Genomic DNA, 60,948 nt, shown 5'->3' on the forward strand with positions numbered 1-60,948 from the left:
GGGGTGCATGCACGTGCCCAGGGCCCTTAGGGGCCCGGGGTAGCAGTCAGTGAGTCTGTCTGGGGCGCCATGTAATCCCTGAGTAATTTTTCTCCAGTTTTGCATATGGTTCCTTGATATAGTTTGCATTTCTGAGAAATTCTGTTTTTTTTCTCTTGCCAAACACACATATGCATATGAAAAAGAGAAAAATTTTGCCACATCCTCTCAAAGACGAAAAATCATATCAAACATCTTGCTGGCATGAAAATCAACAAACAAGAAATCAACAAGTAGGAAGTCATAAGAACTTGTAGTGGAAAGGAATGGAGGAATGAAAGACTTGTTTTAATTCTTTGCTTCCCTTAATCCATGAGGAATCACAAATTGTTTAGATGGGGTATTGGATGTACAGAAAGCATCTTCTGAACAATGCTTTAAAGGGCAATAGTGCCCTCCCCACCACAGTTGCTTCAGTGGTGACTATTGATGAGGCAGAAAGAAAGACCATGGAAATGTTTTCACAGAATTCTTCTGTCTGGCAGCTTCTTGTGTTACATTAATTCCCACTCCTTCAGATCCATAGCTAATGCAAAAGTACAAATATACTAGAGGTACAAAACAAAACCCCCCAAAACAAATAGATAAGAGTATAAGGATTAAAAGATAGTGGCTCAAGAATGCAAAGAACTATCAAATTATAAATGTGGATAAGGGCAAAATACTATAAATGGGTGAAAATGCGATAATATATTCAGTCAATGGCATGATGGAAAAATGCACCTCAGATGGCAAGTCGCAGATGAAATATAATGTACATCTAATGAGACAGTAGTAAAAATGGATGACTGATAGCTAGTTGGAATCTCTTTCAAAATCAGTCTTCTTCAGCACACAAGTTGTTTGTAGACTACTGTCTGTTCAGAGTCCTTGGATCATCTTGGTCAGAGCTTTTCTAGAGCAGGAATGCAGAGGAATGCAGTTCCAGCTAGCTTGACATCAGGGGGTGTGGCCTAATAGGCAAATGAGTTTCTGCTGAGCTTTTCCTACAAAAAACCATATGTGAAACAATGGTGATGTCAGGGGGCATGTCCTAATATGCAAATGAGTTTCTGCTGAGCTTTTTCTACCAAAAAAAAGCCCTGATAATGGCAATTATTCAGCTCTTACAAAGATAAGGCAGCCATTTCCAGCCACACATGCTTATTGCATCAGGTTGAGCAAAGTGTTGTTATGGCTTCACCTAGTAAACACATCTGGTTGCAGCCCTGATTCCTCTTCCACCATGTGGTCCTGTCAATCTGAAACAGCAGCCATTCCACGATTCAGAATAATTAAGGACCTTACTTTAATTTAAACAAATGTTGTCAAATTCTGAGTTTGTATTAGTTTCAATAAATATATAAAAGAACTGGGTGCCCTCACTTCAAAGCTTGACAAATTAATATCTGATCAAACATTCTTATTACCATTAGACAACCTGCCTCTTATTGATTTAAGTTTCAAAGGCAATAGCATCTTATTTGTACACTGAGCACATAATTCATAATACCATTTCACACATTTATAAGTTACTTTGGAAGTTGTATTACTTGAACCATTGTCACCTACCTTACCATGAAAGCAAGGATTTTGCCTTGTGAGGAAGGCTCTGTTTTGAAAGAGAAACATGCTTTATTCAACATTTTCAGCTTCACTCCATGAGGTCAAGGAGCGCTGACATAATATCCCTGAAGTGCTCTGGGAAATAAAAATGGTGATGACAAGAGAATGGAAACAACTTGTAAGGAAGAAAGATAAAAGAATGAGAGACTGTTTTGCAGAAGTTGCTTCCAAGAGTTGGACATATAATTAACACAAAATCATTCTCTTCCAGAACCTTTGAAATTTTTCTGTTTCTGAAAAGAAAATATACTGATTTTTTGTTTTCTGTTTTATAATCCTTTAAATTGAAAACATATGAAAAAAGTTTATGCAATATCATGTGGAAACCATTATGTACTTCTTTAACTCTCAGGCTATGTACCCAGTTCTGCAGTACTTACATAAGATGTCAGGATTTTCAAGAACAGAATTATCCACAAATGAAATAAGTTATATGTCACTTAAGTCTGTGGTAAAATGTGGCAGTTCCAGAGCATGTGCTAGTACAGTAAGCTCAGAACTATGAATATTTCACTCTTGTTGGTAGCTCTGGAAATCTCAAATGAAATACAGTTCTTGAATACCTATGAAGGAAGAGAGAGCAGCAAAATTACAGGGGCCCACATGAATCAGGTTCTCTGAATTCCTAGCTTTCATTTTTTCTAAGTAAGTCTCTATCCTTATCCATTGCAGAGATATGCAGAGAAAAAACCTGGTACACAAATTTGTTATAACATTATGCCAATATAATGATACTCAAGCAACAGTTAAAAAATTAAAGCCTCCTGTGGCTGGGGGAGAAAATGGCTACTGTGGGGACATTAATTTTGTTTCTTGGGTTTTTTTGTTGTCAAGTCACAGTAGACTTTATGACAACCCCAGAGGGTTTTCAAGGCAAGAGCATTCAGAGGTAGTTTGCCATTGCCTGCCTCCATGTCACAACCCTGTTATGTCTTGGAGGTCTCCAATCCAAACTAGCTGGGGTTGACCCTGCTTAGCTTCCAACATTTTCCAAGATCAAGTTAGCCTGGGCTATCTAAGTCAGAGCATTTTAAATGTAGAATAGTGAATTCTGGATTGAATAACACAAAGCTATACTGTAGTTCAAGTATGTGGTTATAATCTGTGTTTGAGGCTTTTGAAGCTGCTGAGGGGTTTCATGTCTTATGAAAAAAGACTGAGGGGCTGGGAATCTCTACATTGGAAAAGATATGCTTGTGCAGTGATATGATTGCCACTTTCCGATACCTAATGGGATGCCATGCAGAGAATTTGTCAGATATGTTTTCAGTTGCATTGGATGATGGAACTTGAACTAACTGATATCATCTACAGCAAGGGAGGTTTTGTCTAAATTTGAGGAAGAACTTCCTGACAATAAGATGTGTCCAGCACTAGAACAGTCTTCCTTGGGAGCTGGTGGCTTCTTTGTTTTGGAGGTTTTTAAGTATTGAGTTGATACTTGTTAGGGTTGTGGATATCCTGGAGTGTGAAGTCAAATGGGCTTTAGAAAGCATTACTAACAACAAAGCGAGTGGAGATGATGGAATCCCAGTTGAGCTATTCAAAGTCCTAAAAGATGATGCTGTTAAAGTGATGCACACATTATGTCAAAAATTTGGAAAACACAACAGTGGCCAAGGAGTAGAAAATATAGGTTTATATTCCAATCCCAAAGAAGGGTAATGCAAAGGAATGTTCAAACTATCGCACCATTGCACTCATTTCACATGCCAGCAAGGTCATGTGAAAGATCCTACAAGCTAGGCTTCAGCAGTATGTCGATCGGGAACTACCAGAAGTTCAAGCTGGGTTTCAGAGAGGTAGAGGAACTAGATATCAAATTGCCAACATTCGCTGGATTATGGAGAAAGCACGAGAGTATCAGAAAATCATCTATTTCTGCTTCATTGACTATGTTAAAGCCTTTGATTGTGTGGACCACAACAAACTGTGGCAAGTCCTTAAAGAGGTGGGAGTACCAGACCACCTCACATGTCTCCTGAGAAACCTGTATAAGGATCAAGAAGCAATGACCAGAATGGGATATGGAACAACTGGTTGGTTTAGAATAGGAAAAGGAGTTCGACAAGGATGTATATTATATGCAGAGTACATCATGCGGAATGCTGGCCTGGATGAAGCAGAAGCCGGAATTAAGATTGCCGGGGGAAACATCAACAACCTCAGATATGCAGATGACACTACTCTAATGGCAGAAAGTGAGGAGGACCTAAAGAATCTCTTGTTGAGGGTGAAAGAGGAGAGCACAAAAGTAGGCTTGAAACTCAACATCAAAAAAATGAAGATCATGGCATCTGGCCCCATCACACCATGGCAAATAGAAAGGGAAAACATGGAAGTAGCGACAGACTTCACATTTCTGGGATCCAAGATCACTGCAGATGGTGACTGTAACCAAGAAATTAACAGACATTTGCTCCTTGGGAGGACAGCTATGGTGAACCTGGGCAGTATAATAAAAAGTAGAGACATCACTCTGCCAACAAAAGTTTGTATAGTCAAAGCAATGATATTCCCAGTAGTAATGTATGACTGTGAGAGCTGGACCATAAGGAAGGCCGAGCGCAGAAGAATAGATGCTTTTGAGATGTGGTGCTGGAGATGACTCTTGAGAGTCCCTTGGACTGCAAGAAGATCAAATCAGTCAGTCCTAAGGGAAATCAACCCAGACTGTTCCTTGGAAGGTCAGATGCTGAAGCTGAAGCTCAAATACTTTGGCCACCAAATCAGAAGGGAGCACTCACTGGAGAAGATCCTGATGCTAGGAAAGACAGAAGGCTAAAGAAGAAGGCAACGGCAAAAGATGAGATGGCTGGACAGTAGCCTTCTCAGAAGTGCTAGCTGTTCCACATGCAGGGCTGGAGAGACAGGCATAAATTAGAAGTCTCAATGTGTGGATGAGATGATGGTGTAGGGAGGAAAGGTTTAAGTTTGTTAGGCACTGGAATGCTTTCTGGAACAAGCAGGAGCTGTACAAAAGAGATGGTCTCCACTTGTCCCCAGATGGAACCAAGCTGCTGGCGCTTAAAATCAAAAAGGTGGCAGAGCAGTTTTTAAACTAAATCTTGGGGGAAAGCTGACAGGAGATGAAATGTCTCTGGTACGGGAGGCCTCATCTCAAAGAGATGAAGGGTTAGCTGTTACTTTTCTACCGGGTAATGGATCAGAGTTGTCCACTGAGATGGTGACAAACAGTATGGGCTGCCTGCCAAAGTCTCAAGGCAGCAGGAGGAAGGTTGCGGCCTAACTTGCCTGGGAAATTATTGATGTTTGTATACAAATGCTAGAAGTGTTCAAAGTAAAATCGGTGAGTTGGAATGTTTAGTGTTGGGGGAAAACATAGACATTATGGGAATTTCAGAAACTTGATGGAATGAGGAGAATCAGTGGGACATGGTGATTCCGGGATATAAGTTATATTGCAAGAATAGGGAGGGAAGGGCTGCGGGGGGTGGCTCTGTATGTCAGAGAGGGTTTACAGTCCAGTAAGACTGAGGTCGGAGAATTAGATTCCCTTCTAGAAATGCTTTGGGTTAAAATAGAGGGCCCAAAAGGAAATTTAATTATGGGAGTTTGTTATCGCCCACCAAATCAAAAGACAGAGGACGATTATAATATGATGGAAGGATTAAAGATAGCGGCTAAACGTAAAAACTGTGTCGTAATACCCGCAGATTGGTTGGGTCAATATGTGCTCAGATCAAGAGAAAGAGATTTAGTTTCTAGATGCTTTCAATGACTGTGCTATGGAGCAGATGGTCACAGAACCTACCAGGGGTGGGGCGATCCTGAATTTGGTCCTAAGTAATGCCCAAGACTTGGTGAGAGATGTAAAAGTGATCGCACTGCTTGAGAGCAGTGACCATAACGTTATTGATTTTACCATTTATATAAATAGGGAGTTGCCCCAAAAGACCAGCACAAACATGTTAAACTTTAAAAGGGGTAAATTCTCTGAGATGAGGAGGCATGTGAAGAGGAAACTGAAAGGAAAGGTAAATACAGTCAAAACCCTTGGGGAAGCTTGGAGGCTATTTAAAACTACAATCCTAGAAGCTAAGATAAAATATATACCACAAGTTAGGAAAGGCACAAACAGGTATTTGTTAACCAGGCCTGCATGGTTAACAAGCAAAGTAATGGAAGCTGTAAAAGGTAAGAAGGACTCCTTTAAGCGATGGAAAGATAGTCCAAGTGAGATTAATAAAAGGGAACACAGGCTGTGGCAAATCAAACGCAAGACTGTGATGAGGCAGGCAAAAAGGGACTACGAGGAGCATATTGCAAAAAAACATAAAGACCAACAATAAAAATTTCTTCAAATATATTAGAAGCAGGAAACCAGCCAGGGAGGCAGTGGGGCCCTTGGATGACCAAGGGGTCATAGGATTACTGAAGGAGGATAGGGAAATGGCTGAGAAGCTGAGTGCATTTTTTGCCTCCATCTTCACTGTGAAAGACAAGAAGTGTTTGCCCACTCCAGTACCACGAATTTTGGAAGGGGCATTGAAAGACCTGAGTCAGATTGTGGTGACAAGAGAGGAGGTCCTACAACTGATTGACAGATTAAAAACTAATAAGTCACCAGGTCCAGATGGCATACATCCAAGAGTTCTGAAATCACTCAAAGGTGAACTTGTGGATCCCCTGACAAAAATATGTAACCTTTCATTGAAATCTGCCTCCATTCCTGACGACTGGAAAGTAGCAAATGTCACCCCCATCTTTAAAAAGGGTTCCAGAGGAGATCCAGGAAATTACAGGCCAGTCAGTCTGACTTCAATACCGGAAAAGTTGGTAGAAACCATTATCAAGGACAGAATGAGTAGGCACATTGATGAACACAAGTTATTGAGGAAGACTCAGCATGGATTCTGTAAGGGAAGATCTTGCCTCACTAACCTGTTACAGTTCTTTGAGGGAGTGAACAAGCATGTGGACAAAGGGGACCCAACAGATGTTGTTTACCTTGACTTCCAGAAAGCTTTTGATAAAGTACCTCATCAAAGGCTCCTTAGTAAGCTCGAGAGTCATGGAGTAAAAGGACAGGTCCTCTTGTAGATCAAAAACTGGCTAATTAATAGGAAGCAGAGAGTGTGTATAAATGGGCAGTCTTCACAGTGGAAGATGGTAAGCAGTGGGGTGCCGCAGGGCTCGGTACCGGGTCCCATGCTCTTTAACTTGCTTATAAATGATTTAGAGTTGGGAGTGAGCAGTGAAGTGGCCAAGTTTGCGGATGACACTAAATTGTTCAGAGTGGTGAGAACCAGAGAGGATTGTGAGGCATTCCAAAGGAATCTGTTGAGGCTGGGTGAGTGGGCGTCAACGTGGCAGATGAGGTTCAATGTGGCCAAGTACAAAGTGATGCACATTGCGGCCAAGAATCCCAGCTACAAATACAAGTTGATGGGTTGTGAACTAGCAGAGACTGACCAAGAGAGAGATCTTGCGGTCATGGTAGATAACTCACTGAAAATGTCAAGGCAGTGTGCGATTGCAATAAAAAAGGCCAACGCCATGCTGGGAATTATTAGGAAGGGAATTGAAAACCAATCAGCCAGTAAATGCCCCTGTATAAATCGATGGTGCGGTCTCATTTGGAGTACTGTGTGCAATTCTGGTCACCGCACCTCAAAAAGGATATTATAGCATTGGAAAAAGTCCAGAAAAGGGCAACTAGAATGATTAAAGGTTTGAAACACTTTCCCTATGAAGAAAGGTTAAAACGCCTGGGGCTCTTTAGCTTGGAGAAATGTCGACTGTAGGGTGACAATCTGATAGAGGTTTACAAGATTATGCATGAGATGGAGAAAGTAGAGAAAGAAGTACTTTCTCCTTTTTCACAATACAAGAACTCGAGGGCATTCAATTAAAATTGCTGAGCAGTCAGGTTAAAATGGATAAAAGGAAGTACTTCTTCACCCAAAGGGTGATTAACATGTGGAATTCACTGCCACAGGAGGTGGTGGCAGCTACAAGCATAGCCAGCTTCAAGAGGGGATTGGATAAAAATATGGAGCAGAGATCCATCAGTGGCTATAAGCCACAATGTGTGTGTGTGTTTGTGTATTGGCAGGAATGTCCTCTTTGGGGAGGGACGGTGGCTCAGTAGTAGAGCATCTGCTTGGGAAACAGAAGGTCCCAGGTTCAATCCCTGGCATCTCCAAAAAAGGGTCCAGGCAAATAGGTGTGAAAAACCTCAGCTTGAGACCCTGGAGAGCCGCTGCCAGTCTGAGAAGACAATACTGACTTTGATGGACCAAGGGTCTGATTCAGTATAAGGCAGCTTCATATGTTCATATGAAGATAAGACCTCCTGGGAATTGTTCTCAGGCTCAGCCAGGCGTGAACCCAGGATGTGCTAGCTGAAATATAGATAAGGAACCTAGCGTGTGAATTTCACACGTGAATGTAGAATTGTTTATAGAACCTTTGATGTGCCATTTTAAAGCAGGTATTCTAGTGTTACAAAGTATCAGTTCCAATCTTCAGCTCAAATGAGCCACATGGATTATCAATAAACCTAACTTTGTTTCAAAATCCAAGGACTGGTTATTTTGAAATCTCATGCTTGACACCTAGGCTCCACTCCCACAGTGCTGTGTTCCTCTCCCAGGGCCTTCTCACTCATGCCACTTCTCAGACTTCAGTTCCCAGATCAGGCACCTGTGCCTGCCTTACCTCTCTTAGAGAGCCCCATCACCCTTGATGACTAGTGCAGTTTCCTCTTGCTCTTCCTGTGACTTTTCTTGCAGCTGCCACTTCCAGCCCCACACTCTGTGGCCCAGGACTGTTTTGTCATTACCAGGTGTTTCTCTACTCCTTTGCCCACATGCAGCATCCTGAGACATCTGTATACACCATGAAGGGTTTGGCAAAGTTGGGACCTATAGTCCTGGGGGATTAGCTAGGATTTGCAGGACCTCCTCCATCACCTCCTGGTGTTCTGGATACCAGGACATGGATTCTTTAATGTCTTTTTTCAACAGGTCAGCTAAGCATTGTAAAGTGTATGTGTGGGGGGAATGGCTGTAATAGCTCACAAACCCTAGTTGTTGCTGCACTTGCTTTTTTGTTGTGGATCCTGGCCAGAGCTTTTTCCCCAGGGGAATGCAGTGAAAAGGAGTTCTGGAACCTCTTTGTGGAAACAAAATTCCCAAAAATGTTTTGAAATTTATTAGGGGCACCCATGTGTTTCTCCTTCATTTCCCTCTTGAGCATTCTGACACTTCTTTTTCCAGAAAAAAGCCCTGATCCTGGCAATCATCATAGAACCTCTGTCTTTTAGTGGACTGACCTCTCCTCCCCACACCAGATATCCTTGGTACTGAATACTATTGTAGGTGTGCACACATTTCTGGGTGTTCAAACACTCCTGCCTCCTGGAGGATTATAAACACTGTTTCCAGATGTTGGAGATTCTCAGCCCATGGTCTGCTCAAAACCACTATGTCATCTATATATGCTACCATCTATTTACCCCATACTGCTTCTTAACTTTTTTTATTTTAAGCAGAAAAAATACAGGGAAAGGAGACCCCATCTGAACAGTTAAGAAAATCTATCACAAATGCATAAAATTTTGCAGCTGAAAGAGTGATAGATCTGCTATTATCTTCTAATCTTCTATTATTATATGATATATATTTTGGAACCAAGGAAGAATTAAAAGATTTCTAGGTTCAGAAAAGTTATTACATTCAAAGATCATATGATACAGAGTGTCTATATTACCTGCACCACAATTGCATACTCTCATAAGAACATAAGAGAAGCCATGTTGAATCAGGCCAATGGCCCATCCAGTCCAACATTCTCTGTCACACAGTGGCAAAACAACAACAACCATGTGCCATCAGGAGGTCCATCAGTGGGACGAAGACACTAGAAGCCCTCTCACTGTGTCCTTCCCAAGCACCAAGAATACAGAGCATCACCGCCTCAGACAGAGAGTTCCAACAATACGCTGTGGCTAACAGCCACTGATGGACTTCTGCTCCATATGTTTATGATGATAATGATGATGATTGCAGATTTATATCCCGCCCTTCTCTCTGAATCAGAGACTCAGTGGCTTATAATCTCCTATATCTTCTCCCCCCACAACAGATACCCTGTGAAGTGGGTGGGGCTGAGAGGGCTCTCACAGCAGCTGTCCTTTCAAGGACAACTCCTGCGATAGCTATGGCTGACCCAAGGCCATTCCAGCAGCTGCAAGTGGAGGAGTGGGAAATCAAACCCGGTTCTCCCAGATAAGAGTCCGCGCACTTAACCACTACACCAAACTGGCTCTCTTGGAGCTGCCTATGCTTGTAGCCACCACCACCTCCTGTGGCAGTGAATTCCATGTGTTAATCACTAATTGGGTGAATAAGTACTTCCTTTTCTCCAAACTGAATTGGGACAATCATCTCTTGAAGCTTGGGCTTAGCTGAAGGTTTTCCCGTTATAGTTACAATTATGTACTCCAATATCCAAAAGGGCTACCTCAGCTTAGTATTTAAGCTGTTGAGTTGCTGTGGGAAGCAACTGAGAGGAGCTGAGAACAGCCAGTGGGGCTGAGTTCCTTGTGTGGACAGAGCTGAATAAAAAGTTCCTGTAAGTGAGAGAGTTCTTGGTCAGAAGGGGGGGGGGGTCACAGCCAGGCACCTTCTGTGAGGCAAAACTCTCTGTGGAGGTCTGTCAGCACAACAGGACAGACTCCTATTGAAACTGAAAACACTCTAACACTCTGAAAAGAGGACTGGATTCTTGTGGCTAGAAGGAATCCCAAGATACAGACTAGAACATAAGAGAAGCCATGTTGGATCAGGCCAATGGCCCATCCCGTCCAACACTCTGTGTCAGTGGCCAAAAAAAAAGGAGGTTCACAAGTGGGGCTAGAAGCCCTTCCACTTTGCCCCTCCCCCAAAGCACCAAGAATATAAAGCATACCTACCCCAGAGAGTTCCAATAATATGCTGTGGCTAATAGCCACTGATGGACCTCTGCTCCATTTTTTTATCCAATCCCCTCTTGAAGCTGGCTATGCTTGTAGCTGCCACCATCTCCTGTGGCAGTGAATTCCACATGTTAATCACCCTTTTGGTGAAGAAGTACTTCCTTTTATCCGTTCTAACCCTACTGCTCAGCAATTTCATTGAATGCCCATGAGTTCTTGTATTGTGAGAAAGGGAGAAAAGGACTTCTTTCTCCAAGCTAAAGAGCTCCAAGCATTTTAACCTTTCTTCATAGGGAAAGTGTTCCAACCCTTTAATCATTCTAGTTGCCCTTTTCTGGACTTTTTCCAGTGCTTTTTCTAATCAAAGTATGGTATCTTAAGATATCTCCCTTGCTAAACTCTAGTTGGTAATGTGCACCAACATAAAGGCATGGCTATAGAGAGAAGTAGTCAAATATGAGTAGTAATTGGGAAGCTCTCCAGGTGAAAGAATGAATACCAACAAATGGAGTGGAACAAACATGTCATGTTCTACAGATTGTGCTGTTGTAATTGCACTTAAATAGACTTTTCATAATAATCCTTATAGCTTCCTGGCTGATAACTGCATAGAGGGAGTCCAAGGAACTGTAGTCATTGCTTGACAATGGGAAACATAAGAGTGCTCTCTGACTAAGCTGAGGTAGCCCTTTTGGATATTGGAGTACATAATTGTAACTATAAGGGGGAAACCCTCAGCTAAGCCCAAGCTTCAAGAGATGATTGTCCCAATTCAGTTTGGAGGTCTACTCCCAATACACAATTTGGCATTCTGCAGATGGAATATAGGAATTTAAGAAGAAATGAATTCAAGGACTCCCCTATTTTGTCTATCCAGATACCACCCCCATATAAACTTTGCACAACCACCTTGGCATTAAATGGTTGGATGGCTGCTGGGATATACTACTGCTGCTGCTGCTACTACTATTAACATCATATTTATATCCCACCCTCTCCATGAGTGGACACAGGGTGGCTAACAGGCCAAAGTGGCATGTAGGAACAAGTACAACATTAAAACGTTAAAAACATTAAACACAGTGGTGCTATACATTAGAAAACAGAACAGGCAAGACTTATAAAAAACCCAGTGGTCCTCAGAGATGTTGCTACTCTCGCTGGTAAACAGTTGTCAGGTCCAGACAGGTTGGCAGCTCTCTCCCATCTTAGATCTTATATGCAAGTCGAAACAATTCAGTTTTGCAGGCCCTGTGGAATTGGGAAAGGTCGGTACTGGGCTGCCCTCAGAGCTTCCTGCAGGTTCTTAATGAAAGTCTCTACCCCGTGGGCAAGGTTGTGAGGAAATAGATGGTGAAATTGACCAGTATCAAGATGAACTGGTTCCTCCTGGCAGTCTGTGGTGCAGCCCTCAATGACCAAGACCTTCCAATGGGTGTAATCCCATCCTTTCAGGACCAGAGCTGGCACTTCTGTCATGAGGGCAATGCTGATGATGGCTGCATAGCGGCTTATCTGGATTTTTCCCCTTCAGCTGTGGACCACTGTTCTTATATGCCATGAACACATCAGGTCTGGTGGGCTTCCTTTGCAAGAACCCCTCTGGAACCAGGTGGAAGCTACAGTGCTGCCTGTGCCCAGCAAGATGGGAACTAACTTCCCCAATAACTGGGCTTTAATATTCAATGGAGGAAGCATCTTGCTCCTCTTAGTCACATTTCATGAATGGGCAATCAATTTATTTACATTTGCCTGCAAATAAAGCAGGGACCCTTGCCTAATCCAGGCATAGTGGCCTTCCTTGGTGGACCAGTGGTCTTGGGCCCCCTTCATCCATTTTTCCAGCCATTCTGAGTGTTCTTCCTTGGGCCCTACAGCCTGCCCCCTTTTGGGCATCAAGGGCGTCTGGCTGGGGGAGCTACCCCAGGCCCCACAGAGATCCCTCATGCAGGATGACTGGGTCCTCCATGCCCCTGTATTTGTCAAAGCCTGTTATCAACTTTCCAGGCTTCTAGGTTGCCAGCCTCCAGGTGGGACCTGGAAATCTCCCATTTTTACAGCTAGCAGAGATCAGCTTGCCTGGAGAAAATGGCTGCTCAGAAGAGTGGATTCTATGGCATTTTATCATGTTGAGGCCTTTCCCTTCCCCAAACCCTCCCTTCCCCCGGATCCACCACCAAAGTCTCCAGGTATTTGCCAACCCAGATTTGGCAACCCTACCTTGCTGCCTCCTGACCTGGAAATTCCTTCTCCCTTACCACTGGTGTAAACTGTATTCACTGCACAATAATCACCCAGCTTGGAGGCCAAAACCTCCAAGGAGTTAGGATGTCAGCACAGGACCCACATTTAGTAGGGAGCAGGCATACCATAAGCAGTTGCTCTATTACTACCTTTTTTACCACATCCTTTACCTGTGTATTGGCTTGAGTGCCCTCTCCTACATGAGAGCCAGTTTGGTGTAGTGGTTAAATGTGCAGACTCTTATCTGGGAGAACCGGGTTTGATTCCCCTCTCCTCCACTTGCAGCTGCTGGAATGGCCATGGGTCAGCCATAGCTCTTGTAGGAGTTGGCCTTGAAATGGCAGCTGCTGTGAGAGCTCTCTCAGCTCCACCCACCTCACAGGGTGTGGGGGAAGGAGATTGTAAGCCGCTCAATAATTAGAACTCAATAATTCTGAGGAAGGGAAGGTGATTGTAAGCTGCCCCAAGACTCTTTAAGGTAGTAAAGGGTGGGGTATATGCACTATATATGACTGTTGTGACCCACCCTGAGTCCTCTTGGGTGGGAGGGAGAGGTATAAATCAAATGAATAAGTTTGTTGACAATTTTCTTTCTCATGAGTCACTCTTTTTCCCTTTTAGGCTGGATTTTGCTTCCATTTTGTTCATTCATCATTTCAGTAGTAAACACATGTGGTACCTTTGCTACTTTGTTTTTCATGCATTTTTTAAAAGGAAGCATACCCTTATTGTTCTATATATAGGGTATGGACAGTCCCCCTTCAGGAGGGAGTTTCAAAGCAGTGACAGTGTTTCACTGGAAACACTCTCTCCATTTAAAATCAAGGATTGAATGTTACTATTCTTAGAAGGAAATAAGTTTCCTCAAGAAAGAAAACTATTTCCCATTTTTGTTTATTTTTTTTAGTCACTAAAAAAGACCAAAAACCCCCAACAACAACAACATGAAAAGACTCTGATTTTTATGAACAGCACTAAGTAGATAGACATTACCAAGACATGAGAAAAATGCTGTTGTTCAAAATCTTAGATTATTAGCCAAATACTGCTTGCTTTAATTTTGTTCCATTTCATCTGGAGTTAATGAAACATTATATAGAGGATGTATGCAGTCTCATATGCACACACTGTCTTATCCTACAGTGCTGTGCATTTTTGCTTTAACGGCACTTTAAAAAAAAAAACCCACCCTTGATAGGTTACAAGAAATACTGAACAGATTTTGACTTGAAAATCCTTCTTCAGCAGCTTAAAATGATGTATCTAGTTAAAAGAACGGTCTTGTTCTCCCAGTATGGGCTTTCCCTCTAGCAAACTCTCTTCACATTAGTAATTACTGAAATAAGGTATCATTTTCAAAGCTGCAGAACATGAGGGTTTTGTTTATATAAAGCTCACATGGACGAACTCCCTCACTTCTCTTATATTATAGTGTCCCTGTGATGAAAACTACCATAACATATTTGAAAAAAAATCCCTTTATTCACATGAAATGGCATAATATGGTTGCTTCAGCAAACACACACACACACCCGCCATGAAATACAGTTCACTACACTGAAGTGCAGAGCCAGTTTGGTTTAATGTTTAAGACTCTAATCTGGAGAACCAGGTTTGATTCCCACTCTTCCACATGAAGCCAGTTGGATAACCTTGGGTTAGTCTCAATTATCTCAGAGCTCTCTCAGCCCCACCTGCCTCACAAGATACCTATTGTAGGGAGAGGATGGGAAGGTGATTGTAAGCTGCCCCAAGACTCTTTAAGGTAGTAAAGGCTGGGGTATAAAACCAACTCCTTCCCCCCTCCTCTTCTCTTCATCCTCAGAACTTCCAGGGTCTATTGACAAAAGATACAAGAACATTTGCTTTCCCATCATTGCATATGGCACATAGCTTTTCATCTGTTCTGGCCCTCAGCCCTCTCAGCATTACTCTTTCAGAGGTCTAACCAACTGTGTGTGTGTGTGTATCTGGATCTCTATGAAGTGGCCTGGTAGAACTCAAATGCTGCCTTGTGGTAGATAGGTCAGTGACTTAAAATTTCCAGCTACAGTGTAGAAAACATGGAACTGCAATGTGTGCAAGACTAGACTATTGCAATATGCTTTGACATGGGGCTGCCCTTGGAGGCAATTTAGAAACTTCAATGTGTACACAATTTAAATCAAACACAAATAAAATTAAACCCCTCAGCTGTCAAAATAGTCTGCAGTGTAGTTTACAAAATGTAGACCAAGGAAAAAAGGGTGACTTTCCAAACTCAAAAAAACATGGCATTTGTCTCTTTGAAACTAGTCCATGTTCTGAAGGTTTATACAGTAGTTGGTAAAAATTTAATAGCTAGCCTTTTACAGTGCTAAACAGGATATCCAGTGTAGTCATTTAGAAGAATCCTATATATATATATATATATATATATATATATATATATATATATATATATATATATATTGCATTTTTCATAAAACAAGTTCTCATTAGTAACACCCATCAATTTACTTTTAAAATATAATTTTTCTGTATTGCCTGATTTAAATAAATGACAATCTGCCATTTGGGTGAATTATTCAAATATGGTGAATTATTATTGTAGTTAAAGGCCTGTTTAATATTTGTAGTAAACAATATTAATTACATATTTATCCTGCTTTTCACCCAAATAGGGTCATAAAGAAAGAAAGCACTTAAAAAGACATTAACAAAGGGAATTTCAGGACTTCCTTCGTCCTGCTGCCATTGTTTCATTGGTCCCAAAATTTTTCCTTCCCTTAAGTCCATAGTCTCCTGTCATCACTTTTGCATGTCAATTCACTTTGGTCATTTTCGCACTCACCTTAATCAGCAGCGACGACCCTCTTCACCACGCAGGATCTGCGCGGATTTCGCACTAATTGCCGCGGAGCACCCAGAAGAGCCGGAAAGTCCCAGCGCTTTTGCGGCACAAACGGAAACTGGTTTTTGGCGGTTTCCGTTTGCACCGCAAAAGCGCCGGGACTTTCCGGCTCTTCTGGGTGCTCCGCGGCAATTAGTGCGAAATCCGCGCAGATCCTGCGCGGTGAAGAGGGTCGTTGCTGCTGATTAAGGTGAGTGCGAAAACGACCTTTCTGTCTTCAACACAAGGTTTTCCCTTTCCTCTGTGCCCTCTTTCTTCTTCAGTTCTGTGCCTTTTCCACTCCACCTTTGTCTAAGGTTCCTGCTTCTCTGTCCACTAGTTTGCCTCATTGAAAGTGGAAAGCACAATGTCCTTCAAGATCTCCATTTTCACAATGACCGTCAAAATCCTCTGCTTTCCCAGCCAGCATCACTTCCATCTTGTCTGGATTCAGTTTCAACTTGTTCACTTTCAGGCGTTTAATAAACAACAGTCTTGCAGTGGCTCAAGACCTCCTCTGCATTGCCAGGATTGAGAGATATAGAGCTGGATGGCATCAGTTTATTGATGGCATCCAGTTCCAAAGCTATGCATGATTTCTCTAAGGGCTTTATAGAGAGGTTGAATAACATGGGGGATAAGACTTACCATAGTGTTCTATAACAGCAGCTAGTAAATGGAGCATGTGCAAAATTCTCTGGAACAGATATTGTATAATGAATCACTGAATATATAATACTATTACATTACTGCATTATTACAACTAAATTATACACCTTCTCTTTTTTGCATACTTAAAACACTGCATTGAACCTTGTAAATAAACCATAATGCTTATCACTGGTTCTGTTAGAGAAACAATATTGTGGACAACAGAAGGACAAATCTGGTACATGTAAAGTGGTAGAGATACACTGAACAGTGAATAATGAGAGTGGTAAAACTCGGGATAGGGATACCTGTTAAGAAACCTTCTAAAAACAGAGGGTGTGTTTTAAAAGCTTTCACTGCATTATTTTCTACCTTTGCAATCAACTTTCTACCTTTTTTATGGTATGTTATGCCTTGGGCCATTTTCTGTTTGCATTGGCTTCTGATTCTGTAACCATACTTCTATTGCATTGTTTACTGGATGTCTTGCACTTATTATTTGTTTTTTATATACTGTAGTCTTCCTTCAGTGTCAATGTGAGAGGAAGGAAGGAAGGAAGGAAGGAAGGAAGGAAGGAAGGAAGGAAGGAAGGAAGGAAGGAAGGAAGGAAGGAAGGAAGGAAGGAAGGAAGGAAGGAAGGAAGGAAGGAAGGATCGATCTTGGACATCCTCAGTGGCACAGAAGAAATGAGATGGTGAAAAGTTACTATAAAGTTTTATAAGATCTTTTTAAAAATTGGCTGAGCTGTGAAGTAGGGAGGCTGGAGAGAAAGCACAGTGCACCAAGTTGGGTTTCTTGTGCTCCAGGGATTTGAAGGAGGAGGACAGTGTGTTACTAACTTCAAACAATTAATGGTCTCTTCTGCAGCCAGTTTTTTCCCACTGGAGAAGGAAACAGATGTCAGAATTAAACACAGTGAGAACGCTTTCCAACTGGCATCCCTGTACTAGAAATGTGATGTTTATCTTTACGCATTGTCACCGTTGTTAAAATGAAATGCTTCTCTCATTTTCACAGAGGACACAACACTAATACAGTACAACAACCTGTGTCAAGATGAACTTTTTCACTTAAGTTAGCCTACTGTTACATCCTGCCAAACAGCAAAACATTTAGCACAGATGTGTGGCTAAACATGTCATACTGTGCATGCATGCATATATGTGTAGAATAGATTGACTGAGACAGGGTGACTGATATAAGCATCATAGAAATAGTTGGTTTTAATAGCAATATTTCAATATAGTTTCTATTTTAACAGTGGGTAGTTCCAAGAAACCAAAATCTCCTTACTTCTTGGCAGGCCAGGATGACACATGCGTAGAGAATTAAAGTAGTCAATTTTTATGGTTAAATAACTTTTGATTGAGCAATGGCTTATAATGCCAATTTTATTTGGGGGAGAGTGTAAGGAACTTCTTATTTGTTAACAGTCAAAGTCATAAGAACATAAGAGAAGCCATGTTAGATCAGGCCAATGGCCCATCCAGTCCAACACTCTGTGTCACACAGTGGCAAAAAAAAAATTATATATACACACACACACACACACACACTGTGGCTAATAGCCACTGATGGATCTCTGCTCCATATTTTTATCTAAACCCCTCTTGAAGGTGGCTATGCTTGTGGCCGCCACCATCTCCTGTGGCAGTGAATTCCACATGTTAATCACCCTTTGGGTGAAGAAGTACTTCCTTTTATCCGTTTTAACCTGTCTGCTCAGCAATTTCATCGAATGCCCACGAGTTCTTGTATTGTGAGAAAGGGAGAAAAGTACTTCTTTCTCTACTTTCTCCATCCCATGCATTATCTTGTAAACCTCTATCATGTCACCCCGCAGTCGACGTTTCTCCAAGCTAAAGAGACCCAAGTGTTTCAACCTTTCTTCATAGGGAAAGTGTTCCAGCCCTTTAATCATTCTAGTTGCCCTTTTCTGGACTTTTTCCAATGCTATAATATCCTTTCTGAGGTGCGGCGACCAGAACTGCACACAGTACTCCAAATGAGACCGCACCATCGATTTATACAGAGGCATTATGATACTGACTGATTTGTTTTCAATTCCCTTCCTAATAATTCCCAGCATGGCGTTGGCCTTTTTTATTGCAAACGCACACTGTCTTGACATTTTCAGTGAGTTATCTACCACGACTCCAAGATCTCTCTCTTGGTCAGTCTCTGCCAGTTCACACCCCATCAATTTGTATTTGTAGCTGGGATTCTTGGCCCCAATGTGCATTACTTTGCACTTGGCCACATTGAACCGTATCTGCCACGTTGACGCCCACTCACCCAGCCTCAACAGATCCCTTTGCTCACAATCCTCTCTGGTTCTCACCACCCTGAACAATTTAGTGTCATCTGCAAACTTGGCCACTTCACTGCTCACTCCCAACTCTAAATCATTTATGAACAAGTTAAAGAGCATGGGACCCAGTACCAAGCCCTGCAGCACCCCACTGCTTACCACTGCAAAGACAGCCCATTTATACTCACTCTCTGCTTCCTATTACTCAGCCAGTTTTTGATCCACAAGAGGACCTGTCCTTTTACTCCATCACTCTCAAGCTTTCTAAGGAGCCTTTGATGAGCAACTTTATCAAAAGCTTTCTGGAAGTCAAGGTAAACAACATCTATCGGGTCTACTTTGTCCACATGTTTGTTCACCCCCTCAAAGAAATGTAACAGGTTAGTGAGGCAAGATCTTTCCTTGCAGAACCCATGCTGAGTCTTCCTTAATAACCCGTGTTCATCAATGTGCCTACTCATTCTGTCCTTGATAATGCTTTCTACCAACTTTCCCGGTATTGAAGTCAGACTGACTGGCCTGTAATTTCCCGGATCTCCTCTGGAACCCTTTTTAAAAATGGGGGTGACATTTGCTACCTTCCAGTCCTCAGGAACGGAGGCAGATTTCAATGAAAGATTACAGATTTTTGTTAGAAGATCCACAAGTTCAACTTTGAGTTCTTTCAGAACTCTCGGATGTATGCCATCTGGACCCGGTGACTTATTAGTTTTTAATTCGTCCATCAGTTGTAGGACCTCCTCTTTTGTCACCTCAGGTCTTTCAACACCCCTTCCAAAATTAGTGGTTCTGGGGCGGGCAAAAAGTTCTCATCTTCCACAGTGAAGACGGAGGCAAAAAATGCATTCAGCTTCTCAGTCATTTCCCTATCCTCCTTCAGTAATCCTTTTACCCCATGGTCATCCAAGGGCCCCACTGCCTCCCTGGCTGGTTTCCTACTTCTAATATATTTGAAGAACTTTTTATTGTTGGTCTTTATGTTTTTTGCAATATGCTCCTCATAGTCCCTTTTTGCCTGCCTGATCACAGTCTTGCATTTGGTTTGCCACAGCCTGTGTTCCCTTTTATTAATCTCACTTGGACTGGTTTTCCACGGCTTAAAAGAATCCTTCTTACCTTTTACAGCTTCTTACCTTTTACAGCTTCCATTACTTTGTTTGTTTGTTTGTTAACCATGCAGGCCTTTTCTTATGCCTGTTTGTGCCTTTCCTAACTTGTGGTATGTATTTTATCTGAGCTTCTAGGATTATAGTTTTAAATAGTCTCTAAGCTTCCCCAAGAGTTTTGACCGTATTTACTTTTCCTTTCAGTTTCCTCCTCACATGCCTCCTCATCTCAGAGAATTTACCCCTTTTAAAGTTAAACGTGGTTGTGGCGGTCTTTTGGGGCAACTCCCTATTTATAGAAAAGGTGAAATCAATAGCATTATGGTCACTGCTCCCAAGTGGCGCAATCACTTTTACATCTCTCACCAAGTCTTGGGCATTAATTAGGACCAAATCCAGGATCACTCCACCTCTGGTAGGTTCAGAGTTTGAGGGTGCAAGTCTCTGGCAGGATAAGACACACTGAACTGGCCAAAACATGGCTTAATATGGCCAAATTCATATCCCCAGGCAATGATATCAGATGACCCATGACACAGGATGACCTGTGACATAGCTGCATGTGACCTCTGCCATCACAGAAGGAGAGTTTCCCAAGGTGTTTGAAAAAGGATTAGTGGACACTGATGGGTTTTTCCTTGGGTGCCTGAATAGAGTCCAAGCTCAAAACAATAGGTGAGGCTGACACTGTAATGTTTGTCAGGGTGTGTCATTGGTTGGATTAGTGGTTGATTTAATTTAGCCTTGGTACTCAGAGGGAGAGTCGGGGTGAGAGACAAAGGATTTGTGCCACAGGTCTGACATTAGCATAGAAGTAAACAAAAGGAAACAGAGTGGTGGCAGGGAGACAGGAGGATGAGCCATTAGCAGCTAGCCCAAGATTAAGACAGAAACAATGCATTACCTGTGAATCCTTATTGTTCTATGTATTCCCTTGGGATGGGGAGAGGAGCCAGGAGGATATCATATGTTGTAATCAGAACAAGCTCAAAACATCTCTCTCTGACTCTTTGCAGAGAGTAGTGACACTTGGCCTGTTTCTGACAAGCACCATCCATTTTGTTTTCGGAATTGGGGACTCCATTCTCTCTCCGGTGGGGTGCTCCTATAGAGGCAGGCAGCGCCTCCTGGCCACAAATACATTTCCTTACCCTGCACAGTTACTGCTTTAATGGCTGCAGTTATACCATGCAATTTTTTCATTCTGCAAAAACCAGAAATCCTGTTGTGTCCAACACAGATTTCATAGTATTCTGTATACCTATTTTAATTTTTGATGATGATTTGATTCAGAGCAATTCAATAGCAAGTTTGTCATTAGTATTTCTTCAAGTTAAACATCAGCATCATACTTTCTCATGCTTCATTTTCTAGCTGGAATTAGTTTTCCTCTAGTTAGATGACTACCATATCAAGAATGTTCTTTGTTTGTTCTATAGGCAATGATGGGTGAGCCAAGTGGCTTCAGGTTGGTCTGTAGTGCCATGCAATGACATGGATTGATGAATGTGAGCCTGCCAAGAGACTGTCAACCCCATATGAAAGTTTTCAGTGGTGAGAGTGATCTAATCTATCTATCATGTACTCTGACTTCATCTACATTGTGTACTCTCTGTTCAGTTCTTCAGTTTGTCTCTTGGCTGGCATATACGAACAAGATCCAGGGCTCTCTAACACAAAACAATATGGCTCAGTCTTCAATCAGTTGGACATGCTCTGACAGTGGGACATTGTATATTCTTCATGTTTTAAGTGCTATGCACAAATGTTCCTGTTACAAAATAGCCCAATAATTGTTACAGATTGAAGGTTCTCAACCAGGGTTTTCTGTTGGTAAAAAAAATCAGTATCCATGAGTTTCACTAGAAAAACTTTAAAAGAGAATTAAAGTAGTCAATTTTTATGGTTTATATAACTTTTGATTGAACAGGAATCCACAGTCAATAAGAACAGAGTCCCCAGTTTCACAAACGAATGAACAAGACTGATCTAGAAGCTTTTACAGGGAAGTTTATCTACTCTGGCCATATTGTCTCTAACAATTGGGCAGAGTAGATAAACTTTCCTGTAAAAACTCAAGTCCTTCTCTTGTCCAGAACTGGGTGGCAGTGGTGGACAGGCCAAAGTCCTACATAACACTCTTCAGGCTTCCAGTTTATGGTTCTCTGTAGGCTCAATTCTTAATGCACGTTTCATTAGACAAGCTTCTAATGATAATGAGGTTCAAGCATTTGTGACTGCCACAGTAGTGTCAAGATTCCAAGTCTTTGTTAGAATTAATGGAGCAACACCTTGGGTGGTAAGTTTGTGTTTCTCCTAGTCCTTCTGGGAGAGTCCTCTCTGTTTTCAATTTGGTGAGAACAGGAAAAAAGTTGAATACAAGCCAAGAAAAAAGGGGGGGAAATTCCACTCAAGTTTAGAGCTTCTTCCACTTTGAACTGAGAAATTGGAAGAGATATGCCTATTTATTGCTCAAAACTCCTATAAGGCAGTGCAAGAATAGAGACAGAAATGTATAGTGATCAGTATCAGCCAACTTATCAGGGAAGCCTATGTTGAAAACCCTCAGTCTGCAAAGGAAATGTGCTGGGTGAACTTGGTCTAGACACAGAGTCTCAGCCTAATTCAGCTCAGACTTGTTGTTATTCCTCATTTAAATAGTTCACATTGCTTTCCTACTGAGAAAGACTGGATCATGAAGGTATAAATACAGTGAAAAAGAGAAAGGGAACCCAGTTTCACCCATGAGCCCACAAAACTTTCTCTGAAGCAAAGCAAAAAGCTCATACCTTAAAGGGGCTTTGTTTGTCTCCCATATGATCAAGAGAACTGGGCAAAGGAAGCTCTTGCTCTTTCCCTCTCACTTCCTCCCCAGTGGATGAGGCAGGGGAGGAACCTCAGCCAATAGAAGGAAGAGAGGCTTGGCTCATTGGCTCTGTTGTGCGATTGAGCTACCCTTCATCCCCACAGGAGGAGCTTCAGCCAATGGAGAAAATAGAGGCTTTGCTCTGTAGTTCCAGTGTGATTGAGCAAGCCTGGCAAAACAAGCTGTGATGCAGAAGGAAGCAAGAGAGGCAGAAGGAAGCAGATGACAGTGAGTAGCTTACAGGCCTGATAGGAGCTTTCTGGGGGCCTGATCTGTCCTACAGGCTGCACATTTGACACTCCTGATTTAGAAAGTATAAAGGCATTGCTAACACTTAATGGCATATATAACTTTGGGAAATGAACAAGTAAATGAAGCTAAAATAATATAAGTGATGTTGTCAGGTCCAGTGACAGTGTTGTCAGAGTGAATAAGGGGATAGAGCTGGCTTACTGTGGACCTTGGACAGTAAAGAGACGAAGAAAAAATGGTACAGTAGGAAAAGAATTCTTTATTCAAAATATCTGTACCTGTAAGTGTTTAGCACCAAGCTTTCTCAGGGGGTTCTATACATACATAAAAATGAAAAAGTATAGGCTTTTTTATTTTAAAAGGGTTTGTTCATTCTATGAAATGATTTTTGGAATCAATAGCACTCTTGTCTCATAATCAGAAGCAGAACATGAAGAACTTCTATTCTGGCTGCAAGAACTGATTGTCATACAGACCATATATTGTTAATATTGAAACTTAAAATAAAGCAAAAGAAAAACACCAAAACATTCATAGTGCCAAAGCACAATCTAAGCAATCTTCCTGAACAGATTTGCATTACTGAGTTCAAGTGAATGGGAACCAGAAGAACTATGCATTGAAACCAGAGATATTAAGAAGGAAGAATGAAAAGCCTTGATAGATGACTGATGAAACTATTGAAATTGCTAAAGACAGAAGAAGTAAAAGTAAAAGGTGACAGAAATAGCATCAGAAGTCTAAATGCAGCATTCCAGTGACTTGCACATATCAACAAAGAGAACTATTATAACCAGAAATAGAGGGGGACAACACACACACACAAAAGGATTTGTTCTGCAAGAAAATCAAAGGGAAATTTAAAGCACATTAAGTCAGGACTTTTTTTGTAGCAGGAACTCCTTTGCATATTAGGTGACACAGCCCTGATGTAACCAATTCTCCAAGAGCTTACAGGGCTCTTAGTACAGGGCCTACTGTAAGATCCAGTATGATTGGCTACATCAGGGGTGTGTAGCCTAATATGCAAAGGAATTCCTGTTACAAAAAAAGTCCTGCATTGAGGCATGATGAAAGATCAACATGAAAATACACTAACTTAACAGGACAAACCAAATTGCACATGAAAGCTTGCACCTAGAATAAAACTTTGTCCGTCTTAAAGGTGCACTGGACTGTAACTATGTTCTATTACTTCAGACCAACACGACTGCCCACCTTGATCTATCATTTTGGAGGTCATTAATTCATAGATTCACCTTAAATTGACAGCAGTTTGATGGCTTCTTGGTGACCTACTAACATTTCTACGTTGTCTTTAGAGAAACCCTATATAAGGTTTATTCCAATTGTTAAGACAAGAAAATTACCCAGGGTGAGTACAACAGATCCTTCCTTTCAAAGAATGGACATCTTTGGTAGGCTAAAAGGCTCTTCTGGTCATATCTCCAAGCCATACATTTGGGAACAAACTATGTCAGCATATTCACCCCCATTCAGTCATTACTCGTGTCAGAGACTTCAATGATTTACTTGATTATGATAAAAAAAAGAGAACAAAAGCCAAGTGACATCAGCATATTGACGATACCTCATCCACATCCCTATACAAATTCTCCTTGCCGTTTTGTGTAGATGGCTGAAAGCATGGGAGATGTAACCTGACAGAATGGTTTTCATCAGGGCATTTTTTTAGCAGAAACGCAGTTCCAGCTGGCTTGGCTTCAGGGGATGTGGCCTGATATGCAAATTAGTTCCTGCTGAGCTTTTTGTACAAAAAAGCCTTGTGTGAAACAATGGTGACATCAGGAGGTGTGACCTAATATGCAAATGAGTTCATGCTGGGCTTTTTCTACCAAAAAAGCCCTCATTTTCATGGGAAAGAATAAATAGCTTGATCTGCAGAGTAAAAGATCTGTTTTCTAAAACGCCATCTTGTAGTCACAGTTAGTTTTATTTCCTTAGCTCTACTACCACCTGCTGGCCACTTGCACATTAGCAATTGTTAGGATAAAAACAGAAAATCCTTTTAAGTGATTCTTTTTAGATTAGAGCTTGGTGCTGGCCCAACTTTGCTATACAATTCTTTTTCCTTGTAAGAGTGTGACCAGTATGCATTCAAGGGTAAAGTGGAGATTATTCATAAAAAGACTGACAGAAGTTTTCTCTTTACAATAATCCTTTCCATAGCTAAATGTGTTTTGACAGCCTTCACCCTGCTTTTCCAGAAAGTTCCAAGCTCATTTTCACACACTAACATACAAGTAGTCGGGAATTCACTGCAATTATTCACTGCAATTATTTGTAGTTTTACACTAACAACACAATAGATCCACTAAATACTTATACACAATATTCACATATTGTTAAATGTATAAGAATTTCTTCAAACAAGTTTGTATCCAAAGCTGATCATGAATCCCATGGCAAGTAATTGTGTGGACCATGAGCATCAAGCCTTTTTCAGTATGGTTTCTGGTTCCTGTGTTTTTAAACAAAACTTGATTTAGATATTTAAGTGGTCTTTACACAGTTGCCGAAGAGAATGTATGGTGATACCCACAGGCCTATAACCTAACTGGAATCACAAGGTGCTGGTTATATGAACCAGTAGTTCTGTATGAAATGGATAAACCCTGCCTTTTCAAACAGTAATGATTTCATTAATGCTAGTTGCTCATGGTAGCTCCCTCTTTTATGTAAAGGCACTGATATATACAAACACCAAACAAAGAAAAGAAGAAGGGTTGGGTTTTATACACTGCTTTTCTCTACCTCCAGGAATCTCAAAGTGGCTTATAATTATATTCCTTTTCAGGCCTCATTTTGGGCAGGTACTCATGGGAGCAGAGCTCTGGAACATCTAAATCAGGGTTGTTGAACTCATGAGGGCCAGATCTGACATAAATGAGACCTTGATGGGCTGGGCCATGTTGGGCCAGGCTGTGTGTGTACCTATTTAAAATTAGGTGGCAGAGATATAAACTTTATAAAGGACACAGACAAACACAACTAAATATTTTTTAAAAAAAACCTTAAACATGCTTAAAACGTTAGCACTCTTTGGTTTTAAAGGGGTTTTTTAATTATTATTTCTCCCATGGAACTGGGCAAAAGAAGTTCTGGTTCTTTTCTTCCCCAGGGGACTGGGGAGGCACAGCCAATAGAAGGAAGAGAAGCAATATAAGATAACCACTGGAAGCAATAAAACTTTCATGCAAAGCCTCATGGTTTCAATAGTTCTTCCTCAGCCCGACGTTACACGGAGCTGTTACCATAAAGAATAAAGTAAATATTTGTGTTTCTACTGAGGTATTGTTCTTCTCTATCTTTGCTGCCACATACACATACAGCCCAATCACTAACAACATTAGCTACGCCAGGGGTGTCAAATACATGGCCCAAGAGCCAGATCAAGCCCCCCAGAAGGTTCCTATCAGGCCATGAGCATCCCACTGTCATCTGCTTTCTTCCCTCTCTCTTGCTTCCTTCTGCTTTGCCAGGCTTGCTCAATCACACTGGAGCTACAGAACAAAGTCTCTCTTTTCTCAATTGGCTGACCAGCACATGAAGCAAATTGACTACAAAAGCTCACAATGCCCTGCCATTTCATGTTTTCCCCTGGGTTTTAGGCTCAAAGCATTGACCACGAGATTTCTGAAATCAAAAGTAGGTTTACAAATTACTCACATACCTGAAGAACACCTGAACAGCATACTTAAAGATGCTACATACAATACTGGCCCTAGGGTGTTTGGCGCCCCAGGCAGACTCCCTGACCTGTGCCATCCCGCTGCCTCCCTCCCTCCGTGCCGCGCTCCGTCACCTGCCTCTCCTCCCCCCCCCCCAAGTGCAACGAGGCTGGGCCCTGCCAGTTTTGAGGCAGCTGGCATCTGCACATTTTTTGAAGCTTGGGGGGTGGGTGGAGCATGGTGAAAGAGAAGGGAGGGCAGCTGAACATTTAGCCAAGTTGACGGTGTTGTTACGATGTGAAACCCAGCTTAACTTGTGATTACAAGGGAGATATCAGCGAGTCCCTTTAGCCAACAGACTTTGCTCCTGTGGAGCGAATACTCCTGACTCAATCCAGCATATATTGCTTGATTGTTCTTTTTACCATAACCTCCGCAAAGATTTATTTGGCAAGCTTTCTTTTCCCCCAGATTTGTCTATTCTACCACCCTGTTATTATTTATTGAGTGATACTGAGGGGGTGGTTAGTGAGAATGTGGCAAAATTTCTGGCTGACATCCTTAAATTTAATTCTGACCATGTTTGAATGCATCTGTAAGCTCAGTTTCATTTTGATTTTATCTCCAATGTTTAAATTTTTATATTCTGTGTATTTTTATCTGAATCTATTATGCCATTAAAGGTTTGGTATGGGGTATGGGAGAAGGGAGGGGGCTGCCAGTAGCTAGCGACAGGAGTGATGGCAGTGAAATCTCTCTGCCATAACTACTCCTTGAAAATGATGTTTGTTAGTTTAACCTATAACCTATAGAATAGCCTTTGAATTCCAATATATTTTTGTATTAGTATTTGAACAGAGTAGAGTCTGATGTGGATGAAGGAATAGAAGAAATGCTTATTAAATTTGCCGATGATACTAAATTAGGAGGGGTTGCAAATACAGTAGAAGACAGAAACAGGACACAGGATGACCTTGACAGGCTGGAAAGCTGGAATAAAACTAATAAAATGAATTTTAACAGGGATAAATGTAAAGTTCTGCATTTAGGTAGGAAAAATCCAATGCATAGGATGGGGGAGACTTGTCTTAGCAGTAGTATGTGAGAAAAGTATCTAGGGGTCTTAGTGGATCATACACTGAACAGCCGCCCTGAGCCACTTGTTGGGAAGGGCGGGATATAAATCATAAAATAAATAAATTAAAAAAAAAACATGAGTCAACAGTGTGATGAGGTGGCTAAAAAGGCAAATGCAATTTTGGGCTGTATCAACAGAAGTATAGTGTTCAGATCACATGAAATGATGGTATCACTTTACTCTGCTCTGGTAACACCTCACCTGGAGCATTGTGTTCAGTTTTGGGCACCACATTCTAAGGATATAGAGAAGCTGAAATAGGTCCAGAGGAGGGCGACAAAGATGGTATCTGGAATTTGGTCCTAAGTAATGCCCAAGACACGGTGAGAGATGTAAAAGTGATCGCACCGCTTGGGAGCAGTGACCATAATGTTATTGATTTCACCATTTGTATAAATAGGGAGTTGCCCCAAAAGACCAGCACAACCACGTTTAACTTTAAAAGGGGTAAATTCTCTGAGACGAGGAGGCATGTGAAGAGGAAACTGAAAGGAAAGGTAAATACAGTCAAAACCCTTGGGAAAGCTTGGAGGCTATTTAAAACTACAATTCTAGAAGCTCAGTTAAAATATATACCTCAAGTTATGAAAGGCACAAAGAGGTATAAGAAAAGGCCTGCGGGGTTAACAAAAAAAGTCATGGAAGCTGTAAAAGGTAAAAAGGATTCCTTTAAGCGGTGGAAAGCTAGTCCAAATGAGATTAATAAAAGGGAACACAGGCTGTGGCAAATCAAACGCAAGACTGTGATGAGGCAGGCAAAAAAGGGACTATGAGGAGCATATTTCAAAAAACATAAAGACCAACAATAAAAATTTCTTCAAATATATTAGAAGCAGGAAACCAGTCAGGGAGGCTGTGGGGCCCTTGGATGACCAAGGGGTCAAAGGAACACTGAAGGAGGATAGGGAAATGGCTGAGAGCCTGAATGCATTTTTTGCCTCTGTCCTCACTGTGGAAGATGAGAAGTGTCTGCCCATTCCAGAACCATTAATTTTGGAAAGGGTGTTCAGAGAGGTGATAAGAGAGGAGGTCCTACAATTGATAGATGAATTAAAAAGTAATAAGTCACCAGGTCCGGATGGCATACATCCAAGAGTTCTGAAAGAACTCAAAGGTGAACTTGTGGATCTCCTGACAAAAATATGTAATCTTTCATTGAAATCTGCCTCCATTCCTGAGGACTGGAAGGTAGCAAATGTCACCCCCATCTTTAAAAAGGGTTCCAGAGGAGATCTGGGAAATTACAGGCCAGTCAGTCTGACTTCAATAACAGAAAAGCTGGTAGAAACTATTATCAAGGACAGAATGAGTAGGCACATTGATGAACACGGGTTATTAAGGAAGACTCGGCATGGGTTCTGCAAGGAAAGATCTTGCCTCACTAACCTTTTACAGTTCTTTGAGGGGGTGAACAAACATGTGGACAATAGATGTTTACCTTGACTTCCAGAAAGCTTTTGATAAAGTTTCTCATCAAAGGCTCCTTAGTAAGCTTGAGAGTTATGGAGTAAAAGGACAAGTCCTCTTGTGGATCAAAAACTGGCTAATTGATAGGAAACAGAGAGTGAGTATAAATGGGCAATCTTCGCAGTGGAAGACAGTAAGCAGTGGGGTGCCGCAGTGCTCAGTACTGGGTCCCATGCTCTTTAACTTGTTCATTAATGATTTGGAGTTGGGAATAAGCAATGAAGTGGCTAAGTTTGCAGATGACACTAAATTGTTTATGGTGGTAAGAACCAGACAGGATTGTGAAACACTCCAAAGGGATCTGTTGAGGCTGGGTGAGTGGGTGTCAACATGGCAAATGAGGTTCAATGTGGACAAGTGCAAAGTAATGCACACTGGGGCCAAGAATCCCAGCTACAAATACAAGTTGATGGGGTGTGAACTGGCAGAGACTGACCAACAGAGAGATCTTGGGGTCGTGGTAGATAACTCAATGAAAATGTCAAGACAGTGTGCGATTGCAATTTAAAAAAGGCCAACGCCATGCTGGGAATTATTAGGAAGGGAATTGAAAACAAATCAGCCAGTATCATAATGCCCCTGTATAAATCGATGGTGCGGTCTCATTTGGAATACTGTGTACAATTCTGGTCACTGCACCTCAAAAAGGATATTATAGCACTGGAAAAAGTCCAGAAAAGGGCAACTAGAATGATTAAAGGGCTGGAACACTTTCCCTGTGAAGAAAGGTTAAAACGCTTGGGGCTCTTTAGCTTGGAGAAACGTCGACCGTGGGGTGACATGATAAAGGTTTACAAGATTATGCATGGGATGGAGAAAGTAGAGAAAGAAGTCCTTTTCTCCCTTTCTCACAATACAAGAACTCATGGGCATTCAATGAAATTGCTGAGCAGTGGGGTTAGAACGGATAAAAGGAAGTACTTCTTCACCAAAAGGGTGATTAACATGTGGAATTCACTTCCATAGGAGATGATGGTGGCTACAAGGATAGCCAGCTTCAAGAGGGGATTGGATAAAAAAATGGAGCAGAGGTCCATCAGTGGCTATTAGCCACAGCATATTATTGAAACTCTCTGGGGCAGGTATGCTTTATAATCTTGGTGCTTTGGGGGGGGGGGGCAAAGTGGAAGGCCTTCTAGCCCCACTTGTGAACCTCCTTTTTTTTTGGCCACTGACACAGAGTGTTGGACGGGATGGGCCATTGGCCTGATCCAACATATCTTCTCTTATGTTCTTATGTTCTAGTCTGTATCTTGGGATTCCTTCTAGCTACAAGAATCCAGTCCTCTCTTCAGAGTGTTAGAGTGTTTTCAGTTTCACTAGAAGTCTGTCCAGTTGTGCTGACAGACCTCCACAGAGAGTTTTGCCTCACAGAAGGTGCCTGGCTGTGACCCCCCTTCTGACCAAAAACTCTCTCACTTATAGGAACTTTTTATTCAGCTCTGTCCACACAAGGAACTCAGCCCCACTGGCTGTTCTCAGCTTCTTCCAGTTGCTTCCCACAGCAACTCAACAGCTTAAATACCCAGTCTTCACTCCACTGTTCAGTACTCAAGCTCCAGCAGAACTGAATCTAAAACCCTGAGGCGTTTTACTTCAAGAATCTCTCAACTCACTACATTTCCATTACCATAGCTGTGGCCCAGCCAATCATCACTGCAAGGCTGTTCCCCAGCTTCCAGGCTAACTTGCCTGAGTTTATCACATCTGTCTTTCTCTTCTCACAACCCTGTGAAGGGAGTTAGGCTGGAAGTCTGTGACTGGTCCGAAAACACCCAGTCAGCTTCAACGGCAAGAACCTGGGTCTGAAGCCCTATGCCCTCCTCAAACTCCACCACAGAATCTCCAGGAACTTCCCACCAACCTGGAACTGACAGCCATAGTCAGGACTGGCCCCAGGGAGTTCTGCCTCAGAGGCCTTTAGTGATACCTTTCAGAACAGCACTCTCTCTCTAACACTGTTGGTCTTAAGCAACCCTGCTTATCTGTCCACCCTGCAAAGCAGCCTTTTTCTCCAGGGGAAGTGATCTCTGCCATCTGGAGATTAGTTGTAATTTTGAGTGATCTCCAGCCCTCACCTGGAGATTGGCAACAATGGTTCCCCAGGAGAAAATTGTTGGTTTGGAGTTTATGGCATTTCACCTGTCCCACCCCTTAAATATCCAGGAATTTCATAACCAGGAGTTAGCAACCCTATTTCCTTCCCTTTACTTGCCTCTCTTCAGGTTTCCATCGCTTCTCCTCTCCCTGCAGACTCTGCATAGGAAAAGAACAGTCTTTCTCCCTACTGGAGGGGACCAAAGCAGCTTACATCATTCTCCTCTCCCCTAGTGAGATCTGAACAACAGACTTGTGAGGCAGGTTAAGCTGAAAGTCTGTGACTGGTCCAAAATCACCAAGTCAGCTACTACAGCAAGAACCTGTGTCTGGCACACCTCACTCTGAAGCCCTGATTTCTATGCCCTCCTCAAATTCCACCACAAAGTCTCCAGGGATTTCCCACCAACCTGGAACTGGCAGCACTAGTCAGAGGCCCCTAGTGGTACCTTTCAGACTGTCTGGCAGCCCTAAGCACTGGGCTCAATGAATTCTGCCTCAGAGGCCTTTAGTGATACCTTTCAAACCAACAGTCTGTCTCTGACTTTCTCTGCTGTCTTCCTCCTCCTTCTTCAAAGGAAGGTTTTCTTTCTCTCCTCCGTGAATCACTGTGATAGGTGGCTCAGCCAATGGGGGAAAGTAAGGAGAGCTAGTAACTGCCTGATCTAAGGTTGGTTGCATTTTACTGACAGAATCAGCTTTGCTGAGTAGCAATAGCCACTTGGGCAGGAGTGGACTCTACCAATGGCATGCAAGTACTCTTGATTGATAGTTTGACAGGCCAAAGATTGATGAAGTGTAGTTCCACCCAGTCCCAACGAATCAGGATGCTGGGATTTGCCAACATGAAACCGGATTTATATTTATAGATACTGTAGAATGTGTTTGTATTTCATAAAGTTGTTGTGAGGATAAAATGGGCAATATAAATTGCTTTGGATCCTGAAGTGGAGAAATGCAGGGTATACATGAATGACAACTTTTGAAAATTAAGAATTATTATTTCCTTTGATTACCATTGTAAGTTGTTGATGTTATTTTAATTATTTGTATACCAATTTGGGAGCTTGAAGATTTTAACTTATCTTAAATATATATGTAATTTTATATTATTGCTAAATACTTAATATTTGTGTCGTTGTATACAGTCTGGCCCTGAAAATACTTATATTAATGCCAATTTTTTTAACCTGCACCTAGTCATATGGCAGAAAGCATACAAGAGCCATATTTTTTACCTCTTGGTGGACAAGCAAAGAATTTAATTAATCAAATGCTTCCATAAAGAGGATTTAAAATAAAAGCCTATATCTATTGGTTAATATGCTTTTAAGTATTAAAACTAATTGTTAGTGTTCCCTAGAAACTATAACTGAAATTGGAGCACTTCTAAGAAGATTAAAAATTACAAATAAAACCAGAGCAAAAAATGTAGTTTAAGGACATTTTCTATGCAATTAGTATTCTGCACTTAGCAAAAAAAATAAAACCAAGTTAAATATTTTTCGTAATGTATCCCTGCACATTTGGTAAAGAGCTTAGCAGAGTGTCAGATCCGAAAAGACTGCTTAATTGGTATTCCAATGACATGTGCCCTAGTCTATGTGCCTCTTGCCTCTAGAAGCCTGCCTATACTGATTTACTATTAAGTTAATATCTGAATCATGAACATTTTAACTTTTCTAGAATAGTATGCAATTTTGTGATAATCGTAAAAAAATCTGTTAATGCCCTTACCCTAAGTCCAAAATGCAGGCAATGTAGTGTCAGCGACTCAAGATGTTGACCAATAAAGATAGTAGGAGCGTCCACAGGTAAAATGTGGTGCAAAACCCAAGGATGTTTCCCAGTCATGTATCTTCAGGGCTCCCTGAAACATACGGTAATGGAAAACACCAAAAAAAAGTCCTAAAATCTTCTGTAGCCTTTCCAGCTCTGTAGTGTCCTTTCTAAGATACAGTGAGCAGAACTCCACACAGTATTCCAAATGAGGCCACACCACAAATCTATTAAGGGACATAATAATATTGGCCATTTTATTTGTCCCTTTCCTAATGATCCCCAACTAAGAGTTTGATTTTTCCACCACTACATCATAGGTTGATACTTCCATTGAGCTATCTATTATGACCCCAACATCTTTTCCCTTTCCAGTCTCAGCAAATTCAGACACCTATTAACCTATATATGAAGCTGGGATTTTTTGTTCATCTTGCACTTACCAACACTGATCGTCATCTGCCACATTGTTGCCTATTCACCCTGTTTGTGGAGATCCTCCTGGAGTTCTTCACAGCCATTCTTGGTTTTTACCATCCTGAATAATTTTGTGTCATCTGCAAACTACTCACCCCTACTTCTTGTTCATTTATGAATAAATTAAATAGTACTGACCCCACTAATGACCCTGGTCTACATGCTTTTTTGCTTTCTCAAAGCACTCCTAAAGATTGATGAGGCAGCACTTCCTTCTGTTAGAAACCATTCTGATTTTCCTCTATGAACCTAATAATTCTACCATCGATAACAATTTCTACTAGTTTGCCTGGGACAGGTGTTAAGCTGACTGACATGTAATTGCCTGGTTTCCATTTTGACCCCTTTCAAAATAACAGTGTAACATTTCCTACTTCCCAGTCTTCTGATACAGTGGCTGAATTTAGTGATAAGTTAATATACAGGTTAGTAGGTTAACTATCTCACAATTGAATTCCCTAAGAACTCTTAGGTGTAAACCATCAGGATCTGCATACTTACTGATTCTTACTTTCCCAAAAAGGTCTAGAACTTCAACTCTTGTCACCTCAATTTGACTCAGTTCTTCAGACTCCCATCTGGTAATAGTGGCTGTGGCATGGGTACATGCCCCACACATTCCACACAGAACACAAAAGCAAAGAATTCTTTGAGCTCTCTGCCATCTCCCCATCTCCTTTTAGCAATCCCTTCATTCTATGGTCATCCAAAGACCCAGCTGGTTTCTCTAGCTAGTTTCCTGCTCTAGATATATTTAGAATCATAGAATCATAATGTTGGAAGGGATCTCCAGGGTCATCTAGTCCAACCCCCTGCAAAATGCAAGAAATTCACAAATACCACCCCCCCCAAAAAAAAAAAATTCACAGGATCCATATTGCTTTCAGATGGCCATTGAGTCTCTGTTTTAAAACCTCCAAAGGGGAGCCCCCCCCCCCCGGGAAGCCTGTTCCACTGAGGAACCGCTCTATCAGGAGGTTCTTCCTAATGTTGAGCCGGAAACTCTTTTGATTTAATTTCAACCCATTGGTTCTGGTCCTACCTTCTGGGGCCACAGAAAACAATTCTGCACCATCCTCTATATGACAGTCCTTCAAGTACTTGAAGATGGTGATAATATCACCTCTCAGCCACCTCCTCTCCAGGCTAAACATGCCCTGCTCCTTCAATCTTTCTTTATAGGACTTGGTCTCCAGACCCCTCAACATCTTTGTTGCCCTCCTCTGGAAGCATTCCAGCTTGTCTATATCCTTCTTAAAATATGGTGCCCAAAACTGGACACAATACTCCAAGTGGGTATTTAAAGAAATGTTTGTTTGTGTTTGTCTCAATGCTTTTAGCAACCTGTTTTTCAAAAAATTTTTGCATGCCTAATTATTGACTTTTCCAGAGCCTGGGGCCTCTTCTGTTCAGTTCACTGGGGTAGACCTACCACTTTTTAAAGGAAGCAACTTTATTTTTTATAGCTTTTGACCCACATTTTTAGTCAGGGAAGCATTATTTGAAGTTTGGCAGTGCCTTTCCTAGCCTCAAATCATGCTCGCATGGCTAAAAATGTAAGTTAAAGAAACTATAAAAATAAAGTTGCTTCCTTAACTAAGGAGGATGGTGGAAGACAGCAGGGCCTGGCATGACTCGGTCCATGGAGTCACAAAGAGTCAGACTCGACTGTGCGACTGAACAAGTGCCTTTCCTAACCTGGGAGTTCATCCTGTATGGGCTTCAATAAGTACAGTTTTAATAGCTTCCAAGCACATTCTAGGAATTTGACCTTTTTAGTTTTTCCCTTTCAGCTTCCTTTTAGCTATTCATCTCAGTAAAGTTCCCTCTTTTGAAATCAAATGTTACAGTTTTGGACTTCAGGGGTAACTTTCCATTGACATGAATACTGAACTTAATGGCATTGTGGTCACTGTTCCCAACAGTTGCAATATCTATATCTTGAGCTCCACTCTGAACTAAGACCAAGATTGTTACCCATCTCATTGGCTCTGTGACCAACTTCCAATGCTCAATCATTTATGATGTCTAGAAATCTAATTTCAAAAGCATGACTCAGCACACTGTTACCTGCTCTGAGCCCCAATTGGCAAGGGCAGAATATAAATATAAATAAATAAATAAAATTTATCCAGTCAACATGGTAGTTTAAGTCTCCCAATATCATAACATTATATGCTTTAGTCGCTCACTTATTTCCTTCTCAAGATCAGCCTCAAGGGTTTGAGTAGGTGGGCTATCGTACACACTCACTTAAAAGTAACCCTTAACGCATAATGCTGGCAACTGTTGCACCAGGCAGGCAAATCACCATGTGGTCAAAATGCCAGTCACAAACCCACCTCTCTGTTCCAAATAATTTAATCACCCACTATTAAAAGCCAATTTCCCTCCAAGCCCAAAGTGGTATCCTTGATATGAAACAATACTGGTCCATACCCAATGAAGGGGTGTCTTCTAAAGCAGGGGTCCCCAACCTCCGGGCCGGGGACCAGTACCAGGCCATGGCCTGTTTGAAATGGGCCATGCAGCCTCACCGCCCCCCCCCACAGTGCCTCCTCTCCCCCCCCCCCGTTTCCACCATTTTAAGGCCGGGGAAGGGAAGGAGGCAAGGACAGTGTTGCTCGCTGCTGCTGTGGCAGTTTTCCCGCCCACCAGCTGATCAGTGTGGGGGGGGTCGGCCTGGGAGGCACTTCACGGCCCCTTCCCTAGCCTTAAAAAGGTGAAAATGGGGAAGGGGAGGCTGTGAGGATGCATAGGGGGCTGAGGGAGGAGGAAATGCCACAGGGGGGTGGGGGAGGCCAAATTGGGTGCCCCCACCCTGCCAGCCCTGGGGCCATGGTCAGCAGACCGGCACTGAGGCTGGTCCCTGGGGCCACTGTTCTAAAAGATCACATCTCTTTTCCTCAGACTGATGCCCTCTGATCTTGAGACACTTTCTCCACAACCACAGAAAAGCTGTCAGCACTGGAGTTGGGACTCTTCTGGTAGGTCCCTGAAGTTCTTGTACCCAAACCTCTCTACCTCAGGTTCTACAGGTAGGCAACCCTAGCCTTAAGAGAACAAAACTGCTACATGAGAGCCAAGAACTCTATGTATTGAGTACAGACCCATGATTTCCACCCAGTAGGTAAATAATCATACATGTGGCACTCCCTGCAGAACACTGGATAGCTCCCACTCCCCTGCTGGCTTTCTACCTTCATAACTGAGTTAGTAATTTAAATGTATTTTAGAGCAAAATAGGGTGGTTACCTGAACTTGTGTGGATTTCCCTAGCAGGAAGTATACAGAAACACACCACCCTCTGTGCTAATGGGGAACCTGTATGTCCTTTCTCAGGAAACTGTCTTGTACTTACTTACCCTCCCTCACTGAACTCCCAAGCTTGAATCCTGTTAGAACCCTGTTTGAAGTATTGGTCATGAACTCCATGAGCATGCTCCACAAGGATCCCAAGTCTCTTTTACAAGGTCAGTCCTCTAAGAGAGCCAGTTTAGTGTAGTAGTTAAGTGCACAGATTCTTATCTGGGAGAACCAGGTTTGATTTCCCCCACTCCTCCATTTGCAACTGCTGGAACGGCCCTTGGGTCAGCCATAGCTCTTGTTGAGCTGTCCTTGAAAGGGCAGCTTCTGTGAGAGTTCTCTCAGTCCCACCTACCTCACACGGTGCCTGTTGTGGGGAAGGAAAGTAAAGGAGATTGTAAGCTGCTCTGAGATACTGAGATTCAGAGCGGAGGGTGGATATAAATCCAATATCATCATCCTCTTCTAATGAGTTCTTGTTGGAATTCAAGTTAATTACATTTCCAACATTATAGTTAACTGTTGTTTATCTGAAAAAAAGGATGTTATGTATTGTAGCGTAAATCCAATTAGGAACTCTCTCTTCTAAGGGGGGGGGGGCGAAATGTATGCACTGTATTGGTCAGTTGGCACCTTGTGTGTGAAACTCCTTTGATCTCATATGCAAGGTGAATTGCCTGTCTTTCTGTCTCAAAGTTCTCTGGGAACAAGAAGCCAGCTAACAAAGGGTTGTAAAGTAGCCATGTAGCTACTTTAGATGTAGATAGCCATGCTAGAATGCTGAGTTTTATTTCTTTTATCCCAAGTACCTTTTCTTGATGTTTTATAGTAAACTTTGTTTTGTTAAACTTAAGTCTCAAGTCTCCATTTATTGCAACCTCCTCACCTCTGAATTTTAAAACACATTTCCCAACAGCTCTATGTTACAGCTGAAAGCTTTGCTCCATATTGCCCCGTTTTATAAGTGAAGTAGATATGCACTGGTTGTCTCCACAGTACTCATGGATTATGAACAAACACTACAAATGCTGTTTTGTGGACTTTTAGGTTCATTTTAAATCTTTTTCTCACTCAAATGGGTATTAACGTATTTATTTCATGTGTTTTATATCCCACCCTCTCCCGCAAGCAGGCTCAGTGACATTGGACTGGTGGGCATTAGTGTGGGCAATGTCAGTGACTATGGGCTGGTGACATTACTATTCTTTGATTCTCCCTCTACTTTAATTTATGATACTGTAATTTTTTGTTTAAAGCTTATCTGTTCTTCAAAACGTGATCTTTGGCATTTACCTCATGACCTGTAGCTTTTCTGGTTATCTTTGAAACTCTAGAACCTGCATATTGTATCCATCTCCTGGTTCCCTATAGTCTGTTTTTTGCCACTGTAATCCAATAACTTCTGTTATCCTTTATGATAAAACTACAGCTATGTGAAGGAGTGGAGCTGTGGCCATTGCTAGGTTTGGTCAGCTAAGAAGGAACCTAGAAGTATGATTAAATACTTTCAACTCTTCTCTCCAACATTCAGTTTTCAATATAGAAATAATTGTTTTGCATGGAAAAAAATTAGATCATGAGTTCCCACCATTACTGTGAAAAAATACAGTCCAATTATTGCTTTACTACCTCAAGGAGATTAGGCCTTAAGTGACTACAATAAATAGCTAAAGCTAGAAAGTCAACAACAGACTTGGTTCATAAAAGTCCAAGAGGTTCACTCAAATTCTGCACCTGAATTTAATTTTTGAAACCATACTGTTTTAATAGCTGAATATAGTTGAAAACCCATTAAATGAAATTTAATAGTGTGTCATAATTTGTGAAATGATATGGTTTTAGCACAAACTAGACAGTAGGCTTCCCAAACCTCCCGCTCTGGCAGGCGACTTCTGGGTTCGCAGCCTCATCTCCCGCTCTTCAAAACTCTGGAAGCGGGGGTGGGGGGTGGAGGGGGGGAGAACATACCTTTAGGCTTCATGTTGTAGAGCTCCTGAGCCGTTTGCAAAATGTCTGCCTCTTTAAGGCTGGGCAGGAAGCAGAAAGGGCTTCGGAGAACGGCCCCTCCCTTTCTTTGCTTTCGTTTTCACAGGAAGTAGAGTTGTCCAGAGGAAGATCTGGTAAGTGTGTGTGTGTGAGAGGGAGGGGGCAGGGGATTCCCTAGTTTGGAGGCCCTCCCCCCTTTAGAAAGTGTGTGTGGGGGGGAGGGAAATGTCTACTAGGCACTCTATTATTCCCTATGGAGAACGATTCCCATAGGGAATAATAGGAAATTGATCTGTGGGTATTGGGGGCTCTGGGGGGGGCTATTTTTTGAGGTAGAGGCACCAAATTTTTAATATAGCATCTAGTGCCTCTCCCCAAAATACCCCCCAAGTTTCAAAACGATTGGACCAGAGGGTCCAATTTTATGAGCCCCAAAATATGGTGCCCCTATCCTTAATTATTTCCTATGGAAGAAAGGCATTTTAAAAGGTGTGCTGTCTCTTTAAATGTGATGGCAAGAACTCCCTTGGAGTTCAATTATGCTTGTCACATCCTTGTTCTTGGCTCCACCCCCAATGTCTCCTGGCTCCACCCCCAAAGTCCCCAGATTTTTCTTTACTTGGACTTGGCAACCCTACTAGACAGTTTTATCTTTACAGAGAAACTGTAACTGTAATTGCTTAACAGTAATTGTGGTACAGCTTGTTTCTTCTGTTTTACTGTGATAATTTTAGAAATACTTTACATTAAGTGAATGCAAGCTAACAGTTGAAGGTGCTAATAGCTCAGTTATAAAAATAACTTTTAACATCTAGAATGGCATGCCCAGTTAAGAGCAACAACTCAAACTACAAGAACAAATAACTATGGATGACTTAGTTATCACACAGTCAGACTACATCAGCATCTACTCAGTTGGATATGCAGCTTTTTTTGGCATTCATCCAAGACGACGCTTTCAGATGTTAATGGTAAAAAAAACCTCTTGATAGCTGTCAAGAGAATACATGAATGCAAAACAATCTCTCAAGAATTCAAATATGAAAATAGCATAAAACATGCTCAGCATCACTTTCACTAGCTTTTTAAATATTAACATGCTGCTCAAGTATCATCAAGCAACATTAAGAATATTTCTGCATACCCCAAAGGCTTACCTTTTACTCCAGATATGGAGCAGTTCTGTGTTCAGGTAAAAGTATGGTCTATAAATATAAAAATAGTCCTCAGTTTCACAAAGCACCCAACAATTAAGGTGCACTCTTAAAATATGTACGTGTCACTATGGTTGTATATTCTTCAACATAAATAATTTTAAAAACTGTTGTATGTCTGCCTAATCATTAAATGTTTGTAGAAAAATTCCATGGAGGTGGCACTAAGAAAGCAGTAAAACAGGATATGATTTTTACATATTGTCTGGAAATTAAAGCAAAAGTAATGGAATACTATCCAAGAGGTTTTTTTGCTTGTGTTTCCCAGTCAGCTTTTCCAGCCACACTACTTCAATATGTCAGGGACTTTCACAGTGCCTTTAAACCACCTGGTGTACCTAAAGACCCTCTTTGGAGCACATCAGTTAATTTGAATTAGCCATCACACAAATATTTAAAACAGATATTAATATATTACTTTATCATGTAGTTTTCCTGATACTATTCATGTATATTTTACCTTGCTAAAGAGCATGAGTAATATGCAAGAAAAGAAAGTTGTAAGTCAATGACTACCAGGGAAAAAAGATTTTATCCCAAGCCAGGTTCCGGGTTCATGTGCTAGATTTTTTTGTTCTGTCTAAAGTCATTTACTGGGTTCATTCCACATTGCATAGTAATAATTATAAAACAAACAAAAAAGAACCAAAAAGTGAATCTCATAAATGACAGCTTTGAACTACTGCATACATTTTTTTTTAAATAGTGGGAATTTAACAGAAGAAGATGGAAAAAGATTTTGTTTAGTTCCCAGTGAAAATGATTTTAAACTGAAGAGCTTAACTTCTCCATATTACAATAAGAACTTCAATTCATTTAAATATATCAAGACCATTTCTTCTACAGCCAAATTTTCTGGGAAATTTATGAATTGATGAACAATGCATTTTTTTTAAAAAAGTGTTAATATTATGTATCAGATTGTACAATATCCACCTAAAAACCTAGATACACTTTATAACAACTTTAGAAAGAAAATGAAACAATTGTCTGTATTAACAGCAGTGCTACTCAGATTTACTTCCAGCCATAAAACATTGCATCAAGCTATGGAGGCCTTTAAAATATACATATAACTTGTGTGTGTGTGTGTGTGCATATGTGGATGTGTGTTTTGCCCAACTCCTTTTAAACCCTATTTACATTCAAACCACAGAAGCTGATTTAAGAATCTGATTCTCCCCTCATCAAGCTTGCCTGATCAAATGCAGAAGCCAGATGGAGTTCATTAAAATCTAAACATACAGGGATTAAAAATAAATCCTCCAACACATCCAGGAAAAACGTTATTTCAATACTTGGAAAGGTGGAGTTTGAACATACTCATCTGAATTGTTTAAAGTGAATCAACATCTTTCAGATAGTTCAATTAAAACACTGTCAGAAGTGTTTACAATTTTAAGGTGAACAATAACCTACAAACTTTGCCATTTGGAACTTTATTATAAAGGCCTTTTGAACACAAATCAATGAATAACAAGCATCAGTCTAATTAAGTTTCATCTGTCTAATACAATACACTTGTGTTATTTGTTCCACTGTTCGTTTATCTAATCATCATCATCATCATTTTTTCCTCCAGGGTATGTATATCCATTTTATTTAAAATATGATTCCATTTGTAGAATGTTAAAACATACCTTATTATCTAATTTAAACTGTATTATTGGTACAAAATTGAAACAAACCACAGTACATTTATACAATCAAGAGAATTTTCACAGAAATATGAATTTTTGTTTTTGAGTTGTTACAATCCGTGAGTACAGTACAAACAGCACCTGTTTTTAAATTTTGTTCTGAAAACAAAACGATTCTGTAGTACCCAAAAACTTGAGAATAGGGATTAACTGAATACACTGGCATTTTGACAGCAAAGCCAAACAAATTCTGCTAAGGCAAGCACAAATACATCAATTTGCAGCTTTATACTTCTGCCAGGAGAAAAAGAGGTGTGTGTGTGTGTATGTACTTCCAGCCTTAAGTCTCTTTTCATTTCCAAGGTTCTTTCAAGGACACCCACTTTATACTTTGGAAAGAAGTCCTGACTCTGGAGCACTTGCCTTAATGAGGTTCTGTATTTCTTTAAATTTGGGATGATCTTTGTCAGCTATCAGCTGCAACAATATAGCTTCACTAGTAGTAACAATAATCCCGGTGCGAGCAAGACGCTGAAAAAGCAGAAGCAAATACTGAATGAGGACATACCATGTATCTTGTTGATCAGTTTACAACAACAAAAGCACTGCCTTTAATATATATATATATATATATATATATATATATATATATATATGTGTGTGTGTGTGTGTGTGTGTGTGTGTATATATATATATATAGAGAGAGAGAGAGAGAGAGCGCAATAATGTACTATTATTATTTTTAAAAGGTGAAAATGTCCACAGAATTCAAGGAATTCCAGTGAGGCTTGCACAGGTTGTATACTGACACATCTTGCTGCTGTCCTCACACACGTGCCTCTCTTCTCCCCCAACCCTACTCAAGCACAGTACAATTATAGATGCCTGATTTGAAAAAACAATATCTGCTTTCCCAAGGAGTTCAAATAATAGTAGGTGAACTAGATTTTGTTCACTGCATACAAACTTGGATTCAATACCTGGATTAAACAATGGTTTAGACTACTATTTTATGAAGAATAAACACAGTTAATTTCAATATATGTACAAAGAAACATTACTCAGTACAGACAAGTAACTATCCATTATAACAGTTAAATATGTGATTTAAGCCAAAATAAGATAATCACTTCAAGACAGAGAGAGAAAATCTTTTACTGTGTATGAATATAAACATTTTATTTTTCAGCACTACTCAAAAGACTTTATAATACCATGTGTAGCAGTGCAGTATTTCCCCAATACCATAATTATATTCAGACAAATCTCTAGTTCAAAAGGTGAACAAATAAATTGAAATGTTCCAGGAGCTACTTTGAACATCAATCAAAATGTAACATCATTTCAAAATGTAACATTTAAGCATTCTAAATATTTGATTTAAAATATATATTTATAGAGTTTTCTAATTACCAAATTAAAAACCATTATATTTATTATTTTTAAGTGAATAGATGAAAAATGAGGCAAGACTTTAAACAAATATAAGACCTGCAAATCCAAAAATCAAGAACAGACAGCCTAGGCAGCAAATATTTTTTTCTTAAAAACCAAAACCATCCAATTATGATGCTATAAATTTGAGGACACTATCCAGCATTAATGTGATAAACTAAGGGCAGCTTGTTTTATATGAATGGCACAGAAAAAGGAGGTTAATAATTAACGTTTAAAAATTTGTGAAAATACAGCCTCAGAGGTTCATTCTATGTGCTAATGCAAATCACATGTAATAGTATTTGATATAGAGTATCTAGAAGGATGCCTGTGCAAACCAATTCCCTGTAACAAGCTATAAAATTCAAGTCCCCAGTGCAAAGATGATTAATTAAAACAGATGGATTCCAGATAAACATACTGAGTTGATGAAGTTTCTTGAAATAAACTACTGTTGCAATATTATGTACAAAATTATTATGTGCAAATAACCTATGCAATCTCTGGGCTTGTCTTTACATCAGACCCAGGGGTCATTTTGTAGAAAAATAGGTGGCAGAGCTCATTAGCATAACTCATTAGCATATGCTGCCCCCCCACCAGTCAAAAGCAAAACGATGCAGAAAGGAGAGCCATGGATGAGCGAGGCCTGCTTGGGCTGGCTAGAGATCCAGCCAGCCCATGCAGCCCTCGCTCATCTGGGAATCTCCTTGGCTGCACCCCCCCCCCCACCAGTCAAAAGGCCAACAAGCCACCTGCTGCCCAAAATCACCTAAGGAGTGGAGAAAGGGTGGCACAGACTTCTCCGGGGGTTAAGGAGGGCTGCTGGGGGCGTGGCAAAGCTCCTGGTGGCTGACTGGCTGCCCACTCTCCTAATCCAAGGATTGTTATGCAGCTGCACCTACTATGCAATGGATAAGGTAGGTGGGGAGGAAGAGGGGGAACCATCAGAAAGGTTCAGGAGCTGTGCTCCTGTGAGCTCCTGCTGAATCTGAGGCCTGATCAGACCAAATGAGCTATTCCACAATATGAACCTTTACTAGGTATCTCCTAGGACAGTTACCAGGCTTGAGAAAACTTGACCTTTTGAATAGTGTGAACATAAGAAAAGCCATGTTGGATCAGGCCAATGGTCCATCCAGTCCAACACTCTGTGTCACACAGCGGCCAAAAAAACCAACCCAAGTGCCATCAGGAAGTTGACAAGTGGGGCTAGAAGCCCCTCCATTTTGCCCCCCCCCCAAGCACCAAGAATACAGAGCATCACTGCCCCAGACAGTTCCAACAATACGCTGTGGCTAATAGCCACTGATGGATCTCTGCTCCATATTTTTATCCAATCCCCTCTTGAAGCTGTCTATGCTTGTAGCTGTCACCACCTCCTGTGGCAGTAAATTCCACATGTTAATCACCCTTTGGTTCTGTTCTAAACCTATTACTCAGCAATTTTATTGAATGCCCACGAGTTCCTGTATTGTGAGAAAAGGAGAAAAGTACTTATTTCTCTACTTTCTCCATCCCATGTATAATCAGTCCAGTCCAACACTGTGTCACACGGTGGCCAAAACCCAGGTACCATTAAGAGGTCCACCAACAGGGACAGAACTCCTGAAGCCCTCCCACTGTTGCCCCCTAAGCACCAAGAAAACAGAGCCTCACTGCCCCAGACAGAGTGTTCCATCTATACCTTGTGGCTAATAGCCACTGATGGACCTCTGCTCCACATATTTATCCAATTCCCTCTTGAAGAAGTCTATGCTTATAGCCACCACCACTTCTTGTGGCAGTGAATTCTATTATCAAACTTTGGTCTTTCTGTCTGCTTACCCTGGATTCAATGTAGCTTGCAATACATAAGAAAACCATCCAACATCAACAAAAGCCTTAAACACTGGAAGACAGACTTGCACAGTGCTTAGCATGTCACAGTATGCTCCAGAATAGCAGAGTTCAATTCACCACTTATCCTAATGGCATTGAGCAAAAGTCCCTGCCACTTTCCACCACCAAGGTATCATAGGATTACTACTCACTAAGTAGACTTGCAGTCCAGCAGGTAGAGTTGATGATGCAATTACACTGACCTACCCAGGGCTTTTTTTGCAGCAGGAACTCCCCCGCATACCAGACCACCCCCCCCCCCCCCCATGCAGCCAATCCTCCTGGAGCTTACAGGGCTCTTAGTCCAGGGCCTACTGTAAGCTCCAGGAGGACCGGCCACATCAGGGGTGTGCGGCTCAACATGCAAAGGAGCTCCTGCAACAAAGTGAGCCCTGGGCCTACCTTACAGGGCTGATGTACTATATTAAAGTGTCTGAAGTGCTTTGAGCACTAAACGACTTCAAAAGTCTGCTGTGCTGTTGGTCAAGTCTCATTTTGCCAAGTCTTACTTTCTAGTAAGTGCTTTTAGGATTGTACTGTAAAATGTTACAAAATGATTCTACCCTGAAAAGCCCGCAAGATCCTTTTGATGTTGCCATAAAAAAGAACTGGTCTGTAAAGGGGGGGGGGGGGGAGAAAAGAAATGTGATGTGCTCTGATATCTAAGAGGTGGTATCACGGCAAATGGAGTTGCTTTTTGTATTCACAACAGTGGTACTTTCATCATGTTCTCTAGCAGCTGGGAAGGTGAGACCTCCATGTGTCGGAAGAAAAACCAGACAAATCTACGGGGCAAAATTCAGTAATTAACCGAAGTAATGAGCCAAAAGGTTCCATTCACAGAGCCAGCCTCAAGCTGACTCAAACAGAACAGAAACAAACAAAGACCATTCCCTGCCTACCCCCCAAAAAGAAAAAGCGGAACAAAGAGGTCCCTGCAGGATCTGTGCTTTCCCCAAGTTTGAAAATGGATTCTACTCCTCAAACTGAGATCGGAGGAGTGCACTGAAAAACCTTTGGGGTTGAAAGTTTAAAAAGTCAAGGGGTGCTGAACACGAGCCTCGTCTCTTGTAGAGAAGGGCTGTGGCTCAGTGGCACAGCATCTGCTTGCTGAGAGCCAGTCTGGCGCAGTGGTTAAGCGAACAGAGTCTTATCTGGGAGAACCGGGTTTGATTTCCCCACTCCTCCACTTGCAGCTGCTGGAATGGCCTTGGGTCAGTCATAGCTCTCGCCCAGAGTTGTCCTTGAAAGGGCAGCTGCTGTGAGAGTCCTCTCGGCCCCACCTACCTCACAGGGTGTCTGTTGTGGGGGGGGGGGAGGTAAAAGAGATTGAGAGCCACTCTGAGATTCACAGTATAGAGCTGTTGGAGCAAGAATCTACATAAACCCAGTCTGACAGCCACGGTATGACAGCTGGTGATCTAGCTGCCAGGCTAGGTCACAGTGACCTGATCAGCAGACCGGCTTGAGCCGGCAGAAGCCAAGTGATGCAATCTGCTGAGTCAGCATGGCCAGGATTGGCTGCTTGGACTATATATGATCTGTGTGTGCATCACACAGGTCTCTCCCTGTGAGATGGTGGTTAGGCGAAGCACTTTGTCCGTGGAGGTGATATTGTATAGACTGCACAAGAGAGCACTTGTCGTGTATATATGTTAATACACCTTTTGGCACTAGTTGCACGTGTCGGCCTGATTTTCTTTCCTGAAGCCCTGTGTCGGGCAAGTCATCTCCCTCACTCTGCTACTCCCGCTCCGACAGGGTTATGGGCCCAGGGCGGTTCCGCTGCGCGGAGGAGAGAGTTGCGAGTTGAGCTGACTGTGAGTTTGGAAAGAGCCGGAGGCGAGGAACGCCGGTGAAGGACACAGAAGCACCACCGTTCTCTGTTTGAGAGCCAGAGGGACGTCGGCAGCCAGCTGTGAGGAGGAGTCGGCACGATGGCTCAGCAACAGCTTGGAGTAGCCGTTGAGAAGCTCACCTCAGCCAACTACGCGGTGTGGAGCCTGAGAATGCAACACTACCTCAAGCGTGAAGGGCAATGGCTGTTCGTGAGTAACCCCCCTGCTGACTTATCTCCTGCCGAGACTGTGTTATCGGATAAGGCACTGGCCAACATAGTGCTATCTATAGGAGATGACCAGCTGGTTTATGTGCGAGGGAAGGACACTCCCAAGGCTGCCTGGGACGCGTTGAGTGCGGTGCATGTTAGCACCACTGCTGGTTCCCTCATGGCCTTGACAAGGAGGATGTTCCGCACCGTTATGCCGGCTGGAGGGTGTGTGAAAGATCACATCAAACGGCTAACGGACTGTTTCGTTGAGCTGGAGGGAAGAGGCAAGACTGTAGCTCCAGACGACAGAGTGTACGTTTTGCTGTCGTCGTTGCCACCTGAGTACACTCCCCTGATAACTTCTCTGGAGACGGTGGACGTAGCGACCCTGACCATGGATTACGTCTGTGCCCACCTGCTTGACTTCCAAGAGAGAATTGCGGCCGTGAGCTGTCCGGGGGTGTCGGCCGGGCAGCGTGCTGTTATCGGTGTGTCCGGGAAGACAGCCAAGAATGAGCCAGCTTCTGCTGCTGGCAGGCGTCCGAAGGTGGAGGAAGTGGAGCCGACTGCGTTTGCAGTCCGTCGCTGCTATGGATGCGGGTCGTCGCAGCACCTGCTCCGAGCTTGCCCTGAGAGGGAGAAGAGGCGGGGGCGTGTGCGGCGAGAGCGGAGGACCGCCAGCCCGTGTGAGGAAGCAACCCGGCTGGTCACGTCTGCAGTAGAGAGCACAGGGTCTGCTTGGATTTTAGACTCCGGGGCAACGAGCCATCTCTGCTGCGAGAAGGAGTTGTTGAAAAACATTGACAGTCCTGAGCATAAGTATGTGAGATTGGCTGATGGGACCACTGCCAATTCTGTTTGCTCAGGCAATGTGGAATTTCCTGCACTGAAATGTATGTTGCAAAATGTGTTGTATGTACCCTCACTGCAGTCTAACCTGTTGAGTGTTAGCACACTGTTTGACCAGGGATACCAGGTGAGATTTGAGAAAACCTGCTGCAAAATCCTGGGAGGTGGGGGAAAGTTGCTTGTGACAGGAAAGAGGGAAGGTAAACTGTATGTGGTCCAGAGTGATTGTGCCCAGGTGGCTCAGGTGTCGAATGAGCCTGTGCACAATAATTGTATACATTTGCTCCATAGGAGACTTGGGCACTGCGGATTTAGGGCGTTAAAGAAAACCCTGGAGCTTGTGCCTAGTTTGAAAGTAAATCCTTGCAAATGTTACTTGGATTGCCAGGTCTGCAAGAAGACCAAAAGCAAGGCGTGTGCTGTTGCTAAAGAAAGCTCAAGGGAAAGCACACGAGCCCTGGAACTAGTCCATTTAGACGTTATTGGCCCATTGCCAAAGAGTCTGTCGGGGAGGAGATACTGCTTGGTGGCCACCGACGACCACACGAGGTACGCGTGGGTTTTCACCATGGTGCATAAGTCTGAGGTGTATAAGACATTCACCAAGTGGGTCAAAACAGTGGAGAGACAATTAGGGGTTAATCTCCTAGCTGTACAAACCGACAGAGGGGGGGAATTCTTATCTAACCAGATGAAACGTTGGCTGGAAAACAAGGGCATTGCCCACCGTCTGACGAACCCAGCAACGCCCCAAGAACATGGGCTATCCGAGCGAACAGGCGCCGTGTTACAAACACTAATGCACAGCATGCTCGAGGATGCAAAGCTGCCAATTCGTTATTGGGCGGAAGCGATGCATTGCTCGGCATACGTACATAATAGGGTTTGGTGTAAGCCTGTAAATGATTTGCCTTATAAGCGGCTATATAACCACTGCCCAGATTTGAGCTTTCTGAGGGTATTTGGAACCCAAGCCTGGGTGAATATTCCTCTGAAACATAGAAGGAAAGGAGGTGACCGGGCAGTGAGCCTAACCTTTCTGGGCTACCAGCCAGAAACCAAATCATATCGCTTTTGTGATAAGCGGGCGAAGCTAACCTTTAGTAGGTCCGCTGGATTTAGTGAGTCCAGCTGGGCAAGATTGCACTCTACGGAAAGAGACCTGGGAATGCTGCCAAGTACTGATAAGAATGTTGGAGCGCAGCCCAGAAGCCCAGCCCAGGAGGTGGCACCCAGTGGGGCTGGAGAAGGTGAGCCGAATCCTGGCACAGGGCCACGGGTGTCGGCCAGAGCCACAAAAGGCATCCCTCCTGCTAGATACGGGTTCCCAAGTGCAAACCAAGTCAGCACCCCTGAACCTGAAACATACGAGGAGGTGCTGAAGCTAGATAGTAAAGAAAGGCTAGCATGGTTTGCCGCAATGCAGAAGGAATATGATTCCTTGCTGAAAAACAGAGTGTTTACTGAGGTGCTAAGGCCGGGCAACCGGAACATTATCTCCTGTAGGTGGACCTACCGGTTAAAGAAAGACGCAAATGGAGCCGTGCAACGAAAGGCCAGGTTAGTGGCCAGAGGGTTCAGCCAAAGGAAGGGATTGGATTATCAGCAAGTGTTTGCCCCCACTTTAAAAGCTGAAACCCTCAGGGCAGCATTGTGTAAGGCTGGAAGTACGGGGCAACAAGCCCATCACTTTGACTTCGAGACAGCCTATTTGAACTCCCCCTTAGACCAGGAGCTGTTTATGGAACAAATCCCCGGTTTTGATGGTGGGAGTGGTGTGTTAAAACTGAACAAAGCCTTGTATGGTTTGAAACAAGCCGGACACGCATGGTACAAGTGTTTGAAGTCAGCATTAATGAAAGTAGGATTCAACCAGCATCTGGCAGACCCTTGCATGTTTAGCAGGGTGGTGGGAGAGTCCAGAATGATAGTCCTCATCTTTGTGGACGATCTGATTGTCTTAGTGGACTCCAACCAACAATTAGCATGGTTTCAAGAAACAGCCAGTAAGCTGTTCACTATCAAGCACCTGGGGCCAGTGAGCTACTACCTAGGGGTGGAAATAGCGAGGAGGGCCGATGGTTGTTTTGAACTGTCCCAGAGCAACAAAGTGAGAGCGCTGCTAGCTCAGTATGGTATGAACGAAGCTAGCAGTGTGCAAACACCCATGACCACAGGTTATAGCAAGGAACCTGAAGGTGAGATATTCAAGAATGTACCATTATACCAGTCCCTGATCGGGTCCTTATTGCACCTAGCGTGCTGGACCAGGCCAGATATCAGCTATGCGGTACATATATTGTGCCAGAAAAATGCTGAACCCCACCACAAAGATTGGGTGGCGGCTAAAAGAGTACTCCGTTACCTCAGCGGCACAATAGAACGTAAGCTATCCCTCAGAGTAGGAGAAAAACCTGAACTACGCGCCTATGCTGACGCAAGCTGGGGGGACCGGCCCAAGGCAAAATCAACCACAGGAATTGGAATATTTCTGGGAGATGCCCTAGTAGTATGGAAAGCCACCAAGCAGACCCTGGTGGCATGTAGCACGTGTGAGGCAGAGTACGGTGCCATAAACGAATGTGTACTTAACCTAGAGTGGGCAGTACAACTGATGAGGGACTTTAGCATACCTGTAAATTTGCCAGTTTCAGTATATACTGACAACTCAGCAGCCAAAGAACTGACGGAGAACCAAGCTGCTCGAGGGAAAAGCAAGCATATACTTATCAGGTACCAAAATGTGAAGGAAGCAGCGGCTAAAAACCTCATAAAAATAATAAAGTGTACATCGGATGAGAATGCCGCTGATATATTCACGAAATGTTTAACTGCAAGTGAACATGAAAACTGTGTAAAGTGTTTGGGTATACTGGGTTTAAATAGATTAGGAGGTGTGTTGGAGCAAGAATCTACATAAACCCAGTCTGACAGCCACGGTATGACAGCTGGTGATCTAGCTGCCAGGCTAGGTCACAGTGACCTGATCAGCAGACCGGCTTGAGCCGGCAGAAGCCAAGTGATGCAATCTGCTGAGTCAGCATGGCCAGGATTGGCTGCTTGGACTATATATGATCTGTGTGTGCATCACACAGGTCTCTCCCTGTGAGATGGTGGTTAGGCGAAGCACTTTGTCCGTGGAGGTGATATTGTATAGACTGCACAAGAGAGCACTTGTCGTGTATATATGTTAATACACCTTTTGGCACTAGTTGCACGTGTCGGCCTGATTTTCTTTCCTGAAGCCCTGTGTCGGGCAAGTCATCTCCCTCACTCTGCTACTCCCGCTCCGACAAGAGCATGATACAAATAAATGTCTTCTTCATCTTCGAAGGTCCCAGGTTCAATCCCTGGAATCCTCAGCTAAAAGGATCACATGGCAGTCAATGAACATATGAAGCTGCCTTATACTGAATCAGACCTTCTGTCCATCAAAGTCAGTATTGCCCACTCAGACTGGCAGCGGCTCTCCAGGTTCTCAATCTGAGGTCCTTCACGCCTACTTGCCTGGACCCTTTTTAGTTGGAGATGCCAGGGATTGAACCTGGGATCTTCTGCTTACCAAGCAGATGCTCTACCACTGAGCCATCGTCCCTCCCCTAATGTGAAATGTGAAAGACCTCACCCAGGAGAGCTGCTACCAGTCAAGACAATAACTGACAGATGAAGGAAGCAATCCTAAACAGATCTACACAAAATCCCACTCAAGTCTAGTCGATGGGGCTTACTTCGGAGAAAGTGTTCTTAGGATAGCTCCATAAGGATCTGATGCAGTATAAAACAACTTTGGTTAGAGAGGGGGGCGTGACTCAGTAGGAGAGCACCCGAAAAGAGTAAGAGTCCAGTAGCATCTTAAAGACCAACAAAATTAGTGGCAGGGTAGGTTTCATGAGCCACTGCTCACTTCTTCAGAACACCTGGCTTGCATGCCAAACACCTGTGTGCATCTGAACACAGATTCTTGAGGCATTTCTGGTTCAAAACAGCATTCAAATAGTAGACAGCTGACTCGACTGGAGAACAATATAATCCTGCAACTTTGTTTGAGAAAGGCAGACTCTAGTATGGAATAGGCTTTGCATGCAACTTTGTTTGAGAAAGGCAGACTGTAGTATGGAATAGGCTTTGCATGTATTTCCTATTCCAGCAAACAGTTACATATTATTTCTGCTTATTAAATACCTTCTAAGGACCCTGGAATTAGGTTTGTGAGGGTGCAGAATTCATTTGATTTGGCTACCTCAAAACTCTGCTAACATTATTTCCTCATATTTGGTAAGAGGGAAGAAGCTTAATAAAGAAGCTAGTTGTAACTGTCCCAAGTTTCCAGGTATGCCCAATTGTGGCACTTCTGCAATGAACACCTATATGAATCTGAAGCAGAGACTGATAGTGACAGATATACTTGGCTTGACCTCATTCTTTAGACAAATCCTACTTTGCTCTCTGCTCTGAAGTGGGTCAGTGGTGGAGACAAAAGCCTGGATTGCAGTGTTTAAATTCTGGCTCAAAATTCATTTTAGAACAGATCCCAACAGCCTTCTTGATTGTATGAAAAGAGACCCATATATTTCATCCTGGACAGCAGTGCTTCTGTCTAAACTCAATCAATTGGGGTTAGAGGTAGATGATTTTTCTACCGCTGATGAGTCATATATCTTCAGATGTATTAAACTGAGACTATGGGAATCGGAGGAAACGAAATTACGGCCAACTGACCCTTATATTTGCTCTCCAGCTTCTTTAGGTCTTTATGCTTTTTGTGGCAAAATGCCCAATTATCTATCAGACCTAACCACTCCAAGTCATCGCAGGGCATTTATGTTGGCTAGACTAAACGCGTTTCCCTCCAAAGTTTTACAAGGGAGATATCAGCGAGTCCCTTTAGCCAACAGACTTTGCTCCTGCGGAGCAAATACCCCTGACTCAATCCAGCATATATTGCTTGATTGTTCTTTATACCATAACCTCCGTAAAGATTTATTTGGCAAGCTTTCTTTTTCTCCAGATTTGTCTATTATGCCACCCTGTTATTATTTATTGAGTGATACTGAGGGGGTGGTTAGTGAGGCTGTGGCAAACTTTCTGGCTGACATCCTTAAATTTAATCCTGACCATGTTTGAATGCATCTGTAAGCTCGGTTTTATTTTGATTTTATCTCCAATGTTTAAATTTTTATATTCTGTGTATTTTTATCTGAATCTATTATGCCAAAGGTTTGGTATGGTGTGGTATGGTACTTGGCTTGAGCTGCTTTTTAGCTGTAATCTAACTTTGGCAGTATATTTGCTGCTCTTCTCAGACAGAGCAACTTTAGAAACACTAAGAGACAAGAACAAAAGCTTAATATATTTTGCCCTAGACTTTTAAAAATTTGTGACATTAAACTTTGGCACAACAACAAACATGACTTTTATCATTACTCCACTTTGCAGCTGAGCCTGTGGCTATTATCATTCTTATATCTCCTTGCAAGTCATTAGCGTTACACAATGGATTACATTAAGCTTTTATTTAATCAATGTTACTGTTTCTACCAAACACTCATGTTATTAGCTGTAAGGATTTTTACAGCTAATGGAAAAGCTTGCCTTTTATTTTTTATCCCATACAACAAGCACAGCAGATATGACGTTATTAGTCACTAAAATTTTATATCTGAAATGTTCTACACAAGTTTAGAATAAAAGTTGCAATATAAGACCTCTCTCATCTATCTAGTGAGGTCAATTTTCTCAACAATGAAGTGAGCATTTAATATTTCATTAAACATGCTCCCCGCTCCCACTACCACCACCACTGACCTGGATAGCCTTGGCAAGCCCAATTTTGTCAGATCTTGGAAGCTAAGCAGGGTTGACTGGCAAGTACTTGAATGGGAGTCCTCCTTGAAATACCAGATACAGGAGGCAGGGGCAGGCTTTATTCAGCCACCAGAAGTTGCCTGACTTCCAGATGAGCACACACACACACCAAACACGCATATAAAAATACAAGAAAGTCCAAAACAAAACATGCTCTCTTTTTTTGTCCTGCTGTTTCCAGCTTTTTAAGTGCAGGCCACCAAAGTATGAACCAATAAAAATCATTAAGTTATTCTGCAGAAAAATATTGTAACTACTTCTGTACTTTCCCTCCTTATCATCTAATCAAATCATCACTCAATCATGGAAACTTGCTGGGTTATCTTGGGCCAGTCACGCACAATCAACCTAAAGTATTTCAGAATTGTTTCTTTTCTGATAAAATTAAGAAAAGGAGAATTATGTGAGCTGCTTTGGGTCCCCCACTGTGGAAAAAGAAAGACTGTAAATGAAGTAAATAAATAATATAGTTGAAGACGAGGGCAGATAAAAGGAAGGTTGGCTGGTAAGTAGGAAAAAGAGAACAAAGCAGGTAAAGGTAAGAATATGAGGGTTATCAAGAGAGAAAGAGAGAATTCTGTTGGATACAGGGTAACATGAAGTACCCCCAGCAAGTTGCCCCACTGCACAATTGTGTCTGGCACAGCCGCTAGCACTGCACACAACTCATCCATAGTTTTCTTGGTAAAGGCTGCCTGGGGGAGGGAAGGTGGAAAAGCTGAAGATACAGACAAAGAAAGGCTGGGAAAGAGGAAATAGTAGGGGAGGAGAAAATGAGATACTCCTGCAAGTTCCTGTGGGTCCCTCACTTGTCTTATGTAAACCTTAGACCCTTCTTTTAATCATCACTTTAGTTAGCCTCAATACAAAAACCCATCCAAAAGTAGTTACCTCTAGGGCAAACATTCTATCCATCATACTTCTTGAGGAGGTTGCATCTGCCACAATATGAACTTCCAGACCTCTGCCCACCAATTCCAGTGCTGTCTGTTGGATGCACACATGAGTCTTAAAGAAAAACAAGAACAATAGCTATAACAATAATTACATAAAGAGAAGACATAACAAGAGTGTTTATAGCTTGAATATTTATATTATACACTGTTAGAAACTGAAAAATATCTCTAATGCAGGAGATTACATTTAAAACAAATTTAGAAGTAAACTTTATAAATAAGGTTTATCTAAATACCAGCATTCTACTACAGTAGAAAATACATTACAATGATAAAAGTACCTACTTCTACTCCAAATAAAACAACACTGCGAACTCCAGGAATTTCTGCTAATGCAGTCTCGACTTCAGGCAACACCATAGAAAACTTTGTTTTAGGTAGGACAAGTTTTGCTCCAGTTAAGTCAATTTCTTGCACTGTGCTCCCAAGACCTTTAGGATACTGTTCTGTTACAATAATAGGGATTCCTAAAATTCGTGCACCTTGAAGCTGCAAAAGAAAAGATCCCAGATGAGAATGAAACTACCATTTAAGTGATAAAAAGGTTAGCAATGGTAAGAACTAGGTAGCAGTAGATGCTATACTGAGAAACCAGGTAAGCTTACCAATCGTTGGCCTACACTGATAATATCTCCAAAATACTTGATAGCAGGTCTGAATCTCTCTTGCATATCACAACAGAAAAACACAGTGCTTGAAGGTGTTAGGTTTCCCAGGGTAGTTAGCTGAGGAAATGAAGAACATTAGCGATTTAATATTGCACAGAATTTATTTAAAACTTGTTTTGATCTAAATAATTATTTTAGAAGATCCCAAGGCACAATTTCCATCTAATATAGTTTTTTACACAACAATCGTCATTTTATTGTTAGCAGACTCAAGCAGGTCTATAGAAGAACTATAGTTATGTTCTAAATAAATCCTGAACTCTCAGGTATACCTTCATGTACCATGGGGAACTGCAGTTTGCAATAGAGATGTCCTGCCACAACACTTTATTGTGCAGTTCTTTAGGTTCTAACCATTATCTTTAAGATTTGCTCCATATGGCTTATCTGTGTTTGAACCCAGTATCAAATGCATATTCTAAACTAACTTTAGGGTCATTACCTTTTTAGATGTCTTTTAAAATTATTTTTAATTAGAATAAGGCCTGCTGTGCATAAAAATACAACAGGCTCTAGAAAGAGGCTCTGTGTGAGTGCCACCCCATGCTATCTTCCCACCCATCCAAGGCAGCCATTTCCTGTAGGGGAAATTATCTGACTTCAGCTTTCCATCTCTACCCCCCTCCCTGAAGCCTCTACCTAGGAAAAGTACAGTCTTTCTCCACAGTGTGGACCAAAGCAGCTTACATCGTTCCCCTCTCTCCCTTTTGATCTGCACAACAATCATGTGAGGTAGATTAGGCTGAAAGTTTGTGACTGGTCCAAAATTACAGTGTGGACCAAAGCAGGAGGGAGTTACCTCAATGGGAAAGAATGACAGAGTCGCCCTGCAAAACTGCCAGTTTCTCCAAGGGAAGTGATCGCAGCCATCTGGAGGGAAGCTGTAATCCTGAGTGATCTCCAGTCCTCACCTGAAGACTGGCAGCCATGCTTCCCCAGGAAGAAATGGCTGGTTTGGAGGGTGGAGTGTATGGTACTGTATCTGTCTGAGGTCTCACCCCTCCTCAAACCCCATCCTCTCCAGGCTCCACCCCTCAAATCTCCAGAAATTTCTCAACCTGGAGTTGGCAACCCTATCTCCTTCCCTTTATCTGCCCCCTGACTTCAGCTTTCCATCTCCTCTCCCCTACAGCCTCTACCTAGGAAAAGGACAGTCTTTCTCCACAGAGGGGGGGGACCAAAGCAGCTTACAAAGCTCCTCTCCCCCCTCTGATCTGCGCAACAACCCTGTCAGGTAGGTTAGGCTGAAAGTTGAGAATGGTTCGAAATCACCCGGTCAGCTTCCACAGCAAGAAATTGGGTCTGGCAGACCTGCTATGAAACCCTAACTCATATGCCACACTGGCTGTCATAGGAGTTTTTCTGCTGAACAGCAGCAAGCAACCAGGCCTAGTTAAGTCATGCCACTTAGCTGGCATAGTTACCCAGAGAATGCTGCTAGGCTTAGAGTAGCCAGCCTCCAGGTATGGTTTCACAACTGAACTCCAGACAACAGATCTGTCTCCCTCTAGAGAAAATAACTGCTTTGGAGGATGGACTCTATGGCATTATATTCAGCTGAGGGCTCTCCCCTTCCCAAACCCTGCCCTCCTCAAACTTCACCATGAAATCTCCAGGAATTTCCTACCAACCTGGAATTGGCATCCCTAATCAGGACTGGCCCCAATGACTCCTCCCTCAAAGGCATTTAGTGATACCTTTCAGACCAACACAGGACTTCATCCTCTCTTTCTTGCTTTACCTCCCTCCCTCTCTATATATCTAGTCTGCTGCCACGGGATACCATTTCCCCTCCTGTCCCTGGCTATTTCCCCTCCAGAGGAGGAGAGGGAGGAGCCCTCAGCCAACTGAGGGGAGGTTTTCTCTGGGTCTTTTCCTCAGGGAAGGCTTTCTTTCTCTCCTCTGCAAAACAGTGGCTCAATCCTTGTCTGTCCTGGGGCTAGAGAATTGGGGTTGCTCTCCATTGCGATTGAGTGACAGGCAGTACAGTCAGTGGCTGGAGGATGGGGGTTGCTCTCCATTGAGACTGTGCAACAGGCAGCTCAGCCAATGGGAGAACAAGTGAACTGTGATCAGTCTGTCTGGAGAATTATATTATAGGGGAGATAATAACCACATGTGGGAAAATGTTGCATTGTCTTCAAGGCATTACCATATTTCTCATCGAACTTTCCATATATTTTTGCTAAGCTACTAGGGATAGATGCCATTGGTTATCCATTTACATAATGTCTTATCAGCTTCTAAAGGTAACAGCCATTAACACATATTTACATAGAAAAATAAAAACCAGAAACATAAATATAAATATAGTAACACCAAAAATGCATTTTTAAAATAACAAACCTCTGGCAAATTAAAAGCAAACTAAAAAATACTATGATATGGAAATTGCAATTTAAAAGCATAATCTTTTTTTTTTAATGGAAAACCTTGAATTTGTGTTAAAAACATATAGATTTTTCCCCACTCCCCCAAAAATCTGCCCAGCCAGAGAAATTTAGACCTGTTTGGAGGACAGCAAGAGTGATATCATATCCTTCATTCTTAAAAAAATGTTATTTCTGAATTATTTCACTATTTCTTTTTTTAAAATAATGTAATAATGTTACTTTCCTTGGTTCCTGTTGGTACAAATATAAACAAAATATTTATGACAACTAATCTTTACAACAACTAATAATAATCTTAGCCATGTTGATGAGAAAATCCTATTAATTTCAGTTTGCTCCACTTGCCAGTAAATGGGCTTTGGACTGAAGCCTGGAACACACACAGCACAAAACTAAGCATACTTCTAAATAGCCAAGTCCCACTGTATCAGTAGATTTATCCCCAGAAAAGTGTGCATAAAACTGCAGCCTCACAGTTACATACCCTTCTAAGCCCACTGACTTCAGTGGAACTAAAACAGTGCAACCTCTTCTAAGGATAGCACTGTAAGTGGGACTTACTTTGTAGAGTGAAAAGATTTCACAGGGTTGATTTGCTAATATTTCATACTATACAAAAGAAAAAAAGTGAAGATAGGGTTCCCCCCTTTTCTGAAACAATGGTAACTTTTGCACATTAACATGCAAATTTATCTTATGCTTCATTCAGTATGTTCAAAGTAGCACCCATATTAAAATTTCATAATATAGAAACTTATTTAAACAAACAAATAATTGTCCATTTATAGCTTGAAAGACAGATAATAAACATCTTTACTTAATTAATATACAAATTATCAGATGGCAGTAGCACTAACTTACATACGGTGTTCACTCCAGGGATATTCATTCATTCATGGAACATAACACACAAATCCAATAGCTTCTGTACTTTTCAGTTCTTCTATGCATAGCACTAGAATAAGCCCCACCAAATTAAAGTCAGCCTATCCAGATTCCTTGCATCTACAATAACAGAACATAGCTATACCAAACATCAAGTTATTTAGAATCCTATCCTTAAACAGCTTAGCTCTAGGTGTGCAAATAGTGCAACCCACTTAACTATCTTTAAAGTAAATGTTATTTATGGTGGAGATAATAAGCATAGTGTATTACTATAAATTATGTGCAGTTTTGGTATTTTATCTGCTCTATGAAAAGGGAAATATTACTTAAAACTATTGTGCCAAATATTCATGGAACTACTAGTAATAAAAATTACTGATACTATCACATTTTTCCAGACATCACTTATACTTCTGCAACTCCATTATATGTATGCCCAAGGATCATTTTGTAGAAAAATAGGAGGTGGAGCTCATTAGCATAACTGATTAACATATGCCACCCCCCCCAGCCAAAAGCAACCTGACACAAGAAAGGAGAGCCCCAGGTGCTACCCGCCGCCCAAAATCTAAAAGTACAAAAAGTACAATCCAGAAAACCCTGGATTCAAACCTGACCTGTTAAAAATTCCTCGCCACATATACATAATTAACCTCCCTCTGTTCTACATTTACAATCCTGGAACTGGCCTAGTTTGGAGGTGTGTTACAAGGAATGGGGGGGATAACATTCGTAGAATTCTGAAGCACTCTAAAGACACCACCTAAATGGTTATTATTTCGATTTGTGTGAATTAAGCTATTGTCCTTCCCACTTCTGCAGGAGGAAGAAAGGTAAGTACGGTAATGATCTCCCTTGGTAGTAGCTGGCTGACAGAAAAGTCGCCACTCTTAACTAACAGGAGGTGGAGGAACACCACTTCGTTAGTCTGTAGAGCGAACCTGGAGGTTTCACCTTTCTCCTCCTTCCCCTTTTTCCTGACTGGAGGTTGGTGTGAGAGGAAAGCCGAGGAAGGAGGAGGGGCCAAGGACTGACTAAGGCGGCTTTTCGTCACTCACCTGTATCTGCAACGGCACGAGCCGGACTTTGCAGCGCTCGTTCACCATGAAACCCTTGGGCAGGTCTATGTACTGACTCCATTCCTCAGAGAACAGCTGCACAACGAACTTGCGGTGCATATCGAGCTGGTCGCCGTAGAGGCTCAGGAACTTCTGGATCAGCACCTCATAGCCAGAGCTGTGTGGCACCGGCGAAGGCCTGGCGAACACAGAGAAGCAGAAGAGAACCGGCACCGACCCAGACGACGGGAGGGGGGCGGCAGCCTCCGGGAAGTGCTGCTCCGCTGCCGCCATCTTCAGGGGCAGCTGCTCCAGCTCCGCGCCGCCGCTGTTGCTGCCGCAGCTCCTCCTCCTCGTGCTGCTGCTACCGTCTCCTCCAGGCCAGACTGGAGGCGCCGTTGGATCCCAGTCCCGGCTTCTGCTCCTCCTCCTCACCATGGGCCCGGCCCTCCCCTCCCCCGCTCTGCTCGGATAAGACACAGCCTTGTGGGGATCGGCCGTTACCTTCCGCCTCGTCCTTCGCAGCCCGCAGCGTTTAGAGAAGGAGTCCTCTCGTCACGACCGGGTTCCGTCTCTCCGGAGGGGGAGTCGCCAGACAGTCACATACGCGTGGTAGTGACGGGAGCAGGAAGCTGAGCGTCTGGTACAGGCAGGTAGACTGTGACGACGGCGACGGCTGTAGGAACTGTGTCCGCTGTATTCCTCCAAATGTGAAACCATTAAAGGGGGGTCTGGGTAAAAGTCGGATCTAAACGGATCCTCATGAATTCATATGATTTTTACATTGAAACAAAATCAAATCACCATCATATAGTAGAACACGTCTTAGACTATAGGTAGCAGCATCACAGAAATCACCACGGATTTGTGGCGACACACCAGCACAAAAATATGGTTCCAAACCACAGATCCTCATGAATTCATATGATTTTTTAGGCTGAAATGATATAAAACCATCATCATGCTGTGTCTTGGACTATAAGCAGCAACACAGAAATCATGCCTCCATGAATTCGTGGCACCATAGTAGTGGAAAAACATGTTTCAAAGCATGAATCCTCATGGATCCTTATATTTTTTGCTTTGGATGCCCCCAAGCCTAACATCAAATCATATATCATGTCCATGGGCAAAGTTTGCACCTAGAAATTGTGGTTCCATAGCTCGCTTTGTGGCGACACCATGGAGGAAAAACATGGTTTTGAAGCATGGCTCC

General features: G+C 42.3%; 1 protein-coding gene across 1 annotated transcript; it reads right to left on the reverse strand.

Annotated features, from left to right (window-relative positions):
• Positions 1-41,470: 41,470 nt before the first annotated feature.
• Positions 41,471-60,194, reverse strand: ISOC1 (isochorismatase domain containing 1). The gene is made up of 5 exons (XM_060235512.1): positions 59,733-60,194; positions 55,331-55,450; positions 55,011-55,214; positions 54,661-54,777; positions 41,471-42,218 (listed from the first exon to the last, which is right to left on the reverse strand). Exons 1-5 carry the CDS (start codon positions 60,168-60,170, stop codon positions 42,072-42,074), a joined length of 1,026 nt encoding a protein of 341 aa, XP_060091495.1. The 5' UTR covers positions 60,171-60,194; the 3' UTR covers positions 41,471-42,071.
• Positions 60,195-60,948: the final 754 nt, after the last annotated feature.

Source organism: Heteronotia binoei, chromosome 4 (genome assembly GCF_032191835.1).
Source record: "Heteronotia binoei isolate CCM8104 ecotype False Entrance Well chromosome 4, APGP_CSIRO_Hbin_v1, whole genome shotgun sequence".
Taxonomy (NCBI): Eukaryota; Metazoa; Chordata; class Lepidosauria; order Squamata; family Gekkonidae; genus Heteronotia; species Heteronotia binoei.

Coding starts and splice junctions, on each gene's coding strand:
- ISOC1 (XM_060235512.1), bottom strand. CDS start 60,170: ATGGTGAGGAGGAGGAGCAGAAGCCGGGACTGGGATCCAACGGCGCCT. Junction 55,215..55,330: donor TCAGTGTAGGCCAACGATTG/GTAAGCTTACCT, acceptor TTTCTTTTGCAG/CTTCAAGGTGCACGAATTTT. Junction 42,219..54,660: donor ATAGAATGTTTGCCCTAGAG/GTAACTACTTTT, acceptor CTGCTTTTTCAG/CGTCTTGCTCGCACCGGGAT.